Below are 52,090 nucleotides of genomic sequence, written 5' to 3' on the forward strand. Positions count from 1 at the left end.
ATTTTATTTTTCCTATATAGAATTTTTTATTAATAAATAAATTAAAAAAAATAAAAAAATTACATCGAAATTAAATAAATATTACTTAATACATAATTTTATATATATATGTATATATATATATACAACTATATCCAAACTATATACTTCAAATATATCCAACTATACTATATCCAACGTCGTCCAACGTTGTTCATCGATGGAAACTTAAATTAATCAAAATCATAATATAATAAATCTTATATCTAAATCTTAAATCTATCTTATATTATATTTAAAACTAGGACTTAAATCTAAAATGTACGCATCTTATCATTTACATCAAATATAATAAATTATAATAAAGAAAAATCTATGTCCTATGTTGATTATCCAATGTAGTCCAACGTCGTCCAACGTTGTCCAACGTTGTCCATCGATATTCATCGATGAAGTCTTAAATTAAACTTAATCTAGATCTTAATATTAAATCTTAAATCTATCTTATAATACATTTAAAGCTAGGATCTAAATCTAAGATGCATGCATCTTATCATTTACATCGAATATAATAAATTACAATGATAATAAAATTTAAGTCTTAATACTTAATAAATCTTAAATTTATCTTATATTATACTTAAAACTAAGACTTAAATTTAAAACGCACGCATCCTATCATTTACATCGAATATAATAAATTACAATGATAATATTAAAATCTAAATCTTAATACTAAATCTTAAATATATTTGCAACTTCCGTATCAAAAATATTCTGGATCAATTTATAGCGGAAATAAGAAATTGAAAAAAGTTATCATTTATTATTTAATTTAAAAAAATCCTAATTCAAAATTCAAATCCTAGTCTTCAAAACGAAGACAAGCGAAGCAAGATAAAAATAAATATTGAAGAAGAACATAAGACACGTCATCGATAAAAAAATGATAAAGAAATTAAAAAATAGGAATATCCTATAAATCACTGTCATTCTTATGTCACGACTTACATCAGTGGACTTACAAAAATCGTCGGATAGACGATACTTGCCAGTCGTGGTCAATCAAGAGTTACGACAGCGGCCTAACAGAGGAAGAATTGTCCCAGCAACACAGGAAGGAACGAGGAAGATCCTCGACCATCTGTGCCGGCTAACAAAGACGATATTCGATCGTAAGGCCTAACTCTGATCGAGTACTCGATAGCACCAATCGATCAGAGCGCGGACCCTTGATTGACCACCGGAAGTAAAACACCAATCCAACAACTACTGCCATTGTTACGTGATACGTGGTTGACAGTGACTTGAAAGAAACGAGAAAAGAAACAAACCATGATATAGTCATAAGGATAAATTAAAGAAGAAAGTAAGAAACGATTCAAAGAACCAAAATAAGAATAAAATTTCGAATTGAAAAATAGTCAAAACAAAAGATATCAAAGAATTGAAAATCTTATTTTTCGCTCGAAGCTGTGGAGAATATTTTGATATGGAATGTACTTAATAATAATAATCTAATTAATATTCGTTTATTAATTTATATCTGTATCAAGGATATTCTGGTCTCATTTAAAAAAAGAGGAAAAAGATAACGTTATTAAAATTTTTTTAAAAATTAGAAAATAATATAAAAAGAAGAAAGGAATCAGAATATCCTTGTTTTTTTAGATTTTATTAGTATCTTCAGTCTAGTCCATTAATCAAAATAATTGAAAGCAATCATATTTTAGATTAGACTAAAAATGTGCGTAGTTCTTGGCTTGCCATCGCTTTTCGAAAATTATTGTTATTAAAATATTTTTTTTATAAAATATTTTTTAAATGAAAAATGTGAAAAGCGATGCCAATTACCGGGTCTCACCCACGAGGAGGTGACTATGCATCGAGACCCATCTGGTTAAATTTATTTTACAAAATTAATACATTATTAATACATTAAAATTATACAATTATCTATAAATTAAATCTAAAACGCATCTTATCATTTACATTGAATACAATAAATTACAATAAAAATATTAAAATCTAAATCTTAATTTTATCTTATATTATACTTAAAACTAGGACTTAAATTTAAAACGCACGCATCTTATCATTTACATCAAATACAATAAATTACAATAAAAATATTAAAATCTAAATCTTAATACTAAATCTTAAATTTATCTTATATTATACTTAAAACTAGGACTTAAATTTAAAACGCACGCATCTTATCATTTACATCGAATACAATAAATTACAATAAAAATATTAAAATTTAAATCTTAATATTAAATCTTAAATTTATCTTATGTTATACTTAAAACGAGAACTTAAATCTAAAACGCACGCATCTTATCATTTATGTAGAATATAATATATTTATCGCAATTTTTCGCACGCATTTAATCCCACGTTGTCCAACGATGAAGCGTAAATTTAAAATTTAATCTATATTCTTCATCTATATTTTTAATAATTATATCTTAAATCTACGATTTATATATATATATATATATATATATATATTACATATATATGATATAATATATATATTATATATATATGATGTCTATTGGCATCATCCGTATTAAAAATACGCTCCTATTTAAAGCAAAATAAAAAAAGAAATAAAAAAAAAAATAAAAGAAAAAGAAACAAATGGATTGAAAATATGTAATATAATTCATTTTATATTAAGGAGCGTATTTTTTTACCGAATCTATCACATTAAACTTAAAGCTAAGACTTAAATTTAAGATTTAAAATTTATTTAAATCTTAAATCTAATTTTAAATTAAAACGCAAATCTTAAAATCACATACACAATAAATTAATTAAAAACTTTAAATATAAAAAAAAATAAAAATTTTATTTTGTTATTTCACACAGGAATTCCGAATATTTATTGAACTATTTCATAATTAAAAATACAAAAATACTGACAAATTTTATTCAATGTTAACGAAATTGTAGAGGAAAACTTAATTTTAATTTTGACAACGAATAATTATTTGTCATTTGTTCTAAATAAATCAACTGTATTTGTATCAATATATTATAGTAAGAATATTATTTTATAATATTAAATAAATTAATATTCTTACTATATAATGAAAACAATTTTAAGTAATATTACGAGATTTTAAAGTTCAAATGAATAAACTTTTTAACAGTATTTTTATTAATAAATGCTCTAATATTTAGGGACGCTGAAAAAAAATAATAGCCAAAAAAGGCTATAAGGACCACACTTGTGATCCAAAAACAGAATCATTTCCACAATGTTAGTGGAACAATTATGGGCATTTTATAAACGCAACTATTACTTTCAAAAACGCGATTATTTTATAACGCAACACTATTTTCAAAAACGCGATTATTTTTTGACGCAACACTAATTCTTAAAATGAATTTAGTATAAATGCAAATGAATTGAAAGTTAATATCTCTATAATTAAAACTCGAAATAAAATAAACGTAAAATTTTTTAATACAATTTTTTTTTAAAATTATATTATTAAAAATTATATTATTTAATAATAATTAAAATTATTAAAAAAAATCGCGATATGTCATAAAACGCAACACTAAATCAAACGCGATTGTTATTTATTCGCAACTCTAATGCAAATCGTAATTTATTTGTCGTAACACTAATTAAAAAATCGCGATTGCCCGTTTTTCCACTTCGTGATCCAAAAGTAGGACCACATTTTTGCAGATCTTACAACTGCATTTTATGGTCCCAAAACAGGACTATTTCCACAATATTAGTGGAAGAATCATGGGCATTTTATAAACGCAACACTATTTTCAAAAACGCGATCATTTTTTAGCGCAACACTACTTTCAAAAAACGCAATTATTTTTTAGCGCAACACTACTTTCAAAAACGCGATTACTTTTCAACGCAACACTAATTCTTAAAATGAAGTACAAATGCAAATGAATTAAAAGTTAATATCTCTATAATTAAAACTTGAAATAAAATAAACGTAAAATTTTTTAACACTACTTTTTATAAAAAATTATATTATTAAAATTAGAATTATTAAAAAAAATCGCGATGTCTCATTAAACGCAACACTAAATCAAACGCGATCGTTATTTATTCGCAATTCTAATGCAAATCGCAATTTATTTGTCGCAACACTAATTAAAAAATCGCGATTGCCCATTTGCCCATGATGATTGTACGTTGGGCCGGAATTCACATCGGCCATAAATACTACTACTACTACTACTACTACTATTACTACTCTAAAACGAGCATAATGACAAAGTAGTAACAATGACTTCCCATTCTTTGGATCCAGACAAAATCCAAAAAATGAGAAGCCATTCGTTGTAGCCCCTCTTCGCGACAGTTTGTCGAGGCTTCTTCAGTCTTCCTCCTTCGGGCGCAATGCCCGCTGAAACTTAAATTTAGGCTCGAGATTTCCTAATCGCAAAAAAAAAAAAAAAAGGAAAAAAAATAGACTAAATCGCGTAAGCTGAGTGCACATGGACGACCAATAGTCATTACTGACCATTGTCCGCACATGCGCAGAATCTCGAGCGCACGTTCGTTTCGCCCACTTCGCGACCGCGACCGCGAAATTCGAAAACTCGATATAAGTAAAACCAGAAACGAATGGTCATCGATGACCACTCGTCTCAGCTCCACTCTCGATTTTTCAAATTGTATTTCCTGAAACAGGTTGTCACGCGAAAACGCGCCTACCCGACCAGAGACTGTGACAACCTGCCCGGCCCTACCTACTTATAATTAACATACACACCAGAAAGTATGCTACCTATCCTACCTAGCGCTATATTTAAAAAATGGCAAAACAATCACACCAACACACCCACTCCACGGTTCTCACACATTACACCCGGGTGCAAAAAGCCTACACTAGAGAGAACGTCCCGGGACGCCTCCGACACCCGAGCTTGATACTACTTTCATACTCTAAATTTACGTACCTTTTCCTGAAATCGACTGACGATAACTAATGATCATTGCGTGAATCGCGACAAAAAAATCGTGTCTATCTCGATAATTATCAAATAAAAATCGCATTACTAAAATTTGGTATCAATTTACAATTTATAATCTTATAGTAATATTAATGAAATTGTAAATTGTATAATTGATAATATAATAAATAAAAATAAGAATCGTAACGACGCAATTCCACATCCTAACCGCACACACACATAATGTGGAAAATACATCGTGCACGATCACTAACTTATCGTCAGTCGCCGATAAAAACTTATAAACTATAGTCATCATGCCCATTGCCTCTCTCTCACCCAAGTAACACCTGGGCACGTGAGTGAAATCGTGGCAATGGACACGGAAGGGGTTAAACCTGAAAATCCTGAACTAAAAAAATATTATAAGTATCTATTTTTTCTCTAACGGACTAAGTATTCTTTATTTTATAATCAACTTTTACTTCAAATTTTATTTAATGATTCTAATTTTATTAAATATTAAAATTATGACATCTAATAGACAAAAAAAAAATTAAAAATAAATAAAAAATTTATTTATAGCAATAAATATTAAATGCAAAATAAAATAATTGAATTAAAAGTTAAAGTTAATATTAATAGAAATAACCTCAGGCGATTCCTTTATCAAAACATAGTTTCGAAAATAAGAAACACAATATTATTGCTTTGATTCCAAAATCTACCTGTCGCGATATACCTTCTTGCACATTTTCGTATACGAAGGAAATAAAATTAAAAATTTTATATTTCGTATCATATGATTGTTAAAAATCGAATAATTAAAAAATATTATTATTGTATAAAGCAAAATATAAAAAAAAATTTTTATTTTACTAGTATTTAAAAAACGCGATGTGCAAGAAGATCTAGCCTGAGCTAATAAATAACAGAAAATGTTACTACTCACGGGTATAATAAATATACCCGTGGTCACTATGCTCGTTGCAAAAATCTACGTATACAACCAGTCACTCGTGTCGATTCGGACCTTTCGTCCTACGACATGATTGAGTGACCGGAGGAACATAAATGCATGCGACTCACCCTTAGATGCGAAGAATATTGGCAAGTGCAGGAGAATGTTGCAAAATATCTGTAACAAAAAGCGGAACAACATAATTTAAAACATAATCCAAATTGTTTGGGAAAATTCAAATAAAAAAAAGATAAAACTCTACTAAACTAATATTAATAGTAAAATAAAATTTGAAATTCTAATGTACTTTAATAAATATAAAAATTAAGACTCTGATATAAAAATTCTAAATTTAAAAATTAAAAATATAATGATTTTATATTGACATAGAAAAATAAAAATTTAAATAAAATGAAAGATAATTACCTCTTCGCGTGATGGATGATCGCCTTATTTTCTTGAGAGAAACACTGACTCTAAACGAATTATTTAAACACATAGTTTTTTAACACGACCGATTAAATTAAATTCGGTGAATAAACACTGATTCTAATTTCGCGTTATTCATTAAAGAATTTAAAAAAACTTTTACGAAAGCAAACACTGACTCTAATAACCGCGCGCGATTACAAAAATTTGCTGAAAATAAAATTGTATTAATAGGGAGGGATGAGGTAGAAAAAAAAGTAAAATATTCTTTGATATTTTTCCTTTTTTTTCTTTCTTCTTTCAAACATTTGTTAAAGAAAATACTGCTATGAGTTATAAGATACTTTTTAACATTCAAATGCTTATGAATTATTAATTTGGAAAAATTACGTTATAATTGTTCGTTATCAAAATTTAAATTATAGTTAATTATAATGAATTATGTCGCCAATTATAAATATTCGAAATTTCTTGCAAAATAATCAAAATTTTACAAGTTACAGTATATAATAATAAATTAAACTTAAAACTAAATTAAAACTAAAAACTTAAAACTAAATTAAAACTAAAAACTTAAAACTAGTGTAGTTCTTAGCTTGGCATCAGTTTTCAAAAACTAATCAAAAACTAACCTAATATAATTCTAATACAATGTAATTTTTAATGTAATATTTGCAATAATTTGATCAAATAATATAAATAATATAATGAAAACCGATGCCAATTACCGGGTCTCACCAACGAGGAGGTGACTACGTCGAGACCCATACATTATAATTATTATATAAATTGTAACAGTATAAATGAAATGTTAAAAAAAATTAAATATTAAATATAAAATTAAAACAAAATTATAAATTAAAATCTAAATCAAATTAAAATAATTTGAAATAAAGGTAAAATTAAAAATTGAAAGTTAAACCAAATTAAAAATTTTAACTAAAAATAAAAATTTGAAGTAAAAGTAAAATTAAAAATTGAAAGTTAAACCAAATTAAAAATTTTAACTAAAAATAAAAATTTGAAGTAAAGGTAAAATTAAAAATTGAAAGTTAAACCAAATTAAAAATTTTAACTAAAAATAAAATAAAATTTAAAAATTAAAATTGAAAGACAAATTAAAAATTAAACGTTAAAGTAAATAAAAAATTAATAAGTATAAATAAAATTAGAATATTAAAAGAAAAGCAAAGTAAAAGTTAAAAACTAAATTTAAAAAACTAAAATTTAAAAATGAATAAAATTAAATAGAATTAAAAAAAAATTAAAAATCAAATATTTAAAGTTTGAAATAGAAATAGAAATTGAAAAATAAACTAAAAATAAAATAAAAGTTAAAAATTAAAAATTAAATCAAATTAATCAAATTAAAAATTCAATGTAAAAATATAAAAAATTTAAAATAAAAATTAAAATTTAAAAATTAAAAATTTAAAGTTAATATAATTTAAAAATTAAAAAATACAATTAGATAAAATAAAAAGTAAAAACAAAAAAGGAAGAATGTATGTATAATAAATATAAGAATAAATAATAAAAAATTCTCTATGTTATAAAATTTCAATCAAAGTATTATTATCTCGATGTTATCGCGACGCTAGTTCGATATGAAATGATCGTTCGCGTCGTTCTGTCCTCTATTTATACAAGTGCGCGAACCGAAGTCGAACGAAAATATACGACCTTTTCCGATTTTATCAAAATAGAGTTTTCGAATATATTAATCAATTATTTATCAATTTTTAGATTTTTACCATTAATTTATTGTTAATTTATAAATTTAATAATAATTTTTATATTTTTATTATTAATTTATGGATTTAACAACATATTAGGATATTACATATAATAATTAAAATATATTTTTATGAAATAAAATAAAATTTTATATTTTATAACATCAACTTTCGATTTGAAATTATGTTAAAAATTAAAACAATTGATTATAACAAAATTTAAATGTTAAACTCTTTTTTTATATGTTGCAGCTTTGTTAGATTTACTTAATTATTATGTTTTAGTTATTTTAGACTTTGTTAACTTTAAGATTAATTAATTTGTTCTTCTATGTTACAATTCTTTTTGTTTTAGAATAATTAATTTCTATATCATATTCTCTTTTTATGTATTTTGTGTATTTATTCGTTATTTATATATTATAAAATTAAATTCTTTCATATGTTGCAATATATAAGAGAATAATTTAATATTGTAATACATAAATAATGAATAAAATATAAAAAGAAAATATAATATAAATATTAATTNTTCCGATAGTATTTTTTTTATTTTATTTTATCTATTTGCTATTTTATTATATTATTTATATATTTTATTATATTTAATTAATTATTAATTAATTTATTTATTTTTATCTCCGTTTCTTCACATATGAAATTGCTTATTTATTTCAATATTTTTCTGTATTTTTTCTGTATTTTTTCCTTTACATATTTATTTTTTATTCTTTTATCTATTTACATATTTTTATAATCATTTACTATTTATTATATATTTATTCTTATGTATTTATTTATTTAAATGTTATTTTCTTACTATATATACCCAATTATTTTTACATTTATTTATTTATTTGTTTTATTTATTTCATATTCATTTATTTATTAATTATTATTTATCAATTATTGAAGTATTATTTTAGAAAGACTAAGAATTAGGGAATCAGCGCCATCTCTATAATGCTGCAAAAAAACTGTAATATAGATAAGGAGGGCAAATAGAAGAAAAAAAAATAATAATATAAAAATTGATATTTGGTACCATCTTTTGAATATCGGAGACATTTATTCTAAAACAGGATAAGAAACGTTTATCTTTTTAATTCTAAAAATATCTTAAAAATATTCAAAACATGGCTAATTTTCAATTCTTATTTTTCATAATCTTCTTTTTAAAAAAAATGTAATTCATACTCAAAAGATAGCGCTATTAATCAATTTTTAGTTTATCTTTATCCTTTTTTTTACTACCTGCTCTCCTTATTTTTATTTGAGGCACTAGATGTAGATGGCGCTGATTTCCGAATATTTATCTATTTTTTTTTTTTTATTATTTATTTTCTTTGTTTATATTTTGTACCTATTACAAATGTAATAACTTTTTATGTATTATTACTTTGTCATAGAAACATGTTAAAAGTTAAATAACAACAGTATCCGTAGTAACGAGATATATGTATGAATTTATTACAGATACAGTATATAATTTTTATGTAATATTGATGGTCTATTTAAAGCATAACCTTGTATAATTATAAAGTTTAATTTATAAGTGTGATTTTATTACTAGTGTAAATAAATTTATCTGAGAAATAATGACAGATATGAATGAAAAATATACATTTGAAGCTGAATGGTATGACAAAGTAGCTAGTGTTTTGAAAAAGTTTTATCTCTACTATTATCCATTCGATAATACAGTTGAATTGGTATATTTACTTAGTATTTTATTTTAAATATTCATAAAACGAAGATTTTTATTTATATTTCATTGTTTTTAGTTTGATTTAAAAACTAAAAAAACATTTTTAAAAAGATCAAAATGCGAAGGTATTCAAGCAAGAGATTTTTATGTAGGTGCTATTGTAACAATATTTTCACGAAATATAAAAATAACAAATTACGCAGATTGTGCTACACAAACAAAATTACAAACAAAAATGCAAAGGTATATCATTATTTTTTTTTTATTAATAATTGATATATTATTATAATTAAAATTTTATAACATTTTTTTTATTTAGAACATTTGCAATAGTGAAGCCTTGTGTTGTTGATAAATTAGGAGAGATATTAAAAATAATTATTTCTTCTCAGTTACACATTGTAAATATTAAAATGATTAAATTATCATATGAACAGGCAATGGAACTCTATCAAGATAAAAAAGAAGAAACCAATATAGCGTAAGATTGTTACATTATTAATTATCTTTGAATTTGAAAAAAATAACAAATATTTTTTTATATTTTTAATTAGGTATATGGTAAATTATATCGCTTCTGGTCCTATTGTAACTTTAGAGTTAATAGGTGATAATGCAATTACACGATGGCAAGAAGTGATGGGACCAGAAGACAGCAAAGAAGTTATTGCAAAAGCCCCATCTTCCATTAGAGCACTATATGGTAAAGATGATATTCATAATGCAGTACATGGTTCAGAAAATGAAAAAGCAGCAGAAAAAGTTTGTATTATTTTTATGTATATTTATATTAAGTTAATACAAATGTTATAATTTATTTCTTCTTTTTAGGAATTAGAATACTTTTTTCCTAGTCCAAAAAGTGGAAGAAAGGGACCAACAAATACAGCAACATTAGAAAACTGTATTTGCTGTATTATTAAACCGCATGCTATTCAGGCAAAATTAATTGGTATAAGATTTCATTCATTTTAAATTTGTTAAAAATAATTTTTTTAATAAATAATATTGTGTTTGTTACTTTGTTCGTAATACAATATAGGAAATATTGTGGATGATATACAAAAAGCTGGTTATACTATTTCTGCAATACAACAATTTTTTGTTAATCCATTTGATGCAGAAGAATTTTTAGAAGTTTATAAAGGAGTTCTTCCTGATTATGCTGTATGTTTATATTAAAAAACGATAATATGATATAAAAAATATATATTTTTAAATAATAAAACATAATAAAAATATCTTTAGGCTATGGTGGAGGAATTACAATCAGGACCATGTATTGTTATGGAAATAAAGCATAAAGATGAAAAATTTGATATTCAAGCAGAATTTAGAAAACTATGTGGACCTATGGATCCAGTAAGTATAAAAAATTAAATTTTTTTTCTTTTTGTGTAATGTATTTTTTATATAGGATATTGCACGACAAGTGAGACCAGATACTCTTCGAGCAAAATATGGCAAAACTAAAGTACAAAATGCTGTACATTGTTCTGATTTACCAGAGGATGGAATCTTAGAGGTAAAATAAATTGAAATTTATATTTTTATATTTCATATACTTCATATACATTTATTATTTTTATATAGGTGGAGTACTTCTTTAAAATTCTTGAGAATAGCTAAATACATTGAAAATAACTATTATTTAATATCTAAATTAACTTATTCTTTTATTATTATTTATTGTTATTACTTTTATTGTTCTAAATATTTTACATATCCATATTAAAGAAATATACTTTTCATAAATATCCTTCAGTTATGAGAGCATAAATTTTATTCAAGAATGAAATCAAATTAAATCATAATATTAAATAATATTAATATTTGTGACCAATTAAAACATATCAAATAAATATGTGAAATTTTTTTGTACTTTTTTATAATAAAAAAAATTCTTTATTAATTAGTCTGATGTATATAATTCTCTAATAATTCTCTAAATAATTTACCTATTTATCTCCCATTAGATGTTTAATCTTAATATAATATCTAAATTTTAGATAAAATAAGAAATTTTTTGATTTATTTAAACCATAAAATGTCATCATACACGTTTTATTCTTGGTTTCGTTATTCCTTCGAGTTTATAATTTTTTTATAATTAATTTGAAAAATTATAAACAAGTATGTTAATAAATAAATTTTTTATTAATAGTTTTCATTATAAATTGTAAATTCTTAATAATTGTTTTATACCGTACGAAAGATATAATTAAATAAAAAGAAATTTAATTCTCAAATCTATAGCAATAGAATTATTATATAAATCTAATAAAATTGAATCATTTATATTTATGCAACAATTATTTTTTTTTTCAATCAATTAGCATTATTAAATTTTATTTTTAATATTATTCTACATTATTTCATAATATTATAACAAAATATATTTTTTTTTAAATTATAATATCTCATTGAATTGTATTAAATTTTTAATAAATTTTCAATAATAAAATAATTTTGTTGATTATAAATTTATTATATTTTTTAAATAATTTTTTCTCAACAAGTACAATCAAAAATTATATAGAAAAGGACGTCTAGAGTGTCCCTAGAAGCAAATTTCACAATGTCCTACTTTTGCAACTGAACGATGCCACGTATGCATTATTTGTCCGTTCTAGAAGATTCAAGAGAATGCTAAGATTTACTTTTTATTTTTCATTTATATAAATTTAAATCACTTGATAAGATGAAAAAAACAAGGGGGCCACTGCTCTTAAACACCACGTATTTATCTTGTTAAAAAGAATAAATAATACTATCTGTTATTTAAAAGAAAAGTTAAATATAAAATAATGATTCTTCAATATTGTTCATGAGATTAAACAAAGAATAGAAAGTAAGAAATAATTGTTTTAACAATTTTTATTTCATATTTATCTTTGATCTAAATAGAAATTGTAATAAATAAATATTAAATCCATTGGAAAGTTCTATTTGCTTAGTCATTTGTAGTTCCATTACTTCTTGCCAATCTTTGTTATCTAATTCCATAATCGATTAAAATTTTAAAAATTACAATATCTAGAATTAAAATTTTTTGTAATTATGGAATTATAGAATTCTATTAGATCTAACTTTTTCTTATTGTTATTTAGTCTTAATATTATAGAATTTTGTATATGAAAATAATATGTCAAAATATTAACAATTTTTTGTGACTGTAATCCTTTTTTCAGTTGAAAAATTGGAATTAATAAAATTCTTTATAAATATAAATAATGTGAAAAAATGTTACTTCTAAAAATAAAAATGATTAGAAGAAAATTTTATAAAGACCAATTTTAGGAGCATGAATTTAATTCGCTAAATTCACCATTCACCTAAAAATCTATTTCAATTAAAATTTATATGTAAAAGAAATCGATAATTTATTAAAATAAATTATTTTATTTTATTGAATTTTTATTGATAATAATTATAGTTATCATAACAAAATAACAAAAGCAAAATAATAAAGAAAATAAATATATTGTAAAATCAGGGAATGTTAAAAATGACAAACTTAACAATAAAAATGAAAAAAAAATTATATGATTTTAATTAAAATCAGTTAAAGGAAGAAAAAAAAAGTCATGAAGCTATATTATATATTTATCTCCTATAATGGATCATTATTAATGGCGAATCTATATATTTCGAATCCACTATGTGCATCCTGTGCCTTAATAACGGCATAATGATGTATGTCAAGGATTTGTGGCATCTATCGTGATGAAAAGTTACAGAAATCTGCTACTTCTGCTTCGAGTAACTGAAATAAAATATAAAAAAATGTGATGGATGATTAATTTTAATTTTACATATCATTTAAGTTTACAAGGAGAGAATAAAAATGATGTGGATTATTCAAATATAAATTACTAAATTGATAGCTTGACATTTCACTTTGTGACTTATTGAATTGGAATTTTATTTCAATAATAATAACGATTTTCTTCTATTCTTATTTATTATTATTATTATTATTATTATTATTATTATTATTATTATTATTTATATATAAAATAATATATAATTTTAATATAATTCTAATAATTATGACATTATATTTCATGTTAATCTTTAATCTTTAATAAAATGATAAAATTTCTAATATGTGTATATAATAATTTTTAAAAATACATTTTTTTTATTATTCTTAAAATAATAATATTACAAATTAAATAATTTATTATATATATATAATTGTATAGTAATGTGTCAATTACCTTTTTAGATAATATTTTTCTAATAAGAAACGAATATAAATAATATATAAATAGAATAATATATATAATATATCGGAATATATATAAGCAGATAGCAAATGCAGAATCATCCCCACCACTTTCTGAAACTGCTTCAGCCAAACGAGTTTCTGTGTTTCTTTTTTTTTTTTTATATATATCTTGTCAAGAAACAGTTGATTCTCGAATCAGGAATCAGAAATCAGGAATCAGGAAACCTTTTTATTTTATTCGAATCGAGGAACAAGTAAATCAAAAAAAACTCTTTTATGTAAATCCTCTTAGAATATCTATTTAGAAGAAGCAGTCAATTAAAATTCGAATAGTCAAATAAATAAATAAAAAAAAAAAATAGATTAATATATAAAATTTTACAAAATTCTATCGAATTATCAATTTTATCAAATTTCATAAAATTTCACTAAATTTATTCCTTCTAAATTTCATTTTTCACCGAAAAATTGTAATGAAATTTCAAATTCTATTGAATTTCATCGAATTCCCTCAACTTCCGCCAAATTTCACCAAAAATTTATAAAATCCTATCAAATTGTCTCGAACTCTACAAAATTCGATTGAACTTTCTAAATTTCCACCAAAAAAAAAAAAAAAAACAGAAAATATTTGCATCAATCTGTTATCACGCACACGAACGATCAATGGACGAGTAAAAATCGACGCGGTGCATCGCGGTCACGGTCTTAGATCCGATTGACGTTTAGAATACGCTTATGTTGGAGCCGGTACGTTGCCACTGGCGATCGGTCCCAGCAGTAGTGCGCTCGACAGCGCGCAGAACGGACCCATCTGCAATCGTCACTTCTTCGTCACTTCGGGGTCTAAGAAATCGCAATTTCGATCGTTTCAACCCGTTATCGAAGTTGATCATGCACGATAAAAAAATACCCATCTAATCGTGGTATATCCTCGATTTCGTAAATCGATTTGATAAAATTTGTTGAAAATTTCTTATAAATCTAAAAATCGGATATAAATTTTTAAAAAAATAGCGCGTACGTAAATGTGAGAAATTGAATTTCGTGAAGGAAATTCGAGAGTTTTTTTCTTTTTTTAATTGGAAAGTAGGACGTCCTCGTGGCTGGCCGAGAATTCGTAGACGACGAATTGCTTGATGCCTCTTCTTCCTGGTATTGAATGGTGGACGAACGTAAGTTGTTCATTTTGCTGTTGGGGTAATTGTTGTTGGTGTAGTTAGATGAATGAAGAGTACTGCGAGTGTGTGTACGAGTGTGTGTGTATATGCGTGTGTATGTATGTGTGTATATGTGTGTGTATTCGAGACTATATGAATAGGCATAGTCTGTTTATTGGCTGGTGATATTACTACTTCCTCTTTGATATTTTCTGTACACGCGAGCTACCGGGTTGTTGTGTGGTGTCCACATTCTAAAACAATAAAAATTAATTTGTCAAGATTAAAGAATTAATGGAATTTATAGTAATTTTTAGTCGAATAATTGTCCAATTGTATAAATTTGATATAAAATAATTTCTTAATAAAAATGATAGATAAAAAAGTTAAATAATATTAGCTTGTTCGAATATTTAGTAAAATACTAAAAAAAAATACTATTTTTAATAATTTTATAAATAATATACATAATTCTTATTATTAATTTAGGAATTAGATTAATTTATATTTGGTTTCGCTTTGAAATAATTTTAAGATTATTACAGAAATTATCAATAGTATTTTGAATTAATATCTTGAAAGATTACTGAAATGTAATGAAATGTAAAAATGTTTAATAACTTGCTAATAAAATTTTATAAGCTATAATATGTAAATTTCATAAGCATAAAATATATTTATTTAAAACAAGTAAAAATTTTATAGAAGCTTATTATTTTACTTCAAATATTCTTAATTTATTAAAAACTTATTAATATTTATTAGAATTTATTAATATTTAATAATAATACATTGTTATTCTAATCATTCAAAAAATAATATCTACTTTGTATCAACATTCTAACATTTCATTTATATTCAAGTAACTTTCAGTAACAAATAAATTAAAAGAAATTTATCAATTCCTTTTTAAATATTATTTTAAATATTATTTTTTAAAATAATTGCAACGATAATTTTACGAAATGATATTGAAACTAATTAATTTTACATTATATATATAATTAATTAATTTTTAATAAGCATAAATAACCTAAAGTAGTCACTTACATTCTATTTTTTTTTTTTTTTTTTTTACTGATTCTCAAAGATCTGAAAAAAAATTTCTATCAAAATAAACATATATAAAATTTACAAAATATATACAAAAATAAAAATCTCTTCGAAAGTATCTGAAAATGAAACATAAACGAGGGATATTAAGTTGCACGAAGTATTGATATTTATTTAAATTATGTAAATTATATATAAAATTATGCAAAAATAAATAATGCAATATTTCTTCGATTTTATAATAATGATATGAAACAATTGAGTTCATCTTTCGTTTTTCTTTAAAATGATTAAATTAATCATTTAAACTTTAATAATAAATCTTTAAATCTTTAATCCGACATTCGAACATGTGGAAATAGAAAAATTTCTTTCGCGAAAAAAGTGCAAAATGTTTGTGGCAAAATGTGCAAAAGTGGGCATTCATCGATCACGTACAAATTGTCCATGCTTGTCCACGTCGATGCGAACAGTGACGCGTGTTCGAGGGTACTAATAATGTAATTTGTGAGTTCCTTTCAATGCTCTCGAGAGACTTGGCAGAGTCGTGGCTAGAGCTAATAGGCAGAGAATTTTTAATAAAGTGTTGCTTTTCAACGAGATCGCCCCCGACACGACATTCGGTGAATTTTAAAATCTTCAATTCTTCTCCGTCATTTTTAAGAGAGTAATCGTGGCCTCGACCGATCGTGTTTCCAGAAATCTGTGTGTATATAACGAAGGGGAACGATTGTTGATGTTTTATAATTCTGAAGTTTGAGATCACTTTTGATACTTAAGAAAGAAAACGATTTAATTATTAAATTGTAATCGAGTATCGTTTTCCTTTGAATAAATTTTTAAAATTAAGAAGTAAATTTATGTATTTTTAAAAATCAATTCCTGTTTACCATTTTTAAAATAACGAGTCATGGCCTCGAGTAATCGTGTTTCCGGAAATCTGATAGGAAATGGAGAAAAAAGTTTGATATAACCTTTTAATATCTATATATCGAATTATTTATTTCATATTTTTTATATTTTTCTGAGATTGGGTCAAAATTTATGATACGATAGATTAAACTAAATTAATATAATAATATAAATATAAACTAAATTTTGACTAATGATAAATATTTTTCTATACCATAAATCTGGTAATAAAGGATCGGCCATTAAACGATCGATTTTATGATGATCTACTTGAACACATCAAAGGGATATATTGCAACCCTTACTGTTTAATGGATAAGGATATGCAACATTTTCTATCCTTTTATAGTGTAGCTATCATATTGTAATTGGTTAGAAGAAATGGGCAAAATTTACGGTTGAATTGTTCAATTCCTGTCCACCATTTTTTAAGTCGGAGAGTAGTGGCCTCGAATGATCATATTTCCGGAAATCTAATAAAATGGAGCACAAAGAAATTCGAGTGAACGGTACATTCTCTTCAGTATGTCAAAAATAAAAATTTAATCATAATGAATACAGATACGTTAATGAGCAAATTTTTATTTACGATGAAATTTGTTATTTCTTATATATTTTTTACAACGAATTGTTTTAAGCGAATATTTTTTCACTTGTACTTAACATATGTCTCATATTTATAATATATTGTGCATGTTGTTAAAATTTTTACATTCGATTCGTTTATTTCCAATATTTATTTAATCCAGACACATTAATTCTTATGTCAAATTATTGAAATTATTAAATTTCATTAATTCTGTAAAATCTATAATAAATGACAAACATCATCTGGATCTAATAATCTTCTGAAGAAAAGATTAATCAAATTTTTAATTTTACTTTAAATAAATAAAATATCTTGAGTATTCGAATATCGATGTAATAATTAATCAAAAATCCAATTGTTTGCGATAAATTGTTGCGTCTAATTGTTTTGAGTGACGCATCATTCGGATCATTGATCAATGACGCAGATCGGACCATCGTGGTCTCTGCCATCCAGTGTTAGTAGTGACGCGTGTCGCGGACTACTAACAACGTAATTTGTAAGTTCCTTTGAATACACTCCGGAGGTGCATACGGAGTGGCACAGAAGGTATAATAGTTATTGAATGCACTTGACCTGGTTCGACGGTGTCGATGTTATCGCGTTCGTACATATATATATATATAACAGTGAAAGCGCAATCGAAATCGAACACCTGATCTATTCATCTTTCTTTTTTTTTTTTTTCCTTTCCCTTCTAGCGATGAATCGGTGCATAGCTTTCAGCTTGCTCTCGATTTCTATGTACCTTTCTATCGTTGCGTTTTATAGATTTATAATTATTCTGATCTACATCTACTCTTTATGAGATAATAATTGAAATTCTTTCTAATTTCTTGTCGTTGAATTCTTGACATTTTTCTTAATGCATTTTGTTGGTATTTTAATTAACAATTTCCTGTAACGTAATATAAAAAAGTTGGCTCAAAATATTCTGATTTCTGGAAAATATAAAAAAAAATTATGATATATTCTATATTTTACATTGATCGTAGAAAATTGTAAAATTTTTTCCTCTTTCACTTTTACTTAACCCTTACTATTTATAAGAGAAACCTTGATTAGTAACATCGTAAAGTGATTTCTTAGTTTTCTTAGTTTCTTAGATTCTTTAGTTAGTAAAAAAGAAATTTTATCTTCTGTAAATCTTTATATTAAATTTATAAAGTACCATAAAATAAAAGGAATCGAGAAAAAATAATGGTTAAAAAATAGCACAAACTTTGAAGTATACCTCTTATTATTTGTAAATCTGTTTCAAAATGGATTTGTTACGGATCAACAATAATTAGACCGCAAATGAAAAATAATAGCATAATTAATAGGACGAAATTTAATAATTATGAAGGAAAATTTGAGTCTTCTAATCTTTTTAAATAAAAAAAATTATATTTTATTAATTAAAATCACGAAATATTTCTATTAGCACGAGATTTATCCTAATATCAATCTTTTTAAAAGATTGTACAACATCTAAGAAACTTTTAGAATTCACTAAAACTTAACTACTTTACATCCTTGATAAAATCGACTTAAAATGTTCAACAATAAGCATGATATTTCATTGCTCGTAAGAGAAACTCGTAAATTTGCATGGTATTTGGTAACGGTCGCCATTGTGTTTTTACGTAACGATGGATTTTACTTATTGTTGGAAATCTATGTCAAGAAGATTTGCAGACCGATACCGCGATGAGAGAAAGGAACATTGAATTAAACTTAAAGAATTTTGCCAGGAAAAGATTTATGTATATAACGAATCATTCGAGTAAATGTTTCATGAATTCATTGAATTATGTGCGGTTGAATGTAACAAAATCAATTTAAATTATTTAGTGATACTATCTCGATGAAAAGTTTACATCTGAAAATATCATCAATGATAATTCTTCGATGTGAGGCCATAAGAGACTCCAATGTAAAATCTCTAACGTAAATATTTATACTACATATTATGTAAGATACAGTAATTTCCTATGTACTTTTACGTACGAAAATAAATCACGTAGAAATTGTTTAAACGAGATAAAATTTTCTAATGCTAATTTAATTAAAACAAATAACTAAGTAAAATGATTAGATCACACACGATATTCTACAGTCTTGTATTATATTGTACTAAAATTGTAACATAGATTTATATTAGCTGGAAAAATAAAATATACGTATATATGTGTGAATTTATTGTATAATCACGATGTGACAATTACTCTTTTACCATATTGAGCATAATGTCACGTTTGAGATGACGAAACTATAAATATTTGAAATCGAGATTACCAGATGCACGAATATTACCTTTTAGTTTTATAAATATTGCTTATTTTAGAACACAGTAATATGTTGAGTAATGCCACGAACGTATATTATTTTATAAGGAAATTCACAATTTAAAAATACTAATTTTAATTTGTACATATATAAAATATGATAAATTATGTATGGAATTCTTAATAGTACTCTTTGATAATAATCAAAGTTTCAATGTTTTTTTGAATATAATTCTAGAAATATTTTTTGCAATTGAATAAATATGAAAAAAAATAATTGTTCATTTATATTTAGACACGTTTAAAATTTTTATTTAAAAAAAGGAAATATTAAAACTTTGGGAGTTGATTTAATATTCTCTTAAGTAAAAAAATGTTTCATGTACAGAATATTCGAAAATGTTTTTTCCATTTCATCCAAATATTCTCTATATTCATTATATTCACTTTATACGTTTTATTATATCAATGAAAATTTAAATTCTTTTACATATTAATCAGTATTAGAATTTTTTCATCTTTATATATGTATATGGAAAAGTAATTCAGGCATACTGACACTGTTTCTTAAACTTTTGTTATCTAAATAATATTGTACTGAATCATCGACAGTCTCTTTAATGTCATGAATAATAGTTTATTCTACTGATAGTGATGATCTAATAACTATTCTCTAAAAGCATTGACACGTACCTCTTCTATTTCAATGTTTTTAAGAACTTTATATTATTCAAAAATTAGCATTCCTTCTAAGTATAAATTTTAATTCTTATTATATATGCTATCTTATTATATATGTTTATATGTTTTAAGATAAAATTTAAAATTTAATATTCGATTCTTAACTAAGAAAAAGTTCATTTTCTTTTATAATAAATTAAAAATGATATATTATGACATTAAAATTTAATTTATAATGTTATCAATTATAATTCACTAATTGCAAAAGTGAATTAGCTTGTGTGCATATTTTGTTATCAACGTTTCTTATTTTTATAACGAAGTAAAATACTTCATTCATTCCATTATAAACAATCACCATTCTCTTTTCCTTATTTAAGAATACACAGTCCATTAGAAATACAAAGAAAATTCTATTTACAACAGATCCATATCTACTCTCTAAATCAAACTTGTAATCTCTAATGAATGCAAATGTCAAATAACTATTATATATATTCTCTTAAATTTACTTAAGTAAACTGAATTTCCGTTTAAATTCAAATTTAATTCTTTTAAATGGTATAATTATTTCGAGTCATCATTGCTGAATAGTCATTCATTATAATCTAAACTGTAATTATTAATATTTTATTTGCAATTTTTTTTCGTTTAAATTAAATTAAATGTTTCCAACGATTGTGTAAATATACTAAATAATTCTTTTAATTAATAATTCAATTTATTTTTTTATTTTATTTTATTTAATTAATTAAATCCTGATAATTTTTTGAAATTATTAAAATTTTTTTTATGTTTCTAATAAATCTTTAGATATAATGGACATACATTTATGAAATGTAAGAACTTTAGATACGATCTTAGTAATTTTTTTTTATCATGGAATAGATAGTTACTTGTAAAATGATTCCTCGAGTTGTGCAACTCTAATCTAGTTATTATTATTATTAGACATTTGCTCGTGTAATTAGTTGATTCTATTACATGGATGTATTTTAATATTATAATACAGATTATTTTCTAAAATCGATTAAATTGGAATAATACTCAGTTTTATCTATAATTTTTAATTAAAACGTAATAATTGTGTGCAAAATATTCACAGTAATTGCAAGCAATAAAAAAAAAGAATGAAAGAATACAAGACAAATCTAGTTCCTGATTATTTTTAATTGTTGGAAATTATCAATATTTTTCGAGATTTTTACTACAAGAAATGTGCGATGATGCTTTCTTTTTATTCCATTTACACGCCCTTTTATTATTTTATTATTTTTACATGATAATAAAATAATATGACTATTGATAAATAAAATTGATTTAAATTACGATATATCAACGATTACTCATATTTTCTTTTTATTTCTCTTCTATAATATATTGTATTTAAATCACAATCATTGATCTAAAATATTTTTTATTGTACAACAATAAAATATTATAAATAATTCTATAATATAATTCTAAAATTAATTTTTTAATTATTATAAATCTTCAAAAATTTTAATCTGAATATTCATAAGTATTTTCTCTCCATTTCCTTTTTCTTATCTATTACATTTTTTATTCTTTCTTATCACTTTCAATATATTATTCATAAATTTTTTTGTCAATCAATTCTCAGTACACTTCTCTATAGATTTTCATTTAAAAGTTTTTTTAAAAACAAAAAAAGGATTATTTTTCTCGTGAATTTGTTTATCAATCGATAATAAAAAAAATCACTAATAAACAAAAATATGTATAAATGTATAGAATGTTTTGGTCACGCTGCGCCAATTTTAATGCCATTTTTGCTCGTTCACAGCACCGGCCACATAATCAGATAAAATGGATAATAGCGGAGATTTATGATGGCATACACACATATGCATATATATGTGATTCAATATAATTCTTTTGAATCGAAGCTCCAGACAGGTTTCTTATTTATTTATTTATTTATTTATTTTCCACAGCAAAGTATGTCAATTGCAACGAGTAACGATAATAATTATTGACATATTATTGATAGGTTGCAATGATTGAGAAAGTTAAATATTTTATACAATCTTTCAAAGTAATAAAAATTTATTATCCATCTTCTTGCAAATAGTTATATTCAAAAGGGTTAAAACTGAAAGAACAAAAAATTATTTAAACACATTAATAGTTTGTATCTATTCCATTCGTGAACAAAGAAAATATATACATTTTTATAAAAGAAAATATTTTAATAACTAAATGAAAATCTATTTGGATTTTGGTTTATTCGAATTCTGACCTACATTTTATTTTTTTGTTGATCAAACAAATACAGAATTTAGTATGAGAGTATGATACTTGCCTCGCGAGATTCCATATGCAATGCCAATCCTTGAATAGAAAACGTGTCGCGGGTTACTGAGCTACGATGCTTCCGTACTACTTGAGTTCTCCTTGTTTCTACGAACCTCGATACATTAGGATCGATTAGGAAAAACTTGTCCTTGCTCTGGCATAAATGTTTCTCTCAAACTGGTATTATCGATCTTCTTTTTAATTAGAAATCCCACTGAAAATTTAAAGAAAGAAATTAGAGAAAAATTCAGAAAGTCTTCTAAAAACTTCTAAACTCTTCTAAACTTCTAAAAGTTGATTATGCGTCTACTTAGAGACATTATCTATTTATTACGTAAAAGTACAATGAAAACTCTATATCAAAAATTAATGCAAAAAGCGATACAGCATTTCAAGAATATGATCGAATACTGTGTCAATAAAAAAGAGAAAAATAACATGTTAAACAGTGCATAAAATAATTTTAAAATTATTATATTATTCTCGATTCGATACAGCAAATTTCTGAAAATAATTACGCTACTCGATCAGACGGACACGTTTCTTGCGCGACCACTATATGCTTCCACGACAAGTCATTGTTTGAACGCAATTATTTAATAACCATTATGCGTTCAAACTTTTGAACCTCGCGTGCAAACTTTTTTTATTTCATTCAATTTTTTCCAAATTGAAAGAATGACAGAAACAAAAATAAAAGATGGGGGAAAACGAAGAGAAATAGAATCTTTCAGGAAGAGAATACTTAGCACTCGGACTCGTCCAACAAAGTCCAACGCTGCACGAGTTATGCAATTACATTTGTAATGGGCCAACATTCAGCTCCGACAACGCTGACAATTCGTGGTAATTACTGTGTCGTATCTCATAATCTATTGCCTCGTCTTCTGTAGATATGTCTTCTGAAAAGAAACGGAAGAAACTACCCCAAAATGTGATACTTTTCGAACGTATTTTGATTATTGCAAACAAAATGATTGAATTCTTAATGAAAGAGATTTGGATTTATTTTTTATATCGAAAATAAAGCTATAAACAAAGTTAATACATAATATAGCTTTAGATGCTCTAAAAGTATCAAAGTAAGCCCTCAGTTTTACTAAAGTTTCCTAAAAATAATATTTGTAGCTTAATTAATTGAAAATAATATTAATCAAAATATGACTCGACAAATTTAATATAAATTTAACATGTGAATATTATTTTTAATATAATAATACAAGGTGTAATTTACGCGAAATTTCAGAAGCTGATTGCACATTTGTTTATGAATTATAATGAATTTTTTAAATAGAGCAGAAAATAAGCAAAATGGAAATTTTAAAGAATATTAAATTTCGGATGTGATTTATACATAATTATATTCTATCACATTTTAGTCGAATAATTAAAAAATTTTTAAATAAATACTTTCCAAAATTAATAGAAATCTAACTTAATTTAAATTGAATTTTTACTTATTCATTATGTATGCCTATTTTTTGAATTGAAATAAAATAAAACAAGATTTTTTTTTATTAATATTTTAAAAATGAATGTATAAAATGATATTCACAATACAGAAATAAATAAGATAAAAATAAATAAGATAGTAATATTATATAAATTTTTAAATAAATAAATTCCCGATTAAACATTCGCTTACTTCGTTACATCCTGTATTATACATTTTTTTTAAATTAATTAGCAATAATTATGGATGGAAAATTGCTTTAGTAGTTCTAAATACTGTTATCTCATCGCCGATATTAAATCGTAAATACAATGGATTATCTTTTATAATACGTATGACTAATTAATCGTTATAAAACTGCTCATAAATAGTTGGAATTTGAGAAACGTAGAAAAGTATTTCAATAGAATGTGGATATGAATGAAACTTTTGTATATTTTAATAATAAATATTCATGACTTTGAAAACAAATTTTTACTAATCACCATTAATAAATAGCTTGTATAATTTGCATCCTCACAAATAGACTATATATTATTGGTTTAACTGTTATTAGTTTTATTAGTTTACAATAACCTTGTCCTTCATTAACATAATTTCTTGCGAGTAAAAATTTTTTTACAAAAAATAATTAATTTCTTAATATCTCGATGGAAAATTTTATTCATTCATTTCCTACGATTTAATAAATAATATACGATAAGTTATGTAAGTGCAAAAAAAATCCTGACTATTTTGTAATTCTTGGAATGAGCACAGTGCAAAATTAGCGTTCTTTAAAAAAGAATTATTCAATTTTATTGATTTATGCAAATGATGAAGGTATTTAATTAATCAGTTTCATATGTTTTTTTTTCATATATCATTTTTTATATGTTTTTATATACTGTAAATTATTAAAAATGTACCATCTATTTATATCATCTTCATTTGTAATAATTGAAGACTAGACATATAAATGGCAAATGCTATGAATAAATTAAAATTATTGCCTTTAATTTTTTTTTTACAATACAGGATTTTTTTCATAATTAATAAAATCTTAGATTATTAAAATAAAAGATATATCAGAATAATGTGACAAATTTAAAAAAATCATTGACGTGTTTTTTTAACGAATGAATAATATTTTGATAATCAAAGAATCGTTTTCTTAAAAATTTTAATTTTAATAGATGTAAGATCTCTTATGATCCACTTTCAATTTTTTCTTCTTAATTTTCAATTGAATATAATAAAGATATTCACTCGTTAAAAATATGTATTAATAATTCTAATTTTATGTTATTTTATCTAATGAAATTTAAATAACTGTGAAGTTGGCAAGCCTGATTTACTCAAGAGAAAGGTTACGTTAAATGGAATTTATGAGCAAAAAGAAAGGAAACATAAAGTTTAGTTTTATGTTTAAAAAAAGATATTTGTATAGCAATATCATAATCATATTCAAATTAACTCCTCGAGCATTATTCATTATTGAAAGTAAATTCTCAAAGATATGAATTTTTTTATTACTATTTTATATAATTATTATTATATAATCAAGATTATTATAATTATTTTATTTCTATTTTTTAAAAAACTGTTATATTATTGTTACGATATTTTAAATTAATAAATTCATTTTTACAATTCATTTCATTTATACAATATTAAATTCCTATAATTACATAAAAGAGTTTCTAAATTATATAAAATATAATATTTATAATTTTAATTAAGTAATATCTAAATGCTGTAACAAGAGCGTACAAATACTTTTTGCAGCTGTATTGACTCCATAAACATTGTGAAAGCTAACATTTCCATTCCAAAGTATAGAAAGTTTTTAGAATTTTTGCATCACAATGTAACCAAAAAGAGAAATTGCTACATAATTCTTTCTGTTTAATACAATCTAGTCATAAAAAAAAAAAAAAAATGAAAAAATCATAAATCACACTCTGTTATAAAATTACTAAATTGCAAATTGCTAAAACCACAAAAGTTTTTCTATATTTAATTAATAAAATATAAGAAAGTTTATTGTCGCCGAAGAAGATGTAAGAAATTTGAAAAATGCTCTTTCGAACTAGTATTTTTTTCAATGTTGTTCAATTAACATTCTTCAAGTCTCCGGAAACAGATATCGCGTTGCACATAAATATCATCCCGACCTTCAATTCGTTATGTCACCATTTTGCGGTATAGAAGGATATATATGCAGAAATTTATTAACTTTTGTATCTCGACACATATCTTGATTCATGTATTTTTCAAAAAGAGTTCTGCAGGATTTGTCTTCGTGGTCTCGTAATCGAGCTATTGATTGCTGTAATCCCATGGAGAGAAGTCATGGACAGTTTCCTTGTGAAAACGCATGGTATTTTGCTTCGTGGTAACAATTGTTTCGTAATCAAGTAGAAAATATTTATGTCTCGTTGATGTCTCGTTCGATTTCAATAATGTTTTACATAGTACTTCGTTCGATATTCGATTGATGTCATGAATAAATTGGGGATATATTTATGTATTTTTTTAAATTGAAAATTGGAAAATTAGAAAATTTAAGAAGATTAAGAAATTTATGTATAAAAATGGAATGGAAAGAATTTTATTTTTAGATGATTTTAAATGCATATAATTTTGTATGTTTTGTATGTTTCGCATATTGTTTTAAAAAACATATATGTATCTACTAAATCACGAATTTCATAGTTTTATTTTTTTATGTATATTTCTTATCACCATTATATATTATCGTTTAATGTTTATTTATAATTGCCCCTCAAAGAAAATAATTGTCTGATTGTCTTGAGAAACGATAAATCACAATAATTAAAATGATTTTAATTATATATATCATAAACATATTGTGATTATCCTATCATAATTTATAATTGTTTGTTTTGATTACTTATCCTGAATTAGAAATAAGTGAAAAAATCGTTTCATATATAAAATCTTACATTTTCAACTCTTCGAGATTAATATAATGTAAAAAAAAAAAAAAAAAAAAAAAAATTACAAGAATACTCTGATTATTCACGACACCTGATAAAATGTGATATTTTTAACATAAAACTAATCGTGTCAAAGAGATGTATATTTATGTAAAAAAAAAAAAAAATGTTTTCATATGCATATTGCATATGTATATTATTGGCACATCTCGGCAATTTTCACGTAATATTTAAATATAAATAAATAAATAAATAAATATTTTTCACGTTTATAATCATAAAATAAACTCATAAAGCAAAAAATTGAAGTTTTATTTTAACTTTTTACCGTTTACATTATTTTTCACGTACGTTATTAATTTTGCATATTTTTTTGTGATATTTTTCAAAAGCATGCTTTTCGATCATGATAACGTTATTTGATTCGTAGGTGATTAGACGAGTGGCAATACATGTTGTAAAATTAAAATATTTCTATCGAGATTGTTTTTAAAAACAAACGCACGTTATCCGAGACTGTACACTATGGATTGCTTCTTGAACTTCGTACAAGCGACACTGTTATCGTTTGTGCGTTTGAAAACATTCGGCATTAAAAGATTGGCATAAAAGAAACACAAAATTCAAACGAACAACGCGGTGCGGAATGGCATTTAATCGTTGCTATGAAAATTTTAATATTTTACCTTATTTTTGCGCAATTTAATTCCATTCGAACATAATTACATAATTTAAAAGTATCGTTCAAAATTCTGTTGGAAAATGTTGTATGAACTATTATGACATAATACAAAAGTATTACAAATTATAAATTGTTATCATATTGTTATAAATTATATGAATATTAATATATTGTATTATAAGTATGAATATTGTCTATTTTATTTACTGTACATTTTTAACACTTTATATCGAATTTCTAACATATATAAAGTTAATATAAATTACATTACATTATTGTATAACAAGTATCAATTTGAATTAATATCGTATATCCTTGATTATCTGGTTTAAGAGATAAAGGAAGAGAAATAGATAGGAAGAAAAGATGTATTTTATATGCAAAATAACCTCATCATTTTAAAATTCTAAATAAAACAACTTACACACAATAGAATTAATTATTATCTATTATAATTTCCATATACATTATAAGCATACAAATCACCAATTATTTTCAAACAAACGAGAAAATTTTCCATTCCGTTTTCATAATTTAGATATTATGATGAACAAGAAAACAATGAATAGACGTAATATAAATTTAATACAATAATATACCACTGTACACATTATAAAATTTACTAGAATCAGACTTCAATATTAGGTTAACGTACAATAATTTGAATAAATTTTGAATAAAATATGTCCGATATTTGAATAATCAATTGCATCTGATACGTAACGTAAAATTATGTAATCTTGTCATGTTTAATTACCATCCCGGTTTCCGTCTCACGCATCGATTTGAATTATTCATTTTCCACGATAAGAAGGTATGTAAGTACGTCACGCAACCGTTTCAATCGATATCTTTCCATGACATACGACATCTTAATACTACAGACTCTATTTCGATCGAAATTATTCGATTCCGCTATGTTTCGTTTCCTATGATCGTTGTAAAAGTATATTGTAATCAAAAGATAATCGAAAAATGAATTAAACATGAGAGAAGGTTTGCTCAGAGAATCGAGGACCATGATTCCGAAGGCTAGACAATAAACGATAAAACTTGGAATGAATTGTTTTCCCGTTTCTTTCGTAAATGTTTTTTTCTTTTCATTAAATATGCGATTTTTATAAATGTAATAAAATAATTTTTTAAAATTCCAATTAAATCCAATAAATATTATTATTTTTTTAATTATTGTATTATTATTATTTGTTTATATTATAGTATTAATTTAAATTAAAATATAATTAATTTAATAAAACAAATCTTTAAAATCAAATGAATTTTCTTGTTAAAAATTATATTTATAATTTTATTTTAGTACGAATAATTTTCTGTTTATTTTTTTTTTTATTCATTTTTCAAATTATCATTTTATCTTTTTTTTAACATAAATATCATTTCTTTTTTTTTTTTATTTCATATGTATATTTTGGCCGCCTATTGATCCTTCAAACCGGAAATTGACGTACAATAACGAAACATACATACATACCGTGCGACGTATGGTGTGAATTGTAAAACCGTTATGTAAAAGTCATGACATTCGTATTGATACATCGTGCACTGCCAGGGTTACTGTTTCTTGTCTACTGTCAATAACGAAGCTTTTAGAATCTTTAATCTTAAACATCCTCATTCTTAAAATAGCATACTATATATATTCATGAAGCAATTATGTTATTTATCAAATAATAAATTTACAAAATATTATTCTTAGTTATTAAATATTGTACTAGTGTAATATATAAAAAAAAAAAAATAATTTTGAGACCCCTATTCATTCTTTCTTGATAATTCAACTAATATTAATCTGTACTTACTCAAATATTTCCATAAGATTTTACATGATTTGAAATGACAATGTTCTTCCATTCTATTGACTAATGATAAACTCTGTCTAACATCATTTTTAAATCGTCACACGTTAATCTTGAAAAGTTAATCTTATGCTAATGAATCCTCTGACCAAGTTTATTCGAATATTCACATCTATAACGAGTTATTAACTCTGATCGTATATGGAAAATCAGCTGACGTATTGACGAAGCAAAGTTGGTCATCTGCAACGGTATTGCCACGAAATAAATGTGTCACTGATCGATTCAGTGAAATTCGACGCTTCTTTTATGACGAACCTCAATTACGATACGAACTTTCTTTCTGTCTGATTGTTCTCAATATTTTTATCAATTAAATCAACAAATTGCTACGTTAGCATTATGGAAATTTAATTTCATCGATCTTAAATCGTTATCTTAAGAGAAAACAATTGTCTAATTAAATTAAAATTTGTGTGATTATGTCAAATTTTATATAAAATTATCTTATTTGCAGTGGAAATAAAAACTATGCAACGGTAACGCGGTGTTATTAAAAATATATCAGATGCTTGATGCATTCTTAACATTTAACTGGAATACGTTGTTATTACTTACGAAATTCTTGTATACGAGTGACCATTCTTCGAAAATAACAAGATGATGTTGATAAAAAGTTTTTTCCGGAGGATCATCAAAGATTTCCGGCACAAGGAATTGTTACCTCTTAAAATGATATTCTTCGTTCAAGCATCGAGTATGTATTTAAACGTTATATAATAATTATATTTTTATATATTATCAAAAGTAGAATCTAAAAATTTGTTCGATTGTTTCTTAAATGTCGTAATCCATTAATTATTAAATTATTTTCTTTATCATTAATATTTATATCTAAATAATATTAATGATAATATTTTTTGTTATCGATATATTTAAATCATATTTCATAGTCTTTTCACATACAAAAACATTATTAATTCCAAAATTCCATTGATGATATTATAAGTCTTATTTTTGAAATAGATTCACTATACTTCTTATTCTTTCCTCAACTTTGTATTAATTTTCTTTTCAATGTGTACTTTTTACTTGACCAAGCATCAAAGATTTAATTTTTCTTTTTTTCTTTTTTTTTATTTTTATTTTTTTTAATAATAATTATGTAGTCTTGAATCATCATTTTCAGCGCTCTATGTACTTTATCCATACTTGACGATACACATGAGGGAGCTCGGCATAAACGTGGAAGAAACTGCCATAATGAGCGCCATAACACCAGTGATTGCAATGGTGATGCCACCCTTGGCTGGAATGGCCGCTGATCGTGTTGGAAATTTCAAAGTAAAATTTTATAATAAATTTCCACTATAAAACTTTTCAATTTAATTTCAATTAAACAAACATCCCCATAATTGTTTTAAAATTAAATCAATTTCCATCAACTATGTCTAATGAAAATGAGATGATGTTGAAATGAATTGTTGTTCATCCAAACTGAAACAACAAATCTACTAATGTTCAAAACGTTTTCATTCAGATTTTGCTATCCCTGTTCTCATCGTTCGGCGGAATCGCAGCCCTTTTATTGTTGCTCGTACCGATCGGCAGGATAACCGTGGAATTTCCGAACAAGGTCGTTATGGATCTTGGATGTACGGGGAATAATGGGTTGCTTTACACCATGAGCCAGAATCATCCTTGCGAGACGAGCTTGCAACCCAAGATCTCCACTACGATAGAGAGTTGCGGGTAGGTAAGGGCGCGTGTTCGAACGATTTTATTAAAATTAAAAGTTTAAAATTAAGAATTTTATTTATTTATCCTAATGGATCGAACGATTCTTCACTTTTATTTGAAAAAATTTTTATTTTGATGGATGTTAAGCCTTCAGATCAACAATATTACTTGAAAAATTTATTTTCAAGTATCATTATCATTTATTTGATTTGAAATGTTATTTTAATTACTGAGAAAAGATGTGAAATCAATTTCCAGTGAAATCAAATGGAAATTAAATTCGAGTAAAATTTGCAACTGCTATAAAATTGGTTTTATATACCAATAACCAATTACTTATTAATAGTGTTACTAATAATAAGTGATTAGCATTATTGTTGAAAATCTATTGTAAAGGCATTAAAAAATAGTTAAAGAATTAACTAATTATTACTTTCTTTTATGAGATGCTTTATAATCTCTATTATTGTAATTGTCGAATATTAAACTAACATAAAAATGAATAGTATTGAAAATATAATTCTTCTATATAATAAATATAATTTTCTATAATATAATTCTTTGTTGTAATTTAAGCTAATATTTGACATAATATTTAACAATTAGTTTAAATTTGTTGATAATTAAAATTTTTTTATACAAGATAGTTCGTAATTAACGATACAGGTTGATTTCTCGAAAAAAAATAATAAAATTTTGTTATCTAATGCTTTGTTTTAGAATAAAACAAGTTTAAAAAATTTTAAATGTAACTAAAATTAATTTATTTTCCATTAAATTAATTACGATTAGATAAGTAAGTAGAAAAGTACTCTACATATAAAAATAAGAAAAAAAGAAACAAATTTTTGTTTCATTGTTTAAAATTATAAGAAAACTGAATTTGAAAATATCCATTATACATTTCTTTGTACACGTTTGATTTATGAATATGTAACTATATTGTATATGTTCAATTTTCTCAAAAATAAGGATTCCAAAGAATCTTTGTTCAACCTTCTTTTGCTTATTTTACACACATAGAATAACTTATATAACTTATATAATTCATTCGTATCTAATCGGGAATAGTTAATGTTAATGTTGTAGTTGAACATTTTTCAAACTGGTTTTAAATTTATCTACTTTTCAAATTTGTTTCAAAAACGAAGCATCAGATGAAAAATTTTTATTCCATTCTTTTTTTCGACTTATTTTTTCTCGTAAAATTTTTTCGTTCAATTATGAACTACCTTGCACACAGAATGAAAATAGACGCTTAATTAAAAACAATCTATCTTTTTATAGTTACATGTGTCGTCTAGACGTTCGTAATGACACCGAAGTGCAGTCAATTTTATCATCAAAGCAATATATGATCAAACGATACAACGTGGAAACAGCTAATTCCTCGTTCAAATTTTCAATTGCTCAAAACGAAATGCCACAGGTATCATTCCAATAAAAAATAATACTGAATTTATGAAAATACTAAATTTATTTCGTCTATGTGATTGATGATTGAATTTAAAACTTTTCATTTTAATTATAAATTCATTTTAATTATAATTAAAAACAAAAGTTAAGTTTACTCTCTCCTTAGAAAAATTTCAATTTAAATTAATAAAGATAATTTTGATCGATGAAGAAGAATAAATTAAAACTAGTCAATTTTTACAGGAAATAGAAGAAGATTTAAGAGAACACCGGAAGTTGAGGAACAACGAACACTTCAAGACATCGATTCGACAATTGTCTGCCAACGAGTATTTCTTTCCATCCAATCAGATGTACGAATTCTCGTGCAGTGTGTCTGGTTTTATAGAAGATTTTGAGATATCAACTCTAAATCCTGCCATGTCGAACAGGATCTATGAGAACCGTACTCTTTGCACTTTCAACCCAATTATATCTCAAAAGGTAAAGTGAACATACATCAATATCATAAATATTTAATCGAGAAAAATGAAAGATGGAGTAATTAAAGAGAAATTGAAACAGGAAACAAAACAGTTACAGAATAATTATCAATTTAAATGTTTAAACTCTTTTTATGCGTATAACTTTTCATCTCTACGATAATTTTATTATTTTTTATATTAAGGACAATACCAATCAGACGACAAATTATCACTCGTACAAGTCAAAATTAAAAATCTTAAAAAGCACGGAAGAGGATCGAGAGAAGAAACGACAAAGATATCTATCGGAAGAAATAGCGTGGACGAACAAAGAATTTCAGAAGATCACTTGCGGAAATCCCGATATGGAGACCGACCGAATAACTCTGACCCTACCACTTTTTAATTACTCTTTAAGCTCAGAACCTTATAAAATTCTGAACACGGAAGACTGCAGTAAAAGGTGCATCGTTACTGCACCTCGTAGCGATATGTGCTCGAATACAAAAATGGTGATCGAGTATAATGTTGGGATGACTTTCTGGTTATACTTCGCCATTAGAGTGTTCATCGGTGAGTATTGCTTAAATATATAAGAAATGATTAACAAGATAAATCAGAAACATTAATATAATGTTACAATTATATATCTTCATTTTAATAAAACAGAATTTATACTTTCCTTAACGTATGATTTTTACTTACAGGTGTTATTGGTGGAACAACTTTCGCCATGTTCGAGGGTGCAGTAATCGCCATATTGCGCGAGCAAAAGGCTGATTATGGGCTTCAAAGGATTTACGGCAGCATCGGTGGTATGATATCATCGCCCCTCTCTGGACTTCTTATTGATTATGCGAGCACTGGCAAAGGTTACACTGATTTCAGGTAAAGATTAATTTTTTATCTTGAATTATAATTATATATTTTATAATAGAAACTTAATAGAGATAAAATATAATTTTGTTTTCCTTTGCATTTAGAGAAATTCTTATTCGATTTATTGCGCATTTTTCAGGCCAGCATTTTATCTATACGCGGCTCTAAAGCTGATCTCAGGGGTGCTAATGCTCGCCATTAATTTGGAATTCAAATCACCCGCCACAAATGTCGTTCGCGATGTTTTCACCGTGCTAAGGAACATAGAGGCTGCGGCGCTCTTCATCGCCTGTTTCATCCTCGGTAAAAATCTCTGCTTTCCTTTTTATGATAATTTCACTTAAGGTTAATAAACGAGTTATATTATTGCATTCCTGAATTCTACGAAACCTTGTAACAACATTTGAAAAAGTGTACGCTCGAATGAATTGCGCAATCCTTGTCATTACTCGTTTCCGCCAATCTTTGACATACTGAAATAACGAAATTGCACCGACATTGACATTCCTCGTCGATAAAACAAAATTATTATATAGTAGTAGTACGCGAATACTCGAATACAAACACGAAAATGATATTTCTCACAATCCATAAAATTGAATCTATAAAATTTGAAAAGATTAAATTTAAGATTTCAAGAAAAAAATTTTTTAAATCAATTCAGAGAAAATTTTTCCAATTAAAATTAGAAAAAAGTTAAATCGTTGAAACTTCGAATGTAATAAGTTCCGATCAAGGATCGATTACGATTATTAGAAGCGTAGAATCTCCTTTAAATTGCATTTTTATTGATTCTGATACGACTTCCAATTCCCGAGATATCGTCGTGTAAAAGGAAAAAGTAATTTTTAATCTTTTACTATCTTCATTCTTATCTCTTATTCGGGTCTCTTATATTGTCTCACTGACCTATCTCAAAGTTCAGACAATAAAAACAATTCCTAGGAAAACATAGCACGCATTTCCAAGAAGAAACATAGTTAATGGTTTATTCATAATATTTGCCTTAAACATTCCAAATATTTTGAGTTTTTATATCTTGGTAATCGATTGAGATATCGGGATAAAATAAAAAGTGGCTTCAATGCCAAGGTTTTCTTTATTTTCCGAACAAGGCAAAATTTGATGAGAAAATTTTTCCTTTCATATTTTTTTTTTATATGAAAACTTGGTGAATGCATGATCTGAATGCAATGGTCTGTTATTGCGACATAAAGTGCAAATTAATTTAATATATATGTTTTACATAATACAATATATTCTCTCTATATTAATTGAACATTTAAAAACATTCTAGCTTCATAAAATTCCTAATGAAATTTGTCTAATGACGATGTTAAAATATAAGACAAATTTTTTCTTACACGCTCGATTGAAAAATGAAATAAGAATTACGATATATTTGATAATTTTTCTTCCACCATGATAAATATTTATAAATTTTTCTAAGAAGTTATTTAAAAAAAAAAAAAAATCTCAATGAGCTTGACGTGAGAACCGACGATTTCCACCGAGATAAATATTTTTTTTCTCCCCCTCCACAGGAACCGCTTGGGGATACATCGAATCGTTCCTCTTTTGGTTGATACAAGATTTAGGAGGATCAAGATCACTCATGGGTATCACCATAACCGTAGGCGGTATTGCCGGTATACCATTACTGGTACTATCTGGCCCAATCATATCCAAGATCGGCCATGCCAATGTACTTTTTATAGGCTTCGTTTTTTACGCCATAAGACTTTGCGGTAAGCAATCATATTTAATTCTTACGAGTTCTCCTCGATGAAACGTACGACTCCCTTTTGCGACGAATTTAAAAAATAACTGGTTATTAGCGACTTTATTTACACTTATTTTACATTAACGAATTAAGATTCGACGTGAAGATAACTTTTTGTTGTATCCGAATAAAAGGATGAGGAATTCGATTTTAGTGTGTTTAATTGAAGTGCTCGTTTAATTATGCATTCCCTATTTAGGGTTCAAGAAGATATTATTCTCTGGCAAAATGTTTTCCTTGTTAAAAGTAACTTTTTTGTTTATTAAAGATAATTTTTTTAACACTAAATTCACATTCAACTTGTATCTTTGAATGATTTGTCTATATCATTTTACAGGTTATTCCTTGATATACAATCCTTGGCACACTCTTTTCTTCGAAGCGTTAGAATCCGTCACTTTATCCCTTAGTTTCACCGCTGCTGTTACTTACGCGGCAAAATTATCCACTACTACCACCGATAGCTCGATACAAGGATTATTAGGTGGTGTTTATTACGGAGTTGGTGAGCAATTTTCTCTTTCTTTTTTCTTTTTTTTTCAAAAGAAAAAACATTGCAATTTGTTTTTAATTTACGATGACAATACCTGAAAAAACAAATGTTTATTAATAAGATGTTCGATATTCAAAATCCTGTAGAAATATAAAAATATAAATTTCTTGAGGCACGTAATGATAATACACAAAATAGTAGATCCATCCTTATACCTCTTCGAAATAATCTTCGATCAAACTTATTATTATACAACTTTATTATTATTCAACTTTATATACAACTTATACAATAAAGTATAAGTACCATAATACCTTATATATCGTTCATGTTCACTTTGCACATTTTACACGCGTGAACTACACGCTCCTCTAATAACAATCATCATTTAATACTCGCAGGCAAGGGTTCAGGAAGCTTGATCGGTGGATACCTAATGAAAGCCTTCGGCACTCGACCGACGTATCGAATCTTCGCAGTGGTTACTCTGATCACGGGTATAATGTACTACATCTTCAACGTGGCTTATCTGAAGAAACGGCCGCAGGTGGAGGGGAACGACATAGTGAAAAAGAAACCGAAGAACGTGGAGAATCAAAATGGTCTCGAGAGTGGAATCATAGAGATCGATTTGGAAGAGAAGAAACGTTCTAGGGACGAGAACGAGAAGAACGAATCGAACAATTTAACCGGAATCGACAATCAAGCGTTCATCAGGGAACAAGATGGCGTCAAGTGTTCGAGGAAGAGCCAACGAACGAATAATATAGAGGCGATTAATAACGCGAAGAATCTCGATAAAATTGAGAAAATGCCAGCTGACGAGAGTAAAAAGAAATTCGGCGCGAAAAGGTTGAAGAAAATGCAAACTGACGAGCGCGATCGAGCGAAAGAATGCTCGAAACAAAATGGCAGCGCGAATCCGAGCTTGGAGAGCGATCGATTTAGGTGTAACGTAACCGTGGAGAAACAACCGGAAGACAAGAAGTGAAGAAAATCCCATTAAATGATCTCGATACTCTTTTTCTTTTCTTCGTTCCTTGTCACGAAACGATTTTTATACCGTTAAAGGTATAAAATACAGGTATACGAAACGAGATGGTAAGAAATGCGGATGGAAGTATAGAGGAGTTTGGTGTACATGTATATATTTTACAATATGTAAAGTTTGTACACGTGATTAGAAGAGATTGTTGAATCGAAGAGATATAGCGTTGTTGGTGATTATTCGAATGTATAGAATTCCTAGTCATTTGAAAAGAAATTTTTTCATTTCGTTTTTATATTGTTTATATATTGTGTACCAAGTTTTTATATTATTGTTTATATACAAACATAATTAACGACGATTATGTGGAAAATATATTAATTGTAAAAATTTAATTATTAGGGATGATGATGATGAGAAATGAGTTTATTAAAAAGTAAATTTTTTTCTTATCATAAAATATTCTAAGAAAGAATCTTTTAAGAAAGAAAATATTATTTCTAATATTTATTTAAAAGTATTCTTATTTAATATTTTCTTTCATTCTTTCTTTATATGGATTGTTTTAATATAAGCATATTTGAATTAACTTTTCAATTAATAATTATATATTTGAATTTATAATCGAATTCTATTATTGTTCGAATAATTACAAATAATGTTACAGTATGATGATGATGGAATGATCGTGAAGATGTTAAATTTTGTTTATTCATAATTTGATCATGCTCGAATATTATTCGAGATTATTTCGCAACAAATAGCATCGTGCATGTACTTCACGCAATATCGAATTAATTTTATTATACTTTTTTAAATATTCGAGAAATCATGCAAACATATGTAACTGTGTAACATTTTATGTGTATTGAACTTAGGATAATGTAAAATCTCTATTTTATAGTAAAGGATGTTATTTTTTCTTAAAGTAACATTGAAGTTAATATATTACGTTTAAAAATCATCCATAAATAAGATAGTATTTTAGAACTTTTATAGATGCAGTTAAGTTTTAAGGATGTAACGAATATAAATCTAAATCGTTAAATCGTTACGTAGAAAATTCCAAAATTCATGTGATTAATATTGTTAGAGATTATCGATTAAAATGTGTTTTCTATGCTTCTATTTTAAAAAAAATAATTTCACGTAGATATTTTTTATCACTCATAATATTGGAATTTTGCAAATTAAACCTAAAAAAAATTATAAAAGAATCCTATATAAAAGTAGAACATTGAAAACATATTTAATTTACAAAACGTGATTGCACAGTATTATGCAATACCTATGTTATTATTTTTACAAAAAATATATTTTTATTATTAGATATTAATACTAAAAATGTGATATTAATAATTTCCTTAAAGAATATTGATAATTATAATAGTTTAAATGAAATTAATAGAAAAATTATATTTAATCGAGTTGATAAATATTATTTAAAAAAAAAAGTAGGTAATAATACTAAAATACTCATAAATATGAAATAATGAAAAAAGTACTAGAAATATTATAAATAAATACTAATATTAATAATTTAAAAAATATTTAATATTACAAAGAAATATATTTACGATACCAACTAACTAACTAAGTATTGCAATTATTTTCTAATTGAAAATATATTAAGATATATTCAAATACCTCTAACAATATTAATTATAAAATAACCATTTTTATAATCTTATTAACACGTTCAATATTTTTAAAAAAAATTGTATAAAATTTTGCGCAATAATAATAAATGAAAACGAAGTACGAACTAAGAAAATCTTAATATACATAATTGACATAAAGCACATTAGAATTGACGAAAACGTTGTATAATAAAAAATGTTAAATAAGAAAACAATGACAATTCTTCAAAAGAAACATGTGATATAATTATGCAAATAGCGCGTAATTACGAATCTTCATAATGTATTATAGTTACATCGTTCACGAGAAGGATAAAAATACAAAAATATCCCATAAACCGAATACAAAAATAAATGAAAATACAAATAATCAAAGTTACTTCTCCATTGCTCCCATTAAATTTTTTTGTGTAATGTAATGAACATATACTCTTTCATCTATCGCAAAATATCTTCGTTCAACAGCCCAATAGCGAAATTTTTTCATGTTACTTATACATCAAATCCCAATATAAATAATAAACAATACCTATTCGATAATTTAAGCATTCGTAATATATTATTTGCTCATAAAAATTCAATTTTCTAGTAATTATTTTATAATTCTGATAGTTTCTGATAGTTTCAGCAATGATCTCAAGGTCACCATTCATCGTTCGATTCCAACTTTGACCATCTCGTAACGGTGTGTTATAATTTGCCAAACAGATTAGAAGGATTTTGTCAAGTCTCGTTGTTTCGTCCCATTAGCACCATCATCCGTACGGCCAATGTTTTGTCGTTGAACGAACTATTGAACATCCAAAAACGAAAGCGAAAAACAATTCCTACACAATTCCTAAAAAAATATATAAAATATTTGACAATCGATTCGAATTTTTGTCTCAAAATTTACACGATTTTTTTTCAGATTAAAAAGAGAAGAAAATTGTAAATGGCATTAAATAGCGGCAACAGGTGAAAATGGAGTTGGACAATAAATTAGCAACGACTGGCTCGAGAGATACAGTTACAGAGTCTATATAGAAGACACGAGGCGAAGTTCCTCGATCATTCATCTTTGGATATCGAAGAAGATGATACGCGCATTAATTTCAGTGCTTTTAGCAAGTCTGTCGATCCATTCGGTCTTGCCTCAAGTGATGTCATATGCGAAAGTGTCGAGGAACGGTCAAGAGGACGTGGACACGAGGAACGATGATCCGTGGATCGTCAGGTTAGATCATTGATCGTTTTGGAAGACAACGAAGAACGTTTGATTTAACCTTTCTAGTATTTTCGTAAAGTTGATAACAATTATATGATTGGATAATTTTTAAAAAGATATAGTGAAAAAAAAATGAATTCGAGTTTTTGAGATATATTCCAAATACAAAAGCAAAATAATTTCAATTAAATTAATAATTAGATAAATTTTTTTTCTTCCGGTTTATTGTAACGAAGTAATGGAACGCAAAGCGAATCGAGGAGTATCAAGAACATAGCTATCACTATGTCGCCTGTATACATCTCACCGAAAATTCAAAATTTAAAGAATGGCGAAGCGATTAATTATCCCTCTGTTGGAAGGTAAGAAAGATTTACGTTTAAAATTAAAGAGAAAGAGAGAGACAAATTATATTTAAAATTTTGTTAGAATTTTTAAATTCTATTTAAAGATTTCAATCGAAGATTTAATTATTTACAACCAAATATTAAAAAACTGCATCACGACATAAAAAATTAAAAATAAATAATCAAAAGAATGTAAACGCAGTATCGAATTAATATTTCTTTTATGTTTTAACAATTCATCAAAAACTTTCGCAATAGTCATAGACAGTTTACTCTATACGAAATATTAATTTATAATTAGATACTCAACATTGGACCACGAATTATTAGCACAATTGAACACAAAGAACGCAAAGAAACAGATTCAGGACAGATATCATCCATCACCGCTTAGCTTCAAAAACAAGGAACCATCGAACGATATGAAGGAAAACTCGAAACCTGCCAATCGTCCAAGCAGCCCACCAAGTGGCCCACCAAATGGCCCACCAAGTGGCCCACCAAGTGGTCCACCAAGCGGTCCACCAAGCGGTCCACCATCATCTTCGAGCATGTTCGACTTTTCTAAGCCAACGTTTTCAGAGAGCTACGACTATAAACCACCAGATTACTTAAGCAGTAAGCCGATTTCGAAACCGCCAGATTACCTCGGCGACAAGCCGATCTCGAAGCCAATGTCGATGGACGACTACGCAGATTCTGAGATAAGTGACAAGGTACATCCTTCGAACACCAAAATACTCTACTTTGCTTTTGAAATTCAATACATGCATCCTTTTTTCTCTCTCTATCTCTTCGACTATTTTGTATACGTTATTGGGAAATTAATTGAATAAACCTTGAAATTGATGGATGATACTAAGAAGTGACAGTAAAGAGGGATAAGATATTCAAGTTGAAGTTTGTATATGATTTCGATATGATCTCATCACACGACAAAATATAACTCGAATAATTCAAATACAAATTATTGAATTAAAAATTCATAGATTATCAAATTCTCATCGTATTATCAATTCTCTTTTCAATAATCTAAAAAGAAATCTTCACCCTTACCAGATTTTTAATCATCATTTTAAGATGATACCCACACATACTACCAAGCTTCAAATATCCACCATACCGTAATTAAAATTCCGAGCCAATCAATCTCAGTTCAAACTCGCGCAAATGATCGTTTTCAGCCACCAGATTCCTACAAACCGGATTCCTACATGGCGTCCCACGATTCCGACTACTCCGATTATCAGCCGGACACGTCTTACAACAATGATTCACCGAAACCGATCGAGTATTCCGGCCATTTGGATCATCCGCCATACGACGACCACCATTCTTACGGCCACCATCATCACGACTTCCATCACGAGGTGATCTACGACCACATACCGGAATACCACACCGAGCAACCGGAAATGAACGATCAGAGGCTCGACAAGAGGCCATACTCTTATTACTACATAGGCAAGAAGCTTTGGTACATTCCACTGTATTTCAGCATCTATTTCATCATATACATCGCTGCCCTGGTATTGAAGAGCATCGCAAGGCACAAGATCACGTTCCCCGCGCATTTGGCCGATGCTGTGAATCACGATCACGGCAGATCGTACAACGATTTCAGCTGGTGGGATTTCGCGGGTGAAGCGTTGCAGAGTGTCGAGAGCTTTGCCGAGAAGTATGGACAAATTTTTTAGATTGATTTCTAATCATTTGAATGACTTGGACGAGTTGCAGCGGGGAGGATTGATTTCGATGAGTCAGTTTTACCATATATTTGGAAATGAGAATTTGATCGCGCGATATTAGAGTTATATTAGATCGTGTGACGAATCATTATTACGTTTGAACATATTACACGATCTAATGTTATGATATTGCGGTGAATGTTTCGATAATATCACATATACACAAATCGCATGTTATTAAATTAAGTTGGTGGAATTCTAATTTTGACAACATACCGAATCCACTGTTTGTTTGTAATATATATTTAGTAAGTAATATAAATAAGACGTACGTATTACAGTACGAGCAATAATTTTGTACGTGTAAATATTATAAGTTTTTTGTAAATAATGTAATATTTATATAAAAGTGTAAGAATAATTTTACGCCATTCATATATATAGTAATTATAACATGAAAATGAAAATTTATGCCAATTCTTTACTACGTTATGTATTCCAGCTTCAAAAAACAAAATTTGTTTAAACGATAAAAATTTACGAAACAAATTATGCTTCCACCAATAACTTTTCTCTATAATCTTAAATATTTCCTTACGTGCATACTAGACAGAAGAGTGAAATTGCTATAATTCCATCATTTCAAAAGAAACTACTCTAATAAAAATTTATTCAAATTACTTTTCTACTCTATTCTTTATCCTAATTTGGAGAAATCAAATATATCCAAGCCTGATCTTCAATCGAATAATGAATAAAATTTAATTTATCTTAAATAATAATAGCAGCTGCGATCATTTGGCGCGCGATCGATTCCTAAATTCCTGAGAAACAAGCGTATTCGGTTATGACTGTTTCTTACAATCTCGTGACGAGCGGTGGGACAAGTTTTTGGCGGGATAACGAGCCGGAATTTGTCAGTATCGGCGAAATCGAAAGAATTACTGGAAACGGCACGAGAATTCTAATAGTCTCGCATTCCTATTGACCAATTACGCCCTTTTGATTCATCCCTGCTTTCATTCCACGTATGATTCCATGATTTCGTACATGGAATACGAATCATCATCCTTTCATATCACATTTTCGCGAATTTTATATACGCACGTTGTATTTTTCATACAATGAGAACACGCGAATATTCATTTTCGTTCAATAGAGAAAGAAGAAAGAAGTGTAAAAAAAAAATGGATCGTCTTGAATGAATCCATGCTTTAAGCTTGTTTTAGATTTATTTATTTCTTTTTTTCTCGAACGATATGATAATCTTGATCTTATTTAACGTTCTACATTCATTAGAAGAAACTACAAATGAAGATTTCTCTCTGTATCTATTATCTATAATATATAAATATTGTATGTACATTACACAGATGACTAAAACTAAAATACCATTGTGAAAATAAACTAAATATAATACATAATAATTCTATCTTAATAAAATCCAAAATACCAAAAACACCTGTTCAATTATTTTAACAATTACAAAAACGAAATATCTCAAACCAATCAATTTGACTTGATTAACGATTAATTCTAATATTGAGCACGTATACTATAATGACGTAATACGTATACTATAATGATGTAAATACGTATAATATATGAGATTTATCCAGTTTTATTAATCCAGTTTTCGAAAAATTAAATACAAAATTTTACGAATATCAAGATAATCGGTTAGAGCAAATTCAAACGAGCATAAGACGCAAAAGTCGAGCATCAAGTAAAACCATCTGTCGCAATTATCGCCGGTTTAGAGTATTGTTTCAACGGGACTCGCTTAAGAACTTGCTAATCGCCTCACCTAATAACCGTAAGAGGATGCACGCAGCCTAACTGACCCAAACATAATGCTTTCTTTGCCTAGATATCATCTACGAACGATCAATATTTCCATTCTTCCTGAAAGAAACTTTCCGTTCGATATACACCTTCCACGTTTTAAATAGTGATCGCAACAGGAAACGGTTAAACGCTCAAATTGGCTAAAATGACGACAATCCAAACCGTGATTGCTATGATACTTTTATCTAGATCGATAGTTGGAAATAAATTGGATATTGTGAGAATTGGAAAATAGGAAATTGGAAATTGTTGAATTTGGTATCGATATTGATAATGGATTCACGAATGATTTATGATTATGTAAATTTTAATAATACGATATTTGAATTAACAATCGAATTTTCTTTTATATTTATAAAATTGTTTAATATTAATCTTAATTTTAAATATATTGAGTATTAGAAGATTTCTAAGATTTACGATTCTATTAAGATTAAATTATTCAAAAATTAAATTAAAAGATATATGTGTAGTTTGAAAAATCAGATCTAAAATGTCTATTAACAGTGATCTTTCAATAAATGTTTTTTATTTAAGTTTTATTTACTTATAAATATAACATTTATAATTGGATACACTCAACTTCATTTTACACCTGTACGTAAATTTATCAAGATCAAAAAAATCCGTTAAATTAATATTCTCGTATGTGCACTAATCAGTTTTCTTAAGATGTCTATGTATATCTGATTGAATTATTACGTAGCTCACCTTTTTATTTAATATTTTATATTTAATTTTTGATTTTATTTTATTTTAAAAAATTTGGCTGCTTTTATTTTAAAACAAACACAATCCAAATATATTAGCATTTTTAACAAATCATCGAAAATTTAAATTCTATTAAAACAGCCAAATATGAACATCGATTTTTAACAAAATTATTGCGAGACAACAGAAACTTCATCATCACTTTGAACTTAATTAATCACCATAATCGACCATAAAACCGACAAGAACGCTATACAAACACATCATCCGCCCACTCTAAATTAACTCCTTCATCCCAGCCAACAAATCTCAACCGTACACCTCATCGATTCAACGATCTTATTAAAAAACCAAACATAACGTGAATTACTTTTCAACGACGCGATAATGGAACCGTCTGGGTGGACACGATCGAAGACACGATCTCTAATCTCAAAACCGAATTTTGTCTGAAATCTTTCTAGACGACGACGCGAGGACGCGTAAGAGCAAGTATATAACAATTAGGGCTTTTAGCGCTGCACGTTGGATTTGCTTAACGTTTCTCGTGATACAGTTACCGGTAACAGTATGTTTAAACTGGACCCACGAATCCTTCAGTCTCTCCTTAGATTTTATCACAGACGGTTCACTCGACCGATATTCGGTGTTCGCCGTTGACAACTTTGAAAACGTGGACGAAAAAGCTTCGAAAAAGAGACGCGTTTCGTGTGACACGAGATCGATGAACCCACGGCCATCGAGGAATGAACGTTCGTATCTACGTATCGGCCGGTGGTGAATCGTTTTCGTTTCCATGAATCGGTGAGAGCAAATAGAAGACCAGTGCGCGTATGGACACGTGTTCACGAATGAGAGGAACAAGACGTGGTAGTTTTCGAGCGATCGAGGTTCCTTGGAAACGAGTGAAGAGCAATTGAAATTATGGGTAGATAATTTTTCGATATTGGGAATTATTTTATTCTTCGAAGATCTGAGAGAAAAATAGATTTTGTGATTTTTCAAATGAATTGTGATTCCATTTTGATTCGAATTTTTATTTTTTTGTGCGCGAATTTTGAGCCGTTCAAAATAAGATACCTAAATGGAAATGGATTTCGTTATTTTTGGAATAAATTAAAAATTAATTGTAAAAGTTTTGCAATGTTGAAAATTTTGATTCGATATTGGGGATTTTTATCTCTCGAGTTAAGTAAGAAATGGAGAATGTTATTTTTGAATGATTCAAAATCTTCTATATTTCAGATAGGGTACAAACAAATTTAGTGTGTCACTATTTTCTGCTACTTGTTTTCGTTTCTCATGTGAAAACAAGTGAACCTTTCGACGAGATTGATATACTTCCGGAATCTGATAAATATGACGACACATCTGCAATTGGCACTGCTGTTCAAACATACAGGTTGTGATATTGAAGAATTGTTTCTTAAAATAAAAATTACTTGACATCGTTAAATTAATGATATAAATTAATCGAATTATTCTTCTCTTTGATTTTTTATTAGAAATCCGAGAATGTATCGACGCGGTTACCAGGAGGATCATGGATCAATGTATCAGAATAACCAGGATAACCATGATAACCATCATGACGATGATCATCATGCAATGAAAGAGGAAGAATCCGATATGAAATCTATGAGAGCGAAAGTCGATTATTGGAGTGGTTATTATGATTTTTTGATAAACGAAGGAAGTTACAAATTTTGGGCTGTATTTCAAGTAAGTTTCGATGAATTTCAAATATGATATTCTATGGAAAAGGATAAAATATCATATATCTAACATCAGGATATATTTAAAACATTTTTAAACAATGTTTAACATTAAATACTTATTAGAAAACAACCTCTCATTTGAGAGGTATTAAAAGAATTAAAATAAAATATATAAACATAGTTCGAATATTTTAAAATTCTAGCAAAAAATATTTTTATCTAAACAAAAATCAAAGTAATAACTATAAGTACGTAAATTAATAATATAATTTCAGTTGAATAAAGAGAAACGTGAAAATAGCTAATAACAGTTAGATGCAAAACCGCAAAAACGTGCCAACTATAAAAAATGCAACTATAGAATAAACACTTATAGAATAGTGTATTCTCCATATGCTATCCTATCACTTCCTATTTGCGTGTGGTTTCTGATGGTTCGTGTCGAGTTTAAACGAGATTAAGATCAAAAAGTATTCTCAAAAGAAAGTAAGATGTTTACTAAGAAATTTTATTAAATACTTTTCTAAAATTATATAAAATAATTCTCTGAGAATTCTTTTTGAGCATTTTTTAAAGCATCTAATGCTCATTCGATCTTCCATTTCCACGCGAAGAATTTCTTAAGAAATTTTATTATTAAAATAACATTTGTTGGTAGATCATTGACACTCAAAAAGAATTGATCGTGAAATGATCGTGAGATAGAAATTTTTCTTGATAATATTAACGATAAATATTGATAATTAAACTTTCCAACAGCTTGCCACCGCAGCTCTCCTCATCTACAGTGGTTTCGCGGCGCTTTATTACGCCAAGGTTAATCCTCCAACAATAGACGATGAATTCGACGATATTTTACGTCGACGACGAAGACGAAGAGCATTGTCCATCTTTCCACGAGATAAATCATTTTGCGGTTTGGACAGTGCTACATATCAAAGGATAATCGACGCGATTGCTAGAAAAATTCATTGACGATGAAGAGTTTATCAATGAACTTTATCTCGGTAAAAATTTATATAACGATTACTTACGATAATTTTGACAAATTTAATCGAAATAATTATTCGAGAAGAAAATTCGAGAAAAAGGATTCATTACAATCGAAAGATTAATTAAAATTAATGATTTTTTTCTTGTTCAATTTGGAAAACATGTAATGTCTGCTCTATTACACAATGCATATTTCCGATTATGTTTGTAATTAATTTATAACGATTATAAATTACGTTGTAACTTGTATATATATATAACAATTATATGTATCATATTATTAATTATTATTATTAATTATTATTATGCAGTTGTATACATTATATTTTTGTGCATGAATATTCTACTTCTACTAAACTTCTACTAAACTAGTAAACTAATAGAGATAGACATATGTTTCTTGTAAAAATAATGTATACGTGATGCATATGTGAAATATTTATTTTTTAATTCATCCATCATCCCTACTAATTTTTAATATCGATTCTTTGATCCAAAATCACTTCCTCTCTTTCAATTTATTCAATTTAAATTAAATTCTAAGAAGTCAGATAAACATTAAAATAAGTCACTACTAATATGAACTAACTATTCATTTATAATTATAAATATAAAATATATTTTTCTACTCTATAATCTATGAAAAATATATTCTAAAATTTATGTGACTTCCTACAGTCTTTAATCAATAATTGATATGAATATACCAATTAGATATTAATGACTGTCAAATGGCCTTTAAATTGTACCGATTAATTCTTAAATTTTTCTTATTAAACCATTATTGTAAGTTATTATCACGAATAAGTTCATAGTGCACATATTACGCGAATTTATTATTGAAAAATGACGAAGAAGGATTTCTCGGAAAAGCAAAGAGGATGGGAAGATTTTGCAGGGCGATTCGAGTGTCCACGCGCTGGCATGGACCATCCTTGGCTAAATGTATGCGTGAAAGGATCAAAACGTAATAAAAATCCCTCGAAAAAATGTCGACCGATAAATCAACGGTGGCTGGCTATGCACGCCCGTGTCTATACGAGTTTTATATGTGAACACGTATAAGCGCGATACGCGTGGTTCAACCTCGAAGGCAAATTTTCTTGTTGAACAGCGCAACGTAAACGAGAGGCCTTTGAGAAGGATCATTTTGGAGGAACAGGAGCGTAAGATGGATTTTATCCTACCAATTTTTATTAGGAGTGTTGTATGGTAAGTGATAAATATAAGTTTTAATAGGAAAGAAAGGTGAGAAAGAAAGGTGAGAAAGAAAGGAAAGAAAGATTTGGTAGTAAAGAAGAATATAAAAATAATATGTTTATATTTTAGATTAAATAATACTTTTTTATTTTATAATATCAAACTTACCAATTAATTAAGATAATCAATTAATAAAGTTGATAATTATAATTACTTAGGAAGAGTATTAGTAAGGAACTGTAAGGAATTAGTAAGGAATTACTAATAGAAGTATCAAAATTTAAATAAAATTGATAGTTTGTTTTGTATTGCAACAAAAGAAAAATAATGTGTTTAAATTTATTGAAGTAAATGAAAATAATAGCTTACACTATGTGAGCTATTATAATGTGAACTATTATAATGTGAGTTATTATAATGTGAGCTATAAATATTTTAGTGTAATTAATGGAAGTAGTCCTTGAAATAAAGAAAAGAAAAAAAAATAAATAATTTGAAATAAGTATGGTATAAATATGCTATAACAGAAATTAACTGAAATTAATGAACTATCATATTATTCAATGAAAAAATACTAAATTTGAAAAATCGTCAAACTATTTCAAGATATATTAACTATCTAACAAGAAATTATTTTATTATTTTATTATTAATTAAATTAATTTTAGTATTAACTAATTAACTCAAAACAATCATGACAAGATTATGTATGAATATCTTTATAACATTATTATATTCCACTATTTTATTTATACTTCCTCTTGTATAATTATATAGCAATTTATAAATTCTGTTAAAAAAACATGATGTACTCTTTTCTTTTCGAAATGTTCTTAGATTTTTCAACTTACGGTAGACAAGTCATTTGATTTTAACGACTTTCTTCGTCTCTCCCTGAAGTAAATCAATTACATGAGAAAACTGGTTAAGTACATTCTTTGATGGATCTTCGTTAAGTGGAAATTCTTGTACACAAGCGTTACATCTACGTAAATATGACGAAGATCAGAAGAGGAAATCAGTATCTAGATTCTGCAATATTAAATATACCGGATTGTTTCTAATATTTATAGAATAGAAATTATAAAAATAATTTTTGTGCTGTCTCACTTTTTTGCTTCAAATTAACCTTTATGTTTACAGCTTTTGTGTTTTACAATAGCTCAATTTCCCTAATACTTTTCTATTTTCGATAACTAACTTTTTATATAAACTTTTAATATTATAATAAAAATTGATCTAAAACCATCCAAAATATAAGAATTCAAAAAATTATTAAAGAAAATTAGCACAGAAAATATAGAAATAAATATTCAAATATCCAGTTGTTGTAACATATAGGTTAAATTGTTCAATTTCGATATATTAACTCTTAACTAATAAATAACATAATATATATTCAATTCAACTTACTCGAATATAATTCCAATCTCGAATTCGAACTAAGATAATTCAATTTAATGCAAAATTTAAACTTTATCAAGTTAAAATCAATTAATTCACCAAGAAACAAACTTTTCGTGCGCGAACTGAAAACCTTTTCGTATTCTGAACGATCACGTGATCGGAGCGACAAGAAAGCCCTCTTGCGGGCAAGAATGGAATACATTAATCGCGACGGTCAGCGAACCCTATCCCCAGTTTCGATCCACGCTCGCAATTAGAAATTGAGTTATATTTCTTGCGCTTGTCGTTGAATAAATATCGATCGATCGTGGACGCATTCGTCGTGCAGAAAATATATTATAAATGATCCAACGATCGATCGCGAATATTTTAATCGGAAAGATAGAGGAGAAGGGTCCGGTACGGCCCTGCAAAAATCACCCACCCAGCGTGTTCACTAACGCATTCCACCACGTAGCCAGCTGCAAGGGGTATACCTACGGCAAAAGTACAAGCACAAGCGCTTTGTGTTCGCCGTTATTCGAATAAACGAATGAAGAAAATTTTATTCTATTTCTATTTTTCTGTTATTTATTGTTATTCAAATTTTTATTATTTTATTTGTTAATTTTGAACTTTGAAACTTATTTGAAACGATAATTTATTTAAAATAATTATTTTAAATATTGATGACGCACGTTTCGAATGAATCAAAAGAATTTGAAGCAAGATGAATTAATCGGGAAAATGATAACTTGAAGAATTGATTATTTGAGCACGTAATATTAATTCCTTGATTTTGGAATAAGAATGATAAAAAATGCAGTAAATTTTCTAATTCATATTAAATGAAATATTCTTTAGATTCGTTGCACATTATAATTAATTAAAAAGTCATAAGCAACAACAAATGTGGATCACCAAATTTATTCGTCTCTTTCATTTCGCAAATTTCGCAAATGACGAATAAATTCACTATTCAAAGATAACAGACGATTTTAATTTATTCCTTACATAAAATCGCTCGACGCAGATGCTCGCCCATCTCCAAGAATCTCGAACGGGAAGAGCGAAAGAGGGTTGAGCTCCTCCTCCCCTTTTTTATTCCCTTTCGTCCATCTTTTATTTTGTGAATAAAAATTTTTCAAATAAATCTCCGGCCGCGAGGGTAAACGGTAGGGCATAAAAATCGCATAAAAACTGTTATTTACAGCGGTGTGCATCAACGAGCGTCGATAATTCTCGCGTGTACCGAACTCTCTCGACACGGAGAGAGAGATGATACGCGATGATAATGGCGTTGCACGGCGAAACGCGAAATCGAGCTGAGATAGCGAGCGGCCCAAAGGCGATCGTGGTCATTAACCGGACTCCATTTTGCGGAAAAGATTGCTGATCGGCGAGTATCCTCCAAATTTCGAAATTTAGCCACACACGACACGATCTTCGTTTAACAATTAATTCAACAATTGATCAGCAAATGATCAAAGATGTTGACAACATAATAATTCGAAACGCGTTATATAATATTTGCGTATTTAATGTATTCTGGACTTTGATACATTTTTCAATAATTATTTTTAATTTCACTAAAGAATATGGTAGATATACAAATGATGATTCTACGTTAAATTTTATGATAGAAAGAAATTAAATCTTTATTGAATTTGATTTGAAAATGAAAATATTTATGCACTGATGAAAATGTATATCCTAA

General features: G+C 26.6%; 4 protein-coding genes across 5 annotated transcripts; all 4 read left to right on the forward strand.

The window, feature by feature from the left end:
• The first annotated feature begins 9,546 nt into the window (after positions 1-9,546).
• LOC122719618 (nucleoside diphosphate kinase 7) lies at positions 9,547-11,416 on the forward strand. The gene is made up of 9 exons (XM_043945579.1): positions 9,547-9,767; positions 9,840-10,006; positions 10,083-10,244; positions 10,318-10,525; positions 10,595-10,715; positions 10,806-10,930; positions 11,012-11,125; positions 11,181-11,288; positions 11,357-11,416. Exons 1-9 carry the CDS (start codon positions 9,654-9,656, stop codon positions 11,390-11,392), a joined length of 1,155 nt encoding a protein of 384 aa, XP_043801514.1. The 5' UTR covers positions 9,547-9,653; the 3' UTR covers positions 11,393-11,416.
• A 3,390-nt stretch (positions 11,417-14,806) lies between these two features.
• Positions 14,807-38,002, forward strand: LOC122719615. 2 transcript variants are annotated; one of them, XM_043945574.1, is made up of 12 exons: positions 14,807-15,172; positions 30,390-30,629; positions 31,062-31,216; positions 31,413-31,624; positions 32,900-33,041; positions 33,272-33,511; positions 33,696-34,065; positions 34,200-34,380; positions 34,511-34,674; positions 35,916-36,119; positions 36,492-36,659; positions 37,049-38,002. In XM_043945574.1, exons 2-12 carry the CDS (start codon positions 30,533-30,535, stop codon positions 37,636-37,638), a joined length of 2,523 nt encoding a protein of 840 aa, XP_043801509.1. In that variant the 5' UTR covers positions 14,807-15,172; positions 30,390-30,532; the 3' UTR covers positions 37,639-38,002. The 2 variants fall into 2 exon arrangements, with proteins under 2 accessions (XP_043801509.1, XP_043801510.1); XM_043945575.1 differs by lacking the exon at positions 36,492-36,659.
• Positions 38,003-40,238: 2,236 nt separating this feature from the next.
• LOC122719616 lies at positions 40,239-43,764 on the forward strand. Its single transcript, XM_043945576.1, is given in 6 exon segments — positions 40,239-40,289; positions 40,291-40,343; positions 40,345-40,491; positions 40,719-40,844; positions 41,131-41,545; positions 42,014-43,764. Coding segments are annotated over 6 exon segments (1,305 nt in total). The 3' UTR covers positions 42,527-43,764.
• A 2,236-nt stretch (positions 43,765-46,000) lies between these two features.
• LOC122719617 lies at positions 46,001-47,769 on the forward strand. The gene is made up of 4 exons (XM_043945578.1): positions 46,001-46,004; positions 46,322-46,478; positions 46,582-46,798; positions 47,554-47,769. The coding sequence occupies exons 1-4, from the start codon at positions 46,001-46,003 to the stop codon at positions 47,767-47,769; spliced, it is 594 nt and encodes a 197-aa protein (XP_043801513.1).
• The last annotated feature ends 4,321 nt before the right edge of the window (positions 47,770-52,090 follow it).

Source organism: Apis laboriosa, unplaced genomic scaffold (assembly GCF_014066325.1).
Source record: "Apis laboriosa isolate Shangri-la unplaced genomic scaffold, ASM1406632v1 scaffold910_cov157, whole genome shotgun sequence".
Classification (NCBI taxonomy): Eukaryota; Metazoa; Arthropoda; class Insecta; order Hymenoptera; family Apidae; genus Apis; species Apis laboriosa.

Excerpts from the sequence above, each read along its gene's own strand:
- LOC122719615 (XM_043945574.1), top strand. The coding sequence starts at position 30,533 with ATGATGTTGATAAAAAGTTTTTTCCGGAGGATCATCAAAGATTTCCGG. Across the intron at positions 30,630-31,061 it reads ATTCTTCGTTCAAGCATCGA|CGCTCTATGTACTTTATCCA; the intron begins GTATGTATTTAA and ends CATCATTTTCAG. Across the intron at positions 31,217-31,412 it reads ATCGTGTTGGAAATTTCAAA|ATTTTGCTATCCCTGTTCTC; the intron begins GTAAAATTTTAT and ends GTTTTCATTCAG.
- LOC122719617 (XM_043945578.1), top strand. Across the intron at positions 46,479-46,581 it reads ACTGCTGTTCAAACATACAG|AAATCCGAGAATGTATCGAC; the intron begins GTTGTGATATTG and ends ATTTTTTATTAG. Across the intron at positions 46,799-47,553 it reads AATTTTGGGCTGTATTTCAA|CTTGCCACCGCAGCTCTCCT; the intron begins GTAAGTTTCGAT and ends ACTTTCCAACAG.
- LOC122719618 (XM_043945579.1), top strand. The coding sequence starts at position 9,654 with ATGACAGATATGAATGAAAAATATACATTTGAAGCTGAATGGTATGAC. Across the intron at positions 9,768-9,839 it reads TCGATAATACAGTTGAATTG|TTTGATTTAAAAACTAAAAA; the intron begins GTATATTTACTT and ends CATTGTTTTTAG. Across the intron at positions 10,245-10,317 it reads AAAGAAGAAACCAATATAGC|GTATATGGTAAATTATATCG; the intron begins GTAAGATTGTTA and ends ATTTTTAATTAG.